The sequence below is a fragment of the Elaeis guineensis genome, chromosome 6 (genome assembly GCF_000442705.2).
Source record: "Elaeis guineensis isolate ETL-2024a chromosome 6, EG11, whole genome shotgun sequence".
Taxonomy (NCBI): domain Eukaryota; kingdom Viridiplantae; phylum Streptophyta; class Magnoliopsida; order Arecales; family Arecaceae; genus Elaeis; species Elaeis guineensis.
In genome coordinates this window covers 132,550,447-132,611,394 of record NC_025998.2, presented here as the reverse complement: position 1 = coordinate 132,611,394, position 60,948 = coordinate 132,550,447, and the positions used below count along the sequence as shown (strand labels likewise).

Sequence of the window (60,948 nt, the reverse complement as noted above, 5' to 3'; positions counted from 1 at the left end):
TTAATTTCTTCTTCAAAATAGAAACACTTCCTCGATGCCTCGGCAGCTTCGGCGACCAACTCTTCCCTTCTTTATTCCAAACAACACCACGGCCCCAAGCCAGCCCCAAAAGCAAGAAGAAAGAAACGCCTCACCCTCTGGAGGGCATGCATTTCCTCAAATCCGGCATGCGCCCACCCCCCCCCTCCTTTTTTTTTTTTTCTTTTTTCGTTTTTGTTTTACAAGCCTGCCTCTCTTTTTCAAAAAGCTCACTTCCCACGCTACCCAACTGATTATACGTATGTATATAAAACAAGAAAAAGCGGAGAAAAATTCTAATGATTACCCCTCCTAAGCTATCTATCACTCCCTCTCCCTTCTTGCTTCAACCAAATCCAGAGTCCACCCCCCTTAAAAAAGTCCACCAAACCTCGCCCTCCCATTCCCCGCGCGGCGACGGAGTCTAGGCTGAAGCCACCCCACAGGAAGCCAAGAGCCAATAAAACGCAGTCGTAGCTTAAGAGATAGAAAAGAAGAGGGCATGGGGAATTGGTGCTCGTGCTTGGGGGGGAGCGTAGAGGACGAGGAAGAGCGGCGGCGGCGGAGGAAGCGGAAGCGGGAGAAGCGGCGGCGACCGAACCCCTTCTCCGAGGACCCTGTGGGCTCGCCCTCGCCGATCCAGGTCCTCAAGGACGTGGTTCCCCTCGGACACCACCGGAGCCGGATCGGCGACAAGTACGTCCTCGGCCGCGAGCTCGGCCGCGGCGAGTTCGGGGTCACCTACTTGTGTACGGACAAGGAGACGAGGGAGCACCTGGCGTGCAAGTCGATCTCGAAGCGGAAGCTCCGGACGGCGGTGGACGTGGAGGACGTCCGGCGGGAGGTGGCGATCATGTCGACGCTTCCGGACCACTCAAACGTCGTCCGGCTCCGCGCCGCCTACGAGGACGCCGAGGCGGTGCACCTCGTGATGGAGCTCTGCGAGGGCGGGGAGCTCTTCGATCGGATCGTGGCGAGGGGGCACTACAGCGAGCGCGCGGCGGCTGCGGTCGCCCGGACGGTGGCGGAGGTCGTGAAGATGTGCCATGAGAATGGGGTCATGCACCGGGACCTCAAGCCGGAGAATTTCCTCTACGCTAATAAGAAGGAGAACTCGCCGCTTAAGGCCATCGATTTCGGCCTCTCCATCTTCTTCCGGCCAGGTGCGGTGCTGATGCTACTTTTGGTCGGCCGACTTCTTCTTTTCCCGTGATTCTGAAACTTTGTTGAATGTGAGCAGGGGAGAGGTTTTCTGAGATCGTGGGGAGCCCCTACTACATGGCGCCGGAGGTGTTGAAGAGGAACTATGGGCCGGAGGTGGATATTTGGAGCGCCGGGGTGATCTTGTATATCTTGCTGTGTGGAGTTCCGCCATTCTGGGCTGGTAGAGTAATATCATAGCTTTTGTGATGTTATTATTAGTCGTAGAGTATCTTTTGATTGATCTTTTAAGGGTTATATTTGGATTGTAGAGACTGAGCAGGGGGTTGCCCAGGCGATTCTCCGAGGGGTGATAGATTTCCAAAGGGAGCCATGGCCTCAAGTTTCAGATAGTGCAAGGAGTCTTGTTAGGCAGATGCTAGAGCCGGATCCAAGGCGGCGGTTAACCGCTCAGCAAGTGCTTGGTAAGTAAATCTGTCATGAATGGTTATAGAATTGCACTGTCTTGCTTTTTTGCGGTCCCAGATGGGCTCTAAAGGACTTTCTTTTGAACTCTTCAATCATAGCTGTAATCCTGACGCATAATCTATGTGCATTGCTTTTGACAAAATGCTAATTAGTGCATCATGTCATTTCAATCTTTGCTGACCATACAAAAGGGTTGATCAACACTTGACTTAATTTAGCCTAACCTTTGTGATTGGGTGGTTTTATTAAATTTAAAATGTGTCACAAAATCTTCAAATGACAGGATGATGCCCACCATGACAACACACTGATTGTTAGGCCGGGTGCTTAAGAGATCTATTTGCATGATGGCGTAGTGACGTTAGAGAGCCAAACTATTATTTATTTGTCCTTGTAATGAGAATTTACAGGGAACTGATAGTTCAGCAATCAAGCGTAGCAACTTGAACGAGCTCCTCCATCATAAGTAGCTGGTGGATTGGGAAAGAATAAGGAACATGAGTACCTTCAATCTCAAGAAAATAGTGAATGGGTATTGAAATCATGACTCATTTGAAACCAAGATGTTGGGGGAGGAAACCATCAAGGTGCATGTTTGATGTCATATGTTTGTAATCCTTGATTCTCGCACTTGTTCGTTCAACCAAATGCCCAAATACACCTATTTTACAGTATAGACCTATCTCTTCAACGGTACAAGGGATATTCTCCCAAAATCTATTCCACAACCAAACACCCCCTCCAAATCAATTAGAGAAATTTTTGGAGGATGAGCATGCTGATGATTAAATCTGACAACAACTAATACCTGACAAGTAGTTGAAACCCACTACATACATCTGGCATGTGAGATACCTATTATGGTAAACATTTAAATCTTGTTGGAAATCCTTTGCCCTCACAGCATGTCCAAAATTAGAATGCTTTCCTTCCTATTAGATGTAAAATAACATAACCATAACTGTGCAGCTTTATTCCAACTATATAGGGTTGGTTTATGCATTACTTGTGAATTTGCAGTTAGATCAGCCATGTACAAAAAATAAAATATTACATCTTGGTAGGTCGGGTATCAAGGTAACTTATGTTTGTTGTATTGTAATTTGGATAATTGCATGATTCCTTTCAAACCTATTGTACAATGAAAGTGGAGCATTCAGATGGATGGAAACATTTTTTTTTTTTTTTTGCCTTTTGAAGGTACGAACATCAGATCCTTTCGAATTGTGCATGGATATAAGTTTTATGCTACCGATGAGATGGCTTCTTTATTGTGTTTCAGATGCCTTTCCATACCAGCCATAATATGTCTAGTGAGGTAGTTAATTTGGGGGAATATTATAAATGATTAATAGGAAAATACTTTTCATGAATGTAATGGAAAAGATCCAGTGATGGCAAGTGTTGTTGTCCACCATGTGCTTTTTTCACATATTACTCTGCTTCTTTCTTGCTGCTGTATTTTTGTTTGGTAGCATTAATTATTTTCTTCTTACATTCTACCTCTTTTAGAACATCCATGGCTGCAAAAGCAAAGAAAGCTCCAAATGTTCCATTGGGAGATATTGTAAGAGCAAGGCTTAAACAGTTTTCGGTAATGAACAGATTCAAGAAGAAAGTCATGCGGGTTAGAATTTAAAATTCATTATGTCCTTTTACCTTAATTCCGTAGATATATTTTATAAATCCTGATCGTTTCCATACTTTCAGGTGATTGCCGAGCACTTGTCAATTGAAGAAGTAGAGGTCATACGAGAGATGTTTAAGCTAATGGACACAGATAACAATGGAAAGGTAACATTTGAAGAATTAAAAGCTGGCCTTCAAAAGGTTGGTTCTCAACTGGCTGAACCAGAGATGAAGATGTTGATGGATGCGGTAAGGTTTTGGTTTGTTTAGCTGTTAGGCTGCTTGTTTGAGAAAGTATAGGATGCAACTCTGTTTCTTTTTACTTGATAGGTTGATCCATAAGGTCTTTGTATCATGCTTGTGTCCAATCAAATTGGAGTATAACTTAAGACTGCTTATTTCTTAATTGTGTTTCTTGTTTAAACTTCAAGATGATGTTTGTTAATGACAAAAGTTATCCATTGTAAATGTCATTCAAGAGTCTAGCTCTTGCTAGGCGCTATATAGGTTTCATGGTTTTTATCTATTAACTTGCAGCATTAGCATGAGGTTTGTGACAAGCCGTAAATTCTTCTACAGCACTTACATTTTTTCATCTCCTAGAAAATTCCATTAACTTTGAAGCTGATAGTGAATTCTGCATCTGACCAACTAGGAATCATAATTCATTTCATTCTTAGGAAAACGTTCACATATACATCAAGTCTGAAAGTGCTGGTACATGTTGTAATGTTGTACCATATAACAAAATGTATAGCCAACTGAACCGAACAGCATGATACATGCTCATAAACCTCAAAGGCAAGGTTCACTGTCTCAATACCAAACCCCATATTGGTATCCTATTACAGTATTGGGATGCACTACGGTATGAAAAGGCGAGGCATTACTATGTGTCAGTATGGTACAAGACTGCACCAATTCGGTGCTGGGGTGTTATAGTATGCCCAGTATGGTACGATATCGATCGGTACAGTATATCTTGCAACGTCTTTGTTGGTAGTATGGTTTAAGCGCTACATGTGTATCCAGTTTGGTTTAAAACACAATTTATTGATATATACTGTTATGTTGCATAGCTTATGTGTTGATGTTTGCGATGTCTAACATCAGTATATAATATTATAGAACAAGTACAGTTTTATGCCTTGATGAATGTAAAAGCACTTCTTTTTTTCCATAATCAAAGAGCACTTCTTTTTAATCTATAATGGCACCCAATCATGCATCAATCATTTTCTTCATCCTAAATACTTTATAAGGAACTCAATTTAACTATATTCATGCTGGACAAAAATATCCTTGATTTTGTTTGTAGGAACATATAGGGTTTGCCCTTCTTTATTTAAATAATTTGATTTGACAATCCCATCAATTCGAGGTGTTCAATAGATTGATGTGTTTTCCATATAAAATTAATATAAAACCAACTGCCTCTTAGTGATTTAAATTGGTGGAAACCTCCAAGTCATGTATGAGCCATCTGTTGAAGATATAAGCTCTGACATAAGCTGTTCATTCTTCTAGAGCTCAGATCTGGATCCAGGTTTCCCACTTGATCAATTGGCTGATCTCCAAATTGGGCCTATCTATGATCAAAGAAAAGTGAGTTAAGGTCTTTGTTGTGGCTTCTTGCGTTCTGATCACAATGTTCTTAGAAGAATTTCGACCACTCCTTTCTTCCATTATGTGCACATTTTGCCCCATGAGTCTCAATTTATATTGCATTGGAGGCTCATACTTGAGGTCTAAGTTTCATCTTCATGCTTTTTTTCTAGCTGGTTGTGACTTGTTCCTTGCACTTCAATTTTTTTTCCCTCCTTGGATAAAACAAGCACTGCGAAGCTTGGTTTCTAAGTTGGGTAAGAAGTATCTTAAGTGAGATTGGCGATTGGTGGACTATTGACATGGGATTAGAACATCTTCAAGAACTTGATGATGGTGTATTTTCTATGGTTATGTGGATAGTAATGAATGGCTGATCTCTTAGTTGCAATTGAACTTCATCTCCATCATCATTTTATCATCATCTGAACCTTTTTTGGATCAAAATTAGATCAGCTAGAGTTTGCAACTTTAAGTCAAAAGATTTCATGGAAGGATTGAGCATCTTTTTGTGACTGATTATCTGCATAAGGTCCACCATCTGAGGTTTAGAGTCCAATCCCTGGCCAACTTTTGGCATAAAAGGGCCATCTGTGAAATCTAGGAAGTCATTTTTCGGGCGGGAAACCTGCCTTATTAGTCAAAATTTAAGTTGATGTGACTGTAGAAAAGCCTTTCAGTATTGCCCTATGATAAGTAAGCACTTGGAGTGAAGATGACAAGGTCTAATGGAGACCTCTGTCCACACTTCATTATAGCCAAAGGGTCAAAATAGAAGAATCACATTATTGTTGCATTTGTGAACTTCAGTTATTTGTAGTGGAAACATGAATACCATGGCGAAAATTTGCCCATTTTGGGAAGTTGACAAATTAATATAATTTTTGGGTGTATTATTTTACTTATATCATTACATCATATCACTTTTAAATTTCTAAGTTGCTTTTCTGAATATAATTATGCAAGCTTGGTTCCAAAACTTTCATTCAGGCTGATGTTGATGGAAATGGTGTGTTGGACTATGGAGAGTTTGTGGCTGTTATTATTCACTTGCAAAGGTTATCGAACGATGGGCATCTTCGAAGAGCATTCGTTTTCTTTGATAAAGATGGCAGTGGATATATTGAACTTGATGAGTTGAGGGAAGCCTTAACAGATGACTCTGGTCAAACAGATACTGAAGTAGTTTATGACATTTTACGGGAGGTCGATACAGATAAGGTTTATGTTATTTCTGTTTTGCTATTTCTCAAGCTTTACCCTAATAAAACATTTCAGATCTTTATATAACTGCATTTCTAATATGATATTTCAGGATGGTCGTATAAGTTACGAGGAGTTTGTTGCTATGATGAAAGCTGGCACTGACTGGAGAAAAGCATCTCGTCAATATTCGAGGGAGAGGTTTAAAAGCCTGAGCATCAATCTCATGAAGGATGGCTCTCTGGCTATGGCCAATTAATCCTGCGGTTGATCTGCCCAACCATGTCATAATTTGCCGGAGGAGGAAATATTACTTTTTGGTTGGCGTACAATTAAAATGGTCCTGGAGAATGATAGCTGAACTAGGTTTTGTTAGGTGTTTTTCATGGCCAAGGCAGTGCAATTTCGGGTTTCTTTTGGGCCTAGGACTTGGGATTACCTTTGAAGAGCTGCAGTTCAGATTCTCTCTGTATCACTTGCTGTTGTAGAGTTGTTTCTTTCTTCTATCTGACCATGCGAGTTGTTTTTCCTCTTTTTTTTTTTTTTTTTTTGTTGATGTTGCGCACGTATGTTGTCCCTTTTAGATGACAAGTACTGATAGGACATTTGGGGGTTTGTGAGCTGAGCTTTGAAAACCGTCAATTGCTTGTAATTATGGTGGGTAGAGAAGCACAGAAAGAAAATCGAGTGATGCTGCTCTAGAAGTTGAGTTGTTAGGACATTTGCCTCTGTTTCAGTCATCGCCACATAGACCTTGACATTTCTTGTTCTCATGATCATGCGCACTTTCGCTCAGAGTTCGTACTTCCTTTTTAATTAAACATTTGGTGGTGTCTGGTTTTCAAACCTGGTACAGCAAACAATTTAAGATGTAACTGTATTGCTGCTGTAGCTTGGAGCTTGGATGGGAGTATCATTTGCCCCCATGCTTCATTTAATCTTTTCACACTTCACGTCTATCCTTTTTTTTTTTTTTAAAAAAAAGGGGGCAAAAAAGGAGCAAAGCCACCCAGAAAATTGGGACAGGCAGAACAATGCCACAAGGAAAAAAAAAAAAAAAAAAGGAGAAAAGAAACTATAAATAGCAAAATGATAACAGACAGCAAGAGCTCAACAGGCTATGAGTTTAATGAAGTCAGTGAGCCTGGAAGAACCAAGTCGTTGCTTCTGACTACGAAGGATGAAACTGTCATTGGAGAGCCTTAGACTTTTGTGAGAGACGTGATTTTAAAACCTAGACCGGCTGTTGAAAATTATGAAATTTCTTTCTTCTAATCAGAACCCAAAGACAATGATACTCAGTGGATCAAAAACTTTGTCTTGATCAAAAACTTGCCTGATATCTCTAAGGATGTGCATGGTTCTCCACGCGCTCCGAATTACTTTTAAAGCCGTAATATGATGTGGTACATCGAGCTTGTCCGGAAACGCGGCTGAGATAACCTTGTTACAGCTACCTCTACCTCTGAATAAAATATGATCAGCTGATTCCCAGTCCGCATCAATCTAACAACCACCAGCAGGTCGTGACGGTAAAACTCAAACTAAAACCCTTAACATGAATACCATATCTGGATAAGGATTCAATAAGTCTATTATAAACAGAGAAGAGTCAAATTTGTGCCACCGACGATGTCTGATCGTAGATTAGGATTAGGTGCAACCTAAGATATCGAGTACATGAAATGTTGGGTGTGGTTTAGGCTTTCTTTTCTTTTCTTTTCTTTTTAATGGAATGGGTGTGGTTTAGGTCGTTTGTTCATTGGAAACGGTGTTTTTGTTGCTTTCTGATGCCGTTCACGTCCAACTTCAGATTTGTGCACTGTATCGTGCACGTGCCTTGGGCCCCCCGTATAGCACGTTAATGTCAAAGTGGGTCCGGACGACATTGGGTAAAACGAATCTAAACCGTACTCTGAGCAGAAAGCTTGGGTTGTTATCAATATTCTTTTTTTTGAGTAAAAACAAATTTGTACTGACGTTATGACCAACTACACGCGACAGCGGCTTATCAACATACCTGTCCTACGCTTTTATTCGATTGAGCAGGAGCTCGCGCCAAATTCAAACCATGGCCAAGGAATTGGGCTGCTAATGGGCAGGATACGGGTCTGCAAACTTTTCAGAGCATAACCTACAGTAAGTCATAAATGAGGTTAGTTAGCCAGCTCTTTAGATGCCACACTAAACCCTCCAGACATCTGCATTATAATCTATAATCATTGCCATCAAGTGTTCGTTTGATATTGCTTTTATTTTCTGTCTTTATCTTAAAAAAAAAAAGAAAAAGAAAAAGATGAGGAGGAAGAGGAGAGAGAAAGAGCTTAACTGAATAGTATATATACAATAGAATTTTTTTTTTTAAAATAATTATGTGTGAAATCTTTGGAGATTTGCATAGCAAACATTTGTGCTTTCGGCGGAGTGAAAATAAAAGTAAGAAACAGTAAAAGTTACGGGTTTGGTGTTATCTATTTTTTTTTTTTTTTTTATTCATTCATTTTAATTTTGAAGTGACAAAAGTTTCAATGTGGATGAAGCCTTGGATTCTCGTAATTGTTTGTTTGCATACACTTAATTATCATAAACATTCTATAGTACTAGCTAGCATCAACTACCTATAGTGTCTTTTCTAGAACACAATAATGTAATTTCTTTCAATTTACTAGAACTTTGCCATTATCATATAATTGATTCCAATGTTATAAATTAATACCTAAGCTCTTGCTACTTTATGACCACTTCTGCAATCCTGGTAAAGCAGAAGAAATATTATCCCCCCCACCCTCATCCATCAGTGTTATGTTGTTTCATGTTTGTAGCTACATATAAGCAAATCTAAAACAATTGGAATAATTGGGACAAGACTTTATCATTATTATTCTTTTCTTGGCCTTAAATAGTTGTGGTTACTGATTATTTGGTCATGGTTAAGTTTGCAATTACATTCAACTTACATACAAAGAAATGTCCATTAATCATGAGCTTGTTAGAACTTGTGGACAACGCAAACTAATGTTTGGTATCCACTAGTTCCAAACATGCATTGTCCCTTAGGTCTCAAGAAATCATTTATTTATTAATTTTGTAAATAATAGGAATCTCACATACATTTTCTGATGAATGCACTGTGTTATCTAACCTAAACATCCCTCCGAGGAGAGGAAAGGAATGTTTATAAGAAGAGGTAGTTTATTAATTCCTTTTCTGAATTAGATCATGGAGGTTGTATATCCATGATCCAAGCCATTTATGTCATATATAAAAAATCGTATAATTTGATAACTCCTAAATTATACATCACTGATAAAAAAAGATTATATAATTTTTGAAAAATAAATAATTTATAAATAATATATCATATCCAACCAATGCGATCATTGGTATAGAGGCACCATCAGTGACTAGGGCTGATCATGGGTCCGTAATTCTATTCATTTTAACTAGGCTGCAAATCGGATCCATGTAGTACAATTTGATATTTTCCGAGCCCAAATCCGGCCCATGATCGGATCTCTCACGCATCGGTGATCCTCCATGCACACCCGCGGGCTGGAGACAAGGTAGAGGAGAGGCGTTCTCGGACATCTGCACCCGATCGTCATTCATGGAAAATGGCCTGCCTGGTCGAAATACCGGACGGTCGGTCAGCGCTGCTCGTCGTCCCAGACCTGCCTCCATCTCCCATCGCCCGTCGGACGAGCCCCCCGTCACCCATCTATCATTGCCGTTGCCTTCCAAGCAAAATCGAGTCCGACCGATCGGATTGTCAGAATAGCGATCTGAGCTAGCGGCCACCAGCCCAGCGCGCTGGGCGATCGCGGTCGGAGAGATGGTGCCGACCGCGGGCAAGGAGGACGAGGAGAATTGGGTGGCGGAGGGCATCGCCGGCCTCCAGCACAACGCCTTCTAAATGCACCGCGCTCTGGTCGGCTCAAAACCCTGACCCCCTAACCCTAATTTCAACAATTCTCTGTTCCCTTTTTTTCTTTTTATTTTAGTGCTGATCTTCTTCTTCTTCTTCTTCTTAGGACGCCAATTACCTAAAGGATGCTCTCAAGCACTCCGCCCAGATGCTCTCGGAGCTGCGGACTTCGCGGCTGTCCCCGCACAAATACTATCAGATCTGTATGTGATCCACTCGTTTCCCTTTTCGTGATGATAATGATCCCCAGCTGTTTATACATACATATATATGTATATGTGTGTGTGTGTGCACTTCATCTTTCTGAAATGTGATGGGATTGGGAAGACATGCGGGCGTTTGACGAGTTGCGGAAGCTGGAGATGTTCTTCAGGGAGGAGACCAAGCGCGGCAGCTGCTCCGTGATCGATCTGTGCGAGCTTGTTCCGCACGCAGGGAACATCTTGCCCAGGCTGTAAGACCAATGACTTTGCCCTATCTCCTTTTTCTAAGTTCTGAACTGATGATCCACTTAGATGCCAGTTTGATGGAATTGCTTCTCTGCTGTACTCTTTTTCATTTGTGGGCATTTGACATGGTGCCCATTGATTTTTGAATTCTTTTTTTAAATTTTATATCCGAATTTGTTTGACGTTCCCATTGTCTAGACGTGTTGCATAGTTGGTTGTTGTGGATGTAATAAACCTTTCGTAGAATTGTCTTATTCATGTATATGAAGTTAAGATTATTGATTTATCAGGTACCTCCCCTGCACGATGGGATCTGTAAGCATCAAATCAAAGGAGGCGCCTGCCAAGGATGTTCTTAAAGACCTTGTAGAAATGTGCCGCGGCATTCAGCTTCCTGTTCGTGGGCTCTTCTTAAGAAGTTACCTTTCTCAGATCAGCAGGGACAAATTACCTGATATTGGTTCTGAGTATGGAAGGTAAGAACAACTTCTGATGAATAAAATGAATTTGCTTTTCGAGGAAAAAAAAATACATAGTTATGTTCTTGTCTAATTTCGGAGTCTTCCAGTAGTACATGTTTATTCAAGGAACATTTCATGTGATATGAATAAAAGGTCCTTTTTTTTTAATCATATCATCCTAATTGTGCTACTTGGAGTTGTGAAGCCTAGAAATTTCTGTTCTGCCCAAGTTGATTGCAAAGTGAACTTTTTATGTTCAGTAAGTGAAATATATTATAAGCTTACCTGCTATCTGGGTTGTTGATAACATTGAAATAATATTAAAGCAATTCTTTCATTCCTGTAAGTAAAAGCTAAAGTGATCATACTGGTGATATTCTACTGTACTTTTTTTCTTCATCTTTTTCATTTGCATTGCCATCACCTAGGGATGCTGACACTGTTATGGATGCTGTTGAGTTTGTACTCCAGAATTTCATGGAGATGAATAAACTCTGGGGCCGGATGCAGCACCAGGTTTGTTGCGGCGGTAGTTACATACCACATGCTGTTCTGTTCGTGCATATATGTTAAGTATCCAAGTACATGCATGCCATGGACTCAGCATGCTTCTGTATCATAATCATAGTTGTGGTCATGCAGGTATTTTAGTGATTGTGAATATTGATACTGTTAAGTGATCCTGAGTTGAGGCTAGGAATCGGGCTTTCTGGCCTGCAGGGACCTGTTTAGGAAAAAGAGAAGCGGGAAAAAGAAAGGAGCAAACTTCGTGATCTTGTAATATCAAAATCTTGGAACTGATTAACTCCCTTCAAGCAAGATTGTATAAATTCTTCAACTATTCCTTGATGATTTTTCCACTGTGCTTAATTCTAGGTTGGGAAGAACCTTCATGTTCTCAGCCAGATAGAGGGTGCTGATCTTGATATGTACAAAGAAACTATTCTTCCCCGAGTATTGGAACAGGTCAGGGCACTCTAACTGTGTGAAGAATTTTGAGAACAATATCATTGTTTAGCACATTCTACATTGACTTTTGTAATGAAGGCACTGTTTTGACAGGTTGTCAATTGTAAAGATAAGCTAGCCCAATATTACTTAACGGATTGCATAATCCAAGTCTTTCCAGATGAGCACCACTTGCAGACTCCTGAAACATCATTAAGTGCATTTCCCCAGCTTCAGGTAGTAAACAAATTTCCTTCCAAACTTCCTCAACTTCAATCGGTCACACACTCCCACACACACACACACATATATATGTATATATATATATATATATATATATATATATATATATATATATATATATATATATATATATATATATATATTGATATGTATGTTCTTTTCTGTTGAATGATATGACTGAACATTCTTGTCTAATGCTTATCTTATGCTTTTAGTTGGGAAACATCTTGATTCAGTCTAAAGTTTCTCCGAAAATCTGATTGCATTTTAGTGTTAATATTTGAAAATATGTGGGAACAAGATAAGGACCTCTTTTGTGATCTTTACTTTTTTGAGAATTATGGTCCAGAGGAATTTGTGGGATCTGCCATTTAAACAATCCATTAGGCTATGATGGTTCTGGATTGGATTCTAGATGTGTCATTGTAAAATTTTGTGTTTCCCTTTTTGAGACTTATCTAGTGAGCCTAGGATACTCAAACATGACCCTTCATGAGCTACCTATTTTATGGCATGAATTTTGGAGAATGATGGAGGACTGACATTGGAGCATGGTAGTTCACCACAATGATCAGCCATATACCATATGTTTTCTTTGTGATTCTGTAATATTGGAAAATGAGGATTATTTCCCTCTCTCTTTTTCTTTTTTGATTTGGACACATGCTAGGTATTTTTTTTTTTCTTTTTAAGGGCTGGAAGTTAGCTTGACTACTAAGTACTAATTCACATTGAGTTGATATTGAACACAAACTTTTTTCTTTTTTGATTTGGACACATGCTAGGTAAAATTACTTTTTTAAGGGCTGGAAGTTAGCTTGACTACTAATTCACATTGCGTTGATATTGAACACAAACTTTGATGATTACTGCTGAAATCTTGGTTTTTACTGGCTAGCTTTTCTCTGGTAGTTTATGAGCTTGCCTATAAGGTTCTCAGAGACACTGAAACACAATGGAAATTAGGTCTTTACTGTGTGGAACCATCACTTGCTTCAACGATCCTTTGTGGTTTGCATGCTACCAATATGAAGGTCAAGGGGGACCTTTTTGCATTTCTTGAGTGGGCAATGCCCAAACCATTTTGATAAGTTCATGGATGTTTTGAGAGGAAGGATGCTTTATGTACATATGCATTTATGCATATATAGAAATATCATGCTCAGAGAGTATATGATAAAATTCTGCAAAAGTGATTTGGTGGGTTAGAGTTGATTTATTAATATTAGTTTGGCAACTGAAAAAAAAAATTGTTTTGGGAAGGTAATGACTACATTATAAACTAGGTCTCTTGGATTTCTTAGGTCCAAAATTACAAATGCATCAATTGATGATAAGCTTTTCTAGATCAGCAGCTGATCACTATTCCCATTTGATTTCCTTTTGTTGGGTGGTAGGATCTAATGTAAATTGATGCAGCACGAACAAAATGTAAATGCTAAATAGGAACTATTGGAACAAAAATCGATGAATTAAAGTCCAAAAGATAAAAGTCGGTGTAAAATTAAATAGGATACTGAGGGAGATAGATGAAGACATCTCTAAAAGAGTTTCATGGAATGGATACTATTGGATATTCTTAGGAGCAACATGCAATTGCTGGAGTGCTCATGATGTCAATTTTAATTTTTACTAAATATCACGATATTTTTTTTTTCAACTATTGATTAGGCAATAAAAGGCATTTACACATAAGTTGAGCAAACCCAAGCAGTGTTATTAAAGGCACGCCTGCTCATGATGTCAATTTTAATTTTTACTAAGTATCACGATATTTTTTTTTCAACTGTTGATTAGGCAATAAAAGGCATTTACACATAAGTTGAGCAAACCTAAGCAGTGTTATTAAAGGCGTGCCTTAGGTGCAAAAGGCGCTAGGTGCAAGGGCCGTCGCCTCTGTACCCCCTAGGCAAGGCGACAGCCCTCAAGTGCATGCCTCTGCATTGTTCAGAGGTGCAATAAGGCATCCGAGAAGCACAGGATTCTAGCAAGTATTAATTTTTAGTTTCTAACAAATAGAAAAGGTCAGTTATAGTACATAAAAAAGGTCAATTATCGTACATAGAGATTGGAAAGACATCATTGAAAGTCAAATCGACTTTAAAAACCTATATGAGGCTCTTATAATCGCCTAAAAGAATCAAAAGATAGAAGCTGAAGCGTCTCCATCAGACTTTATCTCATCTCATCGCCTAAGAAGTACCTCCATCTCATCTCATCACCTAACACCATCCCAAGTGCAACTTGTAAATGAATCAAAGGAGGAGACAGATGATGAGTATGAGAAAGATATTGGAGAGGAACAAGAAGAAAATGATGAAGTTGGTTTGCTTGATGATGATGATGAGGATTAGCCAATTAGGAATTTAGATAGCACTTATTTGATTGTTTTTGAGTTAGAGCTAGTTTTTACATGTTAGACTTCTTGTTTATAGTTAGATTTTTTTCTATTTTTACTTTTTAATAATAGGATGCTAGTGTTTACTTGCTAGAATTCTTGCCTATAGCTAGTTCTCTATTTTTTTGTTTTTGGTGCGTGACTTCTCTCAGGTGCGCGTCTGCGCCTTGCACCATACATCTAGGCTTTAGAGACCCCTAGCACCTAGGGCCTTTAACAACACTGAACCCAAAATAAGAATGCACGGATTAATGGAGGATAAAAAGAATGGAAAAGATTGAAATTGCACAGATGGAGGTTGGGAAGGGATGAATGGTTGGAAAGAGTAGGAAGGCCCAATAAATCTATTATAAAAGTTATGAAAAAAAGGTTTTGTAAACAATGGGTTGCTTCTCTCAATGATTTGATGGTCTAAGCCATTTCGATAAACAAAGGCAGTGTTCTTGCAGTTGCACAGAACAGGGGTCAAAGCTTGGTTATTATGAATTTATGAGTATAATCATTCCTTTTGCTTTCTTAAAGTTGTTTCTTCTTTTCTTTCTGTTCCACCAAGCCACACAAAGGTCCTTCTTGCTTTTGATAACTACCTAGGGATAACTGAAATATATTATATGACAAGGTCAACTTACTGCCATATCACTTTGCTTGAGTGAAGTGCTCAACCATGGTCATCCATATCCTAATAGGTTGCCTTCTTGGATCTCTTGACTTCTACCTGCATTCACATACTTTGACATCTACTAGCTACAAACTGCCAATCTTTCCTGTCCAAATGCAGTTCCCTATATATGATACCTCCTTATCCTTGAAACAATGGCATAGTTTGAGACCTCTATCCTATACTCAAGCATCCCTAGTCATGTGTTCATTCATCTTCCACATTTACCTTAAGACTCTATGGCAAAGGAGAGTTAAATAGGGTGAATGATTAAACATGCGAGGGAGGGGGCATTATTGAGAAGTGGCACCTAATCACCTCTACCTGGTGTTGCTTTTGCCTAAGCATTCTATTATCTACAAATGGGCCAATTTATTGGCCTTCTGATTTCCTTTTAAGTGGAGCATTCACTCATTGAGTGAAGCATATGGACGTCTTTTTTGCCCTTCTGATTTTATTATTTGGGTAGAATACTACAGTTTTCATAGTGATTTACTCTTCATTTTTCTTGTAAATTGTCTGCATAGAAACTCGTCAACATGATATGTATTGAAGCTTCTTAGGTTTTATTTTTCATTGTTTATGCATCCAACAGTTGACATCAAAACAGTATTATCTCAACTCATTAAGAGACTGTCAAATTATGCTGCCTCAAATACAGAAGTGAGTTTTCAACATGCTTGCACCCTGATACAAGATTTGCAATATCCTTTCTCATATATGAAGGCTGCAAGTATTACCAGAATTCTTGCAAGTGGAAGCTTGTGCCAAATTGAGCAATGCAGTTGGAGAGGTTTTTTTTTTTTTTTTTTTTTTTTAATATATATATGCATTTTATGCTGGTCAGTATAAGACATCTTGCTTCCTGTGGCAGTGTATATACATTGTATAACTTGTGATGAATTTGTGCTCTGTATGCATCTTAATTCAAGCGCTATTGTACATGCAAGGCATCCCAGCATGTAAAGTTTCTATTATGTTGTTCTTCTGCCAGTTTGAGTTTGCCCAGCTCTGCTGCTGCACTCCCTTACTTCCTTGTCATCTGCTCTGCCTTCAGTTAGTCCCTTGAGACAGGTTTCTTGATTTGCTTGATGCCTTCTATTGGTGTTTGGTTATTTACCCTGAATCTTTTTCGAGGAGTATTATGACCTTGTGACCTATTTGGTGTTTATAAATATGTTTCTATGTTATTTCTAATCTTATGTGCAGTAATTTTAAGATGCTGATCAAGTATTATTGTTGCTATTTTAGTATTTTATTCATCTTTACCAAGTTTGATATCTTAAAATTTATGAAGGTTAAAAAAGTTAACTTATATAATCACCATATGGCTCTCAGTAAATGGAAGGTTGGGGAGGCATGTTTTCATAAAAATATGCATTTTTAGATGGTTTCTGTCTTCCTAATGTCATGTCAATGCTTCTGATAAGGATTTTCTATGCACTGATCTTGTTTCCATCTCATAAGTAAGTATTCTTCTATGCATATTCTGTACCGACCAGTACATCTCGTACCGTACTGTATTGGTGGAAAATCGGTTTGGTTCAGACCGGTTTTTCAAAAAATGGTCTAAACCAGATTGAACTGCACGATATGAGCCGGTACGGTGCGGTATGGCTTGTTTTTTTTTTTTTTTTTTTGTGGCCGTTGGATGGGATTTTTTTGAATTTTTTATTGTCGGGGTATGATACCGACCGGCAACCGGTACGGGGTCTGGTACCGGTATTTAAAACCCTGCTTCCATGTCTATCTGCCATTTTTTTTCTCATATAAGTATGCATTCCTACATGATAATTATCCTTCTTAGATTCCCCAACAATATTCATAGCTAATTATTTCACAGGTATTTTATTTTGCCTTGCCAAATTATCAGGTTTTATCCATACTTTTTTAAAATTCTGATATTTTAAAATTGGTTTTTTTTTTTGTGCTATTTGGCAGGTGCTTGAAGCACAGGTTGACATGCCTATAGTTGGAGCAATAACTCTATATGTGTCCCTTCTGACATTTACTCTTCGTGTACATCCTGATCGGCTTGATTATGTGGGTCAAGTACTAGTATGTCCTCTCCATTTTATGCTATATGTTTGAGTTATGTTGTACAGGTCTGGCAATGTAACAAGGATCTCATATTGTAAGGGGATGATTTTAAGTTGATGAAATGTTTGAGTCATTACTTACCTGAAATATATAATCGTAAGCTTAGTTTACAAAAGTTCCCTTTTGTATTTGTGAAATTATATTAAAATAAAGATCTATGGAACATTTCACAGGTCATGCCTATATCAGACAAAAAGTTGATTATGTGATATTCTGAGTGGCTTAGTTGGATTTTCTTCTTTGATACATACATTTCATACATTTGTTTTATGTATGTAGAGATGCAAACTGATACATGCCATGCTAATTTCCAACAGGGCGCATGTGTTAAGAAACTTTCAGGCAAAGGAAAGCTCGAGGATAGCAAAGCAACAAAGCAAATTGTCTCACTTCTAAGTGCTCCACTGGAGAAGTATAATGATATTGTTACTGCACTAAAGCTTTCTAATTATCCCCATGTCATGGATCACTTGGATAATGGGACAAACAAAGTCATGGCTGTGGTGATTATTCAAAGCATCATAAAAAACAATACCTGCATATCTACTACCGATAAAGTAGGCCTTTATTCTCATGCTCGGGCTGCTCGTATTGGTGAACTTTTAGTTGATCATAATATTGGCTTTTTTTAAAGGTGGAGGCTCTATTTGAATAAAAAATGGGCTTATAAAGGATATGGATGGAACCCTAGTTGATGAGGTAAGCATTCAATACCACATTGATTAGATGGTCTACTTCACTTTATTATATATATATATATATATATATATATATATATATATATATATATATATATATATCTTGCACTGTCAATTAGCTTATGGATATGCTCTTTTTCAAACTCCTCTCCGCTTGATACCTTCCTCTTTCATCCCTCCTCTACAAGGATCTAGTTGCTTGTCTCATATTACCTTGTTAAATAGCATGTTGTATAATATCTTATCTCTTTTTTGTTCTTACAGCTTGATGAAGAGGATTTCAAAGAGCAGATCTCTGTTGCTCGACTTATTCACATGCTGTACAATGATGATCCTGAGGAGATGTTGAACGTAGCTGATGTTAATAGGCTTATGCGCATATCTGCATTCTCACTTGCATGTCTGCTTATTGAAAGTGCTTCAAGTGATAATGAAAACTTCCAATGAAGTTCCACCTGTAAATTTATATTTGTTTACATTTTATGAGCCTTGTTTGTTTCTCTCTCTTTTTGTAGATTGAGATAGGAGAAACAAAGTTCAGGACTAAATAAAAGATGCTTTGTTTGTAATCAATGAAATCTCTTCCTGGGCCATGTCTGTTGAAATGAAAACTCAGAGAATCTCTAGCTAAAGATGACTGGGTCTACAGATTGCGTAACTTTCCTTAAATCTAGATGAGATCCTGGTAGCGCAGTTGGTGCAACAAGACCTAGACTTAAAAACCAAATTATTTATAAAATCATGATATAGACAGGTCAAAGCAAACTGCAAAATCTGGTAGGGGTTATTTAGATTGTTACAGAAAGTAAATGGTTTTTGCTGTTTCTATATGTTTTATTATATAATAGTCTAGCCTTAATCGTCTAATTGACTTGGAGCTTTGATATCCATTTCTTTTTGTTGAAAAATTATGGCAGGCATGAAGATAATTGACCATCAAAAGATGTAGATCCTAGTGGCTACCATATTCTGGTGAACACATAAAATTAATTCCCTTAAGATTAGCAATAAAGCAGCCCCAGGATGCTTTATTTTTGATGTGATTTTTTTTTTTTTTTAGTCTTGATACATGTCATAAATGGTTGAGCTAGAATCTTGTCAGTATTATTGTGAACTAAATCCTATTAGTCCAAAATCAACGACACCTCTTATGAATTGGTTTCCACACCATCCATTATGATCTACTATGATAATATCTGAAAAGATAATTATATTTGGGTACCAAACAAATGAAAAATTATATTTAAGCCAAATCGATGGAAATTGATCATATTTAAACATCTTATCGAACACAAAAACAAAATTTGATTGATTTGGATGCTTCTGAGTTATAAGTCAAATTAAAGCATTTTATTGTTCTTTTAATGATATGCATTTTATGACTCTTTGATGCATTGCTAAAAGCAGTTGAAAAAAAGCTTATTCTTTCCCTTTTTTTTTTTGTTTACCTTTTCTATTTTGCTTTTTGATTTTTATGCATGATAATGTGAAATGAGTTGCATATTACTATGTTAAAATTTCAAATGGAATGAAATAAGTTTGTTTTCTTGTTAACTGCCACTAATATATGTGTTTCTATGTAACTAATACAGTTAGTACTGTTGGGTGGATGTCTGGTCAGGATACCACCTCCCAAGATCTTTTCAGTACCACGCGATGCAGCAGGAAGAAAGAAGAAACAAAACAAAAGAAAAACAATCAAAATACGTGGATCAGCCACAAAAAGGCTCGCCTCCACGGGACATGCAAACTTCACTATGAAAAAAAAAATTTACAAGAGGAGACCTCACCCTCAACTTTTGTACATCCAATTCTCTCTTTAGAAGTTCCCCTCACAAAAGCTCTCTCTCTCTTGGAAGACCCCCCTGAACCCTTGAAGTACCTGGCGACCGCTGTCCAGGAGCCTCCAGCTCCTTCTCTCTCAGCTCTTCCACCTCTCTCTTCTCTTGGGTTCCGTACGGACTTCGTACGGCGCAAATCCGAACCACATCCTTTACTGTTTTACGCACAGGCTTTTAAAGGGTTAAAACTAGGTTTAAACTTGATTAGAGAGGGATTAGGAGTCCTAAATAAAGCCAAAAAATCTCCTGGACCGTCGGATCAAGACCGCAATCTCTCTGGGCCGTCCGATCGCGCTCCGGTCTACGGAATAGTGCCGTGGACTGCGAAAAATGCGTGGGAAACACCCACGCAGTCCACAGGCCCAGCCGTGGACCGCCTGGTCCACGGTGGACCGGGGCAACAGGGCCAGCCCGCTCCCGCGCGCGAGCTCGCGCCCGGCTGGGCCGCACACCCAGCTGGGCCGTGCGCCCGCCTGAGCCACGCATCCCGCGTGGGCCTGGGTCGCGCGTCCCGCGCACCGCCGCCTGCGGCCGCGCTGCTGCCGCCCGCCGCCGGTCACCGACGATCCTCCACCGCCTCGAATCTCGTGCCGACTTCAAAAGCTCATATCTCCTCCATCCGAGCTTTCGTTTCAGGTGATCTTGGTCTCGTTGGACTCCATTTTTTGCCGCGAACCTCACTGTGGGTTTAATGTGGGTTGAATCTCGAAGCATCAAATCCTAACAATCTCCATCTCGACTTGATATTTGGCCTCCTCCAAACTCTGAGAGCTTCTGGATCTCTTCGCCCCCATGCCCTGGGGCAATCGCCTGCTGATCATGGATGGACAAACATGGGAGTCGAGCCAGGCTGCTCGATCCCATCTCCGTCGTATGCTGTGCTCCTCCTGACTGAGACCTACTCGGGGCATTATCCTGCGGCAATAAGAATCTCACCTTGCGACGTCGCCTCTCGTCCTCCCGAGTCTCCTGTCTCGTACCCGATCCGCCTCCTAGAGCTCCACCTCGCTCTGGGCTCCACCTGACTCCCGAAGCTCCACCTCGCACTGGGCTCCCTGCCAGGTAATAATGTCCTCTGCTCCCCTTCTTCCCCTCCAGCACAATCCTATCGCCGCGTAGCACCCTCAGGATTCCTCCACCAGCTACCGTCCTGTAGCCTCTCGAATCCAGTCTGCTAAGTGAGATAAGATTCCGCCTGAATCGGATATGTATCGAACCTCTCCCAATCTCCTCACTGTACCGTCATGTGTCCTCCAGCTGACCGTCCCAATGCCTCTGATCGCACAGCTCGATCCATCCGGCAGATATACAGTGCCCTCACTGTTCTCCAGGGAGTCAAACTGCTCTTCTCTGCAACACACATGATAGGGGCATGCAGAATCTATTATCCACTGCTGGGAAGAAGTAGATACCTCGTCAGATATCTCTAGGACATCTCCATCTAAATCACTGCCGGCCGTCGCTACAGCAACCACTATTCGATTTTTCAGTTGAGGGCAATCTCTGGCTAGATGCCCTAATTCCTCACACCGGTAACACCTGGTTTTGCTCAAGTCCCTCTTGGACTTAGACCGCCCTCGTTGCGATCTCCTGTCGCTCCGTCTACCGCCTCCTGCTCCTCCAGAAGCCACCAAAGCTGAGCTACCGCCACCTGAGCTCGAAGCTGGGTTCTCCCTCCTGAGAACCTCGTTCTGGAGTATCGCCGCGGTGACCTCGTCCATCTTGATAGTGCTCTTCCCCACTAGAAGAGCAGTCACCAAGGACTCGTACGAAGGAGGAAGCGACGCTAGCAAAACCAGCACCCTGATCTTCTCCTCAATGTTCTCGCCAACGCTGAGGAGGTCGGTGAGGATCTTCTGAAAGTGGCTCAAATGCTCCTGCACGCTCTGTCCCTCAGTCATCCGCAGTTGGTAAAACTGCCTCCAGAGGAAAAGAGTGTTGGTGAGAGACTTCATCATATACAACTCCTCGAGCTTCGACCACAGCACCGTCGGAAAAGTCTCGCTCAGCACATGGATCACCACCTCATCCGCAAGGTACATGCGGATGGTACTCACTGTCTGCATCTGTAGCCGTTTCCAATCCCGCACCTCCATGGTGGTCGGCTTCTCATCGCACAAAAGAGCATCGATCAACCCCTGTTGGATGAGCACGTCCTTCACCCTTGCCTGCCACAAGGAGAAATTGCTCTTACCATCGAACTTGTTGATCTCCATCTTGATTGTTCCTGTCTTCTCCATCTTCAGTCTTGCTCACCACCACTGCAATCTGCTCCTTGTACCGCCTTGCTCTGATATCACTTGTTGGGTGGATGTCTGGTCAGGACACCACCTCCCAAGATCTTTTCAGTACCATGCGATGCAGCAGGAAGAAAGAAGAAACAAAACAAAAGAAAAACAATCAAAATACGTAGATCAGCCACAAAAGGGCTCGCCTCCACGGGGCATGCAAACTTCACTATGAAAAAGAAATTTTACAAGAGGAGACCTCACTCTCAACCCTTGTACACCCAATTCTTTCTCTCTAGAAGTTTCCCTCACAAAAGCTCTCTCTCTCTTGGAAGACCCTCCTGAACTCCTGAAGTGCCTGGCGACCGCTGTCCAAGAGCCTCCTGCTCCTTCTCTCTCAATGCTTCCGCCTCTCTCTTCTCTTGGGTTCCGTACGGGCTTCGTACGGCGTAAATTCGAACCACACCTTTTACTGTTCTACGCACAGGCTTTTAGAGGGTTAAAACTAGGTTTAAACTTGATTAGAGAGGGATTAGGAGTCCTAAATAAAGCCAAAAAATCCCTTGGACCGTCGGATCAAGACCGCAATCTCTCTGGACCGTCCGATCGTGCTTCGGTCCATGGAATAGTGCCGTGGACCGTGAGAAATGCGTGGGAAATGCCCACGCGGTCCACAGGCCCATCCATAGACCGCCCGGTCCACGGTGGACCGGGGCAACAGGGCCAGCATGCCGCTGGCCTGGGCCGGCCCGCTCCCGCGTGCGGGCCCGAGCGTGCCTAGGCCGCACGCGCGCCTGGGCTGCGTGCCCGCCTGGACCGCGCATCCTGCGCGGGCCTGGGTCGCGCGTCGCGCTCGCCGCCGCCTGCGGCCGTGCCGCTGCCGCCGGCCACCGGTCGCCGGCGGTCCTCCACCACCTCGAATCTCGTGCCGACTTTAAAAGCTCGTATCTCCTCCATCTGAGCTCCGTTTCAGGTGATCTTGATCTCGTTGGACTCCGTTTTTCGCCGCGAACCTCGCTGTGGGCTGAATCTCGAGGCGTCAAATCCTAACAAGTATAATGTTGATTATGACTATCATGTATTGATTTTTTAGATTATATGTACTGTGAAGAAGCATATTCTTCTTGGAGGTTCCAAGCGCCTGCCTTTTACCGTACCTGCCCTTGTCGTTTGCTGCTCTAAAGGTTTGTCAATTTCAAATTTTTAAACTTGCATGTAACCCTGTACTGAAATAAACAAGTCTGCATATGCATGCATCATGTATATGATTATGAATAAGTAGTACCATGCTATTTATGCATGCATGTATATAATGAACATGCATGCTTCAAAGTTGTTGATCGGAATTTTGGACATGTAATATAACTGGTTGTACGTCATCTAATATTTGGATGGTATGTAATCTAAGATGATATTTGATTTATCATGTGTTCATGTCAAACTCCATAAGGCAGCGTGAGCTAATGATTCAGTAACACATACTCTTGTTGAAAGTCCTACTATTACCATCATTATCTTTTTATTATTATTAATGAGCATGTTAGGCATATAAAAGATAATCTAGTCACAGTTTATAATTAATTATTATGCAAAACTGACCGGAATTTTGTAACTGAAGAGATCATTCCAACAAAAAGGAAAGAAAGAAAAGTGAAAGTTGAATTAGCTTATAGATTTGTACAAGAACAAGCCTGTTGATCGGTTAATTAAAGCTCCAGGTCACAAGGTCAATTGGCAGGTCTTCAGAAGTACTCCATGGATGCGATATTTTATTGTATGATTTTCAAATTTCGGGGGCTTTGCTGATGGCCTTAGGAACAATGAGGCTCAGGCAAATAGTCACAACTTCAGATCAGACAGCTTTGCTTCTTTAGAAATTTGCAGCCGCTTCAGATTATTTAGAACTCCAGATTTGGCAGATCATTATGACCATTTTGTTTCATATGGTGCAACCAATGTCAGCTATAAAGTTTTCTCCATAGTAAGATCAATTTGTGATTTTGCATAACCAGGTTTGAGAGTTAAATGGATTTAATCTGTATTCTGAACATTTGATCTATTTGTTAATAACAAATTCTGTCGAGAGTAAATCAGGTCACTGTTATGTGTGTTAGTGAATTCAGTGGTTACCTCAGTAGTGCAACTTAAAAATTGAGATGTATTCACAAGTTCAGTGCGGCTTTTACCTGTATTTTTCATTACTGCTTTTATCTTCTTGTGTGCAGTTGGTAAGACGTTTACCAGGTCAGGATGGTGATGAGATTGGAGAAGAGGTCCCTACAACACCAAAGAAAATATTTCAAATTTTACATCAGGTTCTTATGAATAAATTCTATTCCATTTTTGACCTTTAGATTGAATGTCCATTAATGATTGCACTAGCTTGCTTGAAGAGAATGTAATTTGTTTGTTGAGCTCAGTGTGGGTGTCTGACTTCTCTAGATGAGTAATTCAGATCAAACATTATACTTGAATTTCAAACTGATGTACATGTTTTTGTAAAATAGCTATGATATTATATGAGGTTGGTATCTTTGAGATATTATAGAACAAATTTAAACTCTCAAGATATTGCTTGTTTCCATTCCATGGCTGTATTTTGGTGACATATATTATCACAACAACCTTAATCTGTGGTTCCCTGATATGCTTTTCTTATTAAGGAAGTTGCTACTCTGAAAGTTAATGGTTGTGTTGTCAGCCATGATTTTTATTTGCTTATTCATCTGCTTGTCTTTTTATTGACTTATGGTTGCTGTAATCTGTTTAGACTATTGAGGCCTTGACATCAGTTCCTTCTCCAGAACTTGCATTAAAGTTGTGCTTCTAATGTGCAGAGATTTGTCCATTGTATTTTTGGCTTGCTGTTTTGATTACTCTTCAATCAATGGCTTATGTAACTGTTTTTCTGTTTCAGGCTGCCAATGATTGTGATTTTGAACCTGTGGCATATGAGTTTTTCACTCAGGCGTTTATATTGTATGAAGAGGAAGTTACTGTGAGTAACTGGAGCTAAAATATTCTCTTCTGACAAAATTGATTTGTCAGATTTAGTGAATTAACGCCACATATGGATGGAAGAATCAGAAAAATGGATCGGGTATCTAGTCATCTTCTAATGTTATATAAATTTTTTTTTCTTCATCCTTTTATCTTCACAATATGTGATGTTAACAGTGGACTCCCTTCAAGCAGGATTCAAAGGCCCAAGTGACTGCATTCACTTCATCATAGGAACTCTTCAGCGGATGAATATATTTCGGGTGGAGAACACTGCCACAGGGGTAGGTATTTGCCTACATACTTCATGTGCATTTAATTTCCAATGATTTTTAGAATACCACACCAAGGAACCTTCACCTACCTGGTTCATATTTCAGAAAAATAATTTTTAGAATACCACATGGCACCCTAATGAATGTTTTTCTTTTCTTGCAGTATTCCGCAAAACTTTTAAAGAAGCCTGATCAGTGCAGAGCAGTTTATGCAATGCTCACATCTCTTCTGGGTTGATGATCACGATGGAATCAAGGATGGAGAGAGGTGCAAAATTCTGCACTTGATATGAATACTTGCATCTTTGTCGCATGCATTTTTTCATGCTTCAACTTTGCAAGTTTACTTGTACTGGGCTGTTGTTCATGGATCCATGCCAAAGACCAGTTCCAGTTGCCATAACCTTGTTGCTGACTGCATTTGCATCATCATAATCGTACTGTCCATTTCCTTATATCCCTGTTCCTGCATCAATTACTTTTCCTTGTCCTTATGGGGCAATTGTTGGTTTCTACACTAGTACAGTGTTTCTTGATCAACTGGATACAGTGACTTTTGGTGAACCTAACGTCAACGCATGAACATGGGTACAGTGTGTGTGTGTGGGACATGGTCTAATTGGACATGTAAACCCACTGCTTATCAGATAAAACAATTCTAATGTCTTATCAGCTATCTGGATAGTGGTTTGTCATACAAACATTATGTTTACCGGTCACATTTTTTAGAACAAAAAAATTGAAAGGTGATTAAAAAAATATATCATTTTAATGATATGAGCTACATTTGTCTCTTCATCTCTAACCATGTGTTGTTCTAGGGTCATCCTTTGCTTAAAGCGTGCCTTGGGTATTGCAAACGCTTCTCAACAGATGGCTAATGTAACCAGGGGTAGCAGTGGATCTGTCATGTTGTTTATTGAAACACTGAACAAGTAAACTCACAGAATCAAATATTACACATCCTTGAAAATTGCATGGGCTATAATTTACGGTGTTCTGTTTTGTTCTCAGGTATCTATACTTCTTTGATAAAGGAAACCTGCAGATTACAAGTTCTATAATTCAAGGTCTTATTGAATTGATCAATACTGAGACGCAAAGTGCCAATACAACATCAGATCCTTCTGCCGATGCTTTCTTAGCAAGCACATGGAGATACATTCAGTTTCAGAAGCATAAAGATGGCACAATGGGTGAAAAATATGCCCATTGAAGTTATTTAGTGAGGATCTGATGATGGGCTTGGAGGCTTCTCATTGCGAATTCTGTGAAAGAGTCAGGATTGAAATTCACTTTGCCCTGCATCTCCTGATGTTGAATAAAAACTTTGTACATGAGTGGTCGATTAAAATGTTTCAGTCTTGCATTTTTTTTTTCCTTCATTGGTTGATGGTGGTGCCCATCACGATTCCAACTTTTGTTTGCCTGATCATGACTAAAGCTGGCTAAATTGTTTTCCTGCAGCAATATACCCTACACGTCAACCACTTTCTTTCTGAAGTAGCTTTTCTGTCCAAGTTGTATCTAAAAATGTCTCTTCGGCCACCTTTTAAAAGTCGTGCAAGCAACGTCTAATTATTACTTGGATCGGGTCTAATTAGGGCTGGAATTGGATCCGAACCGGATCAAGTTCGAGCCCAGCTTTGGGTTGGATCCAAAATAGTTCAAACCGTGCTTGGGTCTAATTGTAGAGCCCATTTATCTTATTCGAGTATACCTTTTATCCGGTCTGGATCGGAGCTCAAAATTCAATCTGAATTAGACCCAGCAATTTTTTAATCCCACGGTACATAACACGCCATGCTATGTCTTGTGTTTCATCAATTCTCGATTGCGTGCTATCCACCGTGCATATGCTCCATGATTTGCTTTGGTTCACTTGCACCACGTCAAATCCTATGATGAATAACATGCCACACCCCCTTTGTATTTCACCAATTCTTAATTACACGCTATCCATTGTGCATATGCTCTTGGATTTGTCCTAAAGCTTCTCTCTTGACTGTCCCCAAATCCTAGTCGTCTCTAGACCTCCCTGAAGGTTCTTACCTCTCAATCATCTTGGTGTAGAAGGACAACCATCAACACTGTACTAGCATTTGTCGTTGTCTGGTTTGTGAAATAGAGTTGCCGCCTCGATCTCTCCAACAAGCTCTTTGACGATGTTGGCGAGGCTTGCGATCGGTCGCTAAACCATAGCCACTGCTGCCTGATTCTCGTCGCCTAGCTCTTCGCCACTCATGCTCGATTGGCTTTAGAGGTCAGACCACCTCGAGCAGTGATGGTAGAGGCGGCGAACGGGGCGTTGATGCCAGACATGCTTTGCTTTTGTGCCATCTATCTCCATCAGATCAGTTTCCTTTGCTGCTCGGCGGCGTTCAACGTGAGCGGCATCGAATGTGAGCGGTGCCGCTAGGAACGCCATACTGACGACAGCGGTACAAGAGCTAAAGAGCAACGCAATTGAGTTAGGGCTTAGGATTTTTTTAAATTTTTGAAGGACTCGTTTGGTTGACGGGAAATGGAGGGGACAAGAGACACTTTTCGGGAAGTGAAGAAAGAGTCTCTTGTTTGGTTGAAGTTTTAAGAGGAGAGAGAGTGAAAAAAATACTTCCTATGAGAAGTCACTTCTCACATTTTATGAAAAGTAAAAATCAGGGGAGAGATGAATTTTGGCACTTTCCATGACATGGGAAGTGGTAGTACTTTTTTTCTTTTCTAAAATATCCTTTTAAGATCAATAACTAAAATTTAGTAAAATATCAATAGATAGTTAGGATGAAATACTAAATAGTAATATAATATTACATTAATATTATCCTAATATTTATATAAATATAATATTAATATTTATTATAATTTAATATTATTTTAATATTTATATTAATATAATATTTTTATTAATATTAATATAATATTTAATATAATATAATATTTATATCTATATTAATAATTTTTTATATTAAAATATTCATATTATATTAATATAATATTAATATATTAGTATTATATTAACACAATAAATTATTATGATCTAATGTTATATTATAATATATTAATATTATATTTATATTAATATTTATGTAAAATTTATGAGTAAAAATATATGATTTTATATCTACTAAGGGTATAATATGTATTTTACACGATTTTTTCAAAAATATAGGTGCTCATCCAAATATAAACTACTTTATAATAAGTTATCTTTCCATGGTCAATTAAACATACCAAAATCCTATTCGCAGAAAGTAATTTTCTGAGAAGAAAAGTTCTTTCTGCGAACCAAACAAGTTCTAAGAGAAAAAAGAGGTGATGTAGGTGGTGGGCTAGTTCAATCGGATTCAGATCGGACTGGGCCTAGATTTTGGCCTAAGCCTTTCAAAAAGTTTCGAGCCTAAACCCGATCCCAAGCATAAAAAAAATTTCAAACCAGACTCGAACATAGATATGATCGATCCGGCCCACTTTCAACCCTAGTTCCAATGGATCACATCAAATCCCATGGTGGACAACACGCCACGTTACCCTTTGTATTTCACCAGTTCCAAATTGCGCCACGCATGTGCTCCAAGATTTGCCACGGTCCTCTTGGGCCTGGATCATGCAATAATTTCTCACAAAAAAAAAGAAAAAAAAAACAAAAAGGAGCCACGAGCAGTCAACTGCAAATAACTCCGCACTCTGCCGGGAGCCAAGGCGAAAACAAGTCACCCGGTTTTATCCCAGAGTTCCTCGTGTTTTCTTGCCGTCCAGAGCAAGAGGAACCCCTCGCAATGGAGGGGGCGGTTCCTCATCCAGCTGGGTCCCACCCACTATTATGGATCTTCGACTACGTGCCGAGGCACTGGAGTCAATTTCCACAAACGACGTCCCAATCCATCTTTTGCCTAAGGTCAGGGGCGGTTACTCACCCAGCTACGTCCCACCCACACTGTTGTGAGTAGTCAGTACGTGTCGAGGCACTGGCAGTTAATTTTCCACAGGCGGCGTTGCAATCCATCCTTTGCCCAAGGTCCCTGCGTAGGATGAGGTGCCAACCCTTGTTGGCTTTTGTCTACCCTCTCTTTTCCTTTGGGTGCCTTTGCAAAAAGAAAGAGATGCTGCGTGTAGTTTTCAAAATTCCAAAGCACGTAGGATTTCTTTACGCTTGTCCATACGTCACAGGAGGCTGCGAGACCAGGCCAAGGTGGTGGAGCCACGAAAAGTAGCGGCAGCCCACGCCTCAAACGATCGAAGCTCTGTTGAAGTGTCCTCTCTGTTCGTCTTCTGGGCCCGATCATACACTAAACAATCCCAGTTCAGGGGACTCGTGATGACAGTCCAGTACTCTAATTTCTTGATCTTGTTTTTTTCGTTAAGTAATTTAATTCTTGATCTTGTTCCAGGAGATGGTTTAGAAGTCGGACAGAAACACACCAGCTGAGATACCGACCGGCATGCGTTAGTAGGTGAACAAGTCTACAGCATTAGAGGATTTATTGGTGGCATGTGGGAGATAGGAGAGAAAGATGACCCGATAGAAATTGAAGTTGAAATCAAAATGCGTAGCTCTGTGGATTTGTCGCTCCTAGAGATCTTGACGTGCAACATGTTTTTAATTTATAAGTGGTAAAATTTGACTTCTATCTGATCAAATATCTTCATGATGGGATATCCATCACCTTCTGAGAGATGCGTAATTTCGAGCCCACTAGGAGCATAGTAGCATTTCTTAACCCATAATTATGTCGTGTTTTAGGTGAAGCGTCTTTTTCCATCACATATAATATAAAGGTCTCTGAAAAGAACGTCTTTATTGCAGAGGAGAGAAGGAACGAGATAAATTCTCGGGCGGTGGTAATGGGAGGCACGGAGAGATGACATGGTCCGGACCTGCACGGCTCGCAAGCCAAATATCCAATTTAGCCAACCCCATCTTGGATTTCCTGCTCCTTCAATTGTAGCCGCTACCCTGCTTGTCCATCGCTGAATGACACGTACCTAACTTTAAGCCAGCCTCGTGCTTCCCGCCGTCCCGCGTGGAGTTGGGTCCGAGATACCGAACGCCAGATCCTTGAGTCCTTTTCCAGAATAATACAAAAAAAAAAATTTATTTATCAAAATATACTAAAATCAAACTTATTTACCAAACTAATGCAAAAGAAAAAAACGCCATTTTGAATGACGTTTTTTCCCCTTCCACGTCACCCCCCATTTCCACGGTGGCATCCTCCCAAAAAAAAAAAAAAAAAAAGAGAAGAAATTTTTAAAAACGCCATTCGAAATGGCGTTTTTATCATATTTTCCCAAATAAAAGGAAAAAAATCATGAAAAAATGGGAAAATTGGTTTTTTAAAATTTGAAATTAATTAATAAGTTAAAATTGTAATTTTGATTGAAATTTAAAATATAAAGATTTGAATTTGTAATTCATTAAAAAAATTAATTTAGATTTTTTATTTAAAATATTTTTTAAAAGATGTCAAAAAAAATCTTAAGAAATAAAAAAAAAATATCATAGAAAATAAAAAAAAGAGAAAGAAATATGAAAGAAATAAAAATTTGAAATTTAATTGAAAAACATCGTTCGAAATGCTTGTCCTAAATTTTTTTTAAAAAAAAATTTAAATAATAAAAAAATTATAATTTAAAATTTAAAAGAAATAAAATTTTAGAGATTAATTGAAATAAAAATATGCATTCAAATTACTTTGTCAAATTAAAATTAATTTATTTTAAAAATATTCAAAAAAATTGAAAAATAGGCTAAAAAATTTTTATAAAGACATAAAGAATTGAAAAAAAATAGAAATTATAATTGTAATTGAAGAATAAAGTTTATAATTTTTAATTTTAAGAAATAAGAATTAAAATTTTAATTGAAATTAAAAATTACTTTTTAAATAACTAAATTAATTGAAATATAAATTTTTCAGAAATATTTTAAATAAAAGAAAAAAAATACGTAATAGAATATCAAAAATATAGAAATGGAAGAAAACTAAAATTAAAATTTAAAATTATAAAAATTATAACGTAAATAAAAGAATTGAATTTTATAACGTAAATAATAATATATCATAAAAGAATAAAATTATAATGTAAATAATAATATATCAAATATTGGTCTTTGAATTGAATTTTAGAAAAAAAAAATATTTTTTGAAGTAAAGGAAAGGAATACGTAATAGAATGCTAAAAAGATAAAAATAGAAGAAAACTGAAATTATAATTTCAAATGATAAAATTTAAAATTATAAAAATTATAAATTAGATTAGAAAAAATATATCATAAAAGAATAAAATAAAAATAAATTAATTATAATTTCTTTTTTAGGGTAATTTATAAATGTGACTTAAAAAATTTAAATTTGAATTAAATTTAATAAAAAAAGAAATACATTAAAAAGTTTAAAAGAATGAGGAAAAGTTAAAAAGTGAAAATTTTTAAAAAGTCACAACAAATAAGGATTATAAATTAAAAATAAAAAAAAATTTAAAGTTTAATTGAAATAAAAATATTTTTAAATATATTTATAAAATTAAAATTTATTTAATTAAAAAAATTTAAAAATAAAATTTAAAAATATCTTAAAAAAATTTCATAGAAAGATAAAGAATTGAAAAAAAATAGAAATTGTAATTGTAATTGAAGAATAAAGTTTATAATTTTTAATTTTAAGAAAGAAGAATTAAAATTGTAATTGAAAATTAAAATAATATTTTAAATAACTAAATTAATTTAAACATTAATATTTAAAAAATATTTTAAATAAAGAAAAAAAATGGGAGGAAAATTTAAAATTTAATTTGAATTAAATTTTGATCAAAAAATAAATACAGTGTAAAGTTAAAAAATGAGAAAAAATGTGGAAAAAAATTTTGTAAATTAAACTTTAGAAAAAATAATATTTTTTTAATTAAAGGTAAAGAATACGTAATAGAATGCTAAAAAAAAGAAATGGAAGAAAACTGAAATTATAATTTTAAATGATAACTATTTTAAAATAAATAAAAAAAGTATCATAAAAAAATAATAAAATAATAATAAAATAGGAATTGTAATTATTAATTTTAAAGAAATTTAATTTTAATTTGAATTAAAAATTATCATTTAAATTATCATTTTCTTTATTTAATTTAATTTATTTTTTAAAAGATTACAAATACATAATTAAAGAATTAAAAAAAAAAAAAAGGGAAAACGCCATAGAGAATGGCGTTTTCCCCTCCCCAAACCCTTCTTCTTCCCTCCTCCCTTCTCCCTCTTCTCCTTCTCCCTTCTCTCTTCTCCTTCTCGATCTTCTCCGGCGTCTCTCCGGCGGCACGGCGGCGAGGTCTCGGCGGCGGTGAGCTCTTCCCCCTCTCTCTCCCTCTTCCTCTTTCTCTCTCCCTCTTCCCCTCTCTCTCTTTTTCTCATGCCGGCGGCGGGCCGCGCGTCCCGGCGGCGGGACCCGCATCCCGGCGGTGGCCCCCGGCCCCCTCCTCTCTCTCTCTCTCTCTCTCTTCCTCTCTCTCTCCCTTCTCCGTGGCCGCCGGCCACAGACCGCCGGCGGCGGGCCGCGCGCCCCGGCGGCGGGTCCCGCGTCCCGGCGGTGGTCCCCAGCCCCCTCCTCTCTCTTCCTCTCTCTCTCTCTTCCCCTCTCTCTCTCCCTTCTTCTTGGCCGCCGGCCACAGACTGCCGGCGGCGGGCCGCGCGTCCCGACGGCGGGTCCCGCGTCCCGGTGGCGGGTCCCGCATCCCGACGGTGGCCCCCGGCCCCCTCCTTTCTCTCTCTCTCTCTTCCTCTCTCTCTCCCTTCTCCTTGGCCGCCGGCCACAGACGCCAGCGGCGGGCCGCGCGTCCCGGCGGCGGGTCCCGCATCCCGGCGGTGGCCCCCGGCCCCCTCCTCTCTCTCTTCCTCTCTCTCTCTCTTCCTCTCTCTCTCTCCCTTCTCCTTGGCCGCCGGCCACAGACGGCCGGCGGCGGTCCGCGCGTCCCGGCGGTGGCCCCCGGCCCCCTTCTCTCTCTCTCTCTCTTCCTCTCTCTCTCCCTTCTCCTTGGCCGCCGCCCACAGTCGGCCGGCGGCGGGCCGCGCGTCCCGGCGGCGGGCCGCGCGTCCCGGCGGCGGGCCGCGCGTCTCGGCGGTGGCCCCCGGCCCCCTCCTCTCTCTCTCTTCCTCTCTCCCTCTCTTCTCCTTGGCCGCCGGCCGTCTGGGCCGCGCGTCCCGGCAGTGGCCCCCGGCCCCCTCCTCTCTCTCTTCCTCTCTCTCTCTCTCTCTCTCTTCCTCTCTCTCTCCCTTCTCCGTGGCCGCCGGCCACAGACCGCCGGCGGCGGGTCCCGCATCCCGGCGGTGGTCCCCGGCCCCCTCCTCTCTCTTTCTCTCTCTCTCTCTTCCTCTCTCTCTCCCTTCTCCTTGGCCGCCGCCCACAGTCGGCCGGCGCGGGCCGAGGCCCCCTCCTCTCTCTCTTCCTCTCTCTCTCCCTTCTCCTTGGCCGCCGGCCACAGACGGTCGGCGGTGGGCCATTCTTCCCGGCGGCGAGCCCCGCATCCCGATGGTGGGCCCGGCCCCAGCCCCGGCTGGTGGTGGGCCCGCGCCCCGGTGGCCAGGGCGGGCCCCGCGGCCCGACGGCGGTCCTCAGCCCCTCGCCTCTCCCGACGGTGGGCCCCGCGTCTCGGTGGTGGGCCCAGACGGTTGGTGGGGCCGCATGCCCTGACGGTGGGCCCCGCGTGGCGATGGCTTTGATTCGATGGGTTGCGATGACGGTGGGGCCCACGGGTTCCGACGCTCGTTTTTTTTTATCTCATTAATTTATTTTTATTTTTATCTTTATCTAATTAGATCCAGTTGTATTTTAAATTTTTAAATATATTGCATTTCATGAAAACGTAGACCCGTCAATTGATCAATGTATAATATTCTACGTTATCCGTATAAAATATATATGAAATATATATTTTTATATGGATATCGTAAAATACATACATTGGTCAATTGATTGTCCAGTTTGGACAGTTTGGGAATTGCATTTAATTCTATAGATAATTACATTATTCGAATGATATGCGGAGGGTTCGAGAGAAATTTCGGACAGTATTTTTCTTTAGTTCTCCCCACACATTTTGAGTCGTGTGGGGAGAACTAAGGGGAAATGCTGTCGAAATTTCTTTCGGTCCTTTTTGCGTATCGTTTGATTAATGTAATTAATCTATAGAATTAATGCAATTCCCGAATGGGATAGGATCTATCTGTACCTATTTGTTGATGATATGATGCATGTATCATGTAAATCTTTTGTAATGATAAAATAATTAATAATATTAAATATTTTAATCTTGATTTTATTGTAGGTTTTTTTGAGAAAATGGCCGGTATTCAAGTTCGTGTTTTATTGTATTATGATGGCATGATACAGAATGATCAAACTGGTGTGCAGTATAGTCACCCTGCAAATCGGATGATTAGAATATCTTCATCATTATCACGTCAAGAATTATTGGATCATTTATACAGCAGTATTCCTGTAGACAAAGAAAACTATGAAATAAAGTTGAAATGGAGATCTCCTAATCTGTCGGGACAGTTAATGCAGAGTAAATATATCTTGGTTCCAATTGATGACGATGATGATGTCGAAGAAATGCTGACCTTTCCTTTGAAATATTCAGAATGTCGATTTTTAGAATTATATATTGAAAAAGAAGATGTACCAAGCTTTGGATATCATAGTCGGTTTTTAACTCAAGCGGATAATAATGTTGGGCCTTCCTCACCTTTCGTAACTCCTATGATACAAACCGATAGTGCTGAGGCTGGTTTTGCAGAACAACATTCCACTACTGCCGGTCCTAGCTGTCCAATTATTCCAAGTGCTGTGGTGACTTCTCCTGTGTCTTCTGCTATGGTGACTTCTCCTTTGGTACAAGTAATGGCAAGTGCGGGAGACGACACTCATATAGGAAATGATGATTGGGTAGTCGGTGGAATAAATTCTGATAGTCTGGGTTTTGAGTCAGATGAAAATGAAGATGAAGACAGTTGGATGGATGAGGACAGTAGCAGTAATGATGATGATGAAGATGAGAATGATGATGAAGATGTTCAAGCTAATATTAATGTGGAAGAATCTCAATCTCGTTTGCACGAACCTCCATAATATTTTAATGATATAAATTTAGATGATGGTGGTTGTGTTAGTGCTGGTCGAAGATTGAATTCTGATAATCAATTTTGGGACTCTTCGATGACTGAATTTTCTAAAGGTTTAATGTTTGAGAGTAAAGATGATCTAAAGAGAGCTGTTGATCTTTATCACATTATGAAGCATCGGACATACAATGTAGTTCAGTCGCATTCGAAATTATGGTCCGTACGATACGCATCATCAGATAATGTTCAGCATTGTAAATGGAGGCTTCGTGCTGCATTGTTGAAAAAATATGGATATTTTCAAATCACAAAATATGAGGGTCCTCATACTTGTTTGTTTACGGGATTGAGTCGAGACCACAAACATGTCAGTGGAAAGATGATTAGCACATTAGTCCGACATATTGTTGAGAAAGATCCCGGTGTTAAAATTGAAGCTATAGTGGCAGCCGTTAATGATCAATTTCAATATACAGTATCATACAGGAAAGCATGGTGTGGAAAGCATAATGCATTGGTTGATATTTATGGAGAATGGGAGCCATCTTATGCTAAATTACCTTATTATATGGCTGCACTTCAATATGCAAATCCTGGTACAGTTGTTTCATGGAATTTTTTTCAAGCTGTGAATTCCAATGTTCGTGTTTTAAATTATATTTTTTGGGCTTTCGAACCATCTATTCAGGGTTTTATGCACTGCCGTCCTGTAATTAGCATTGATGGCACGCACTTGTATGGAAAATTTAAAGGTAAGATGTTAATTGCAACAGGCATTGATGCAGAGAATGGGATATTTTCATTAGCATATGCAATTGTCGATGAGGAAACGACTGCAAGTTGGAGTTGGTTTCTTTTCCAGCTCAGAACATATATCGTTAAAGATAGAAATGGAATATGCTTAATTTCTGACAGGCATCCAGGTATATTAAATGCCATCGCAGATGAGTCTGTTGGATGGAGTCCACCACGTGCTTATCATCGATACTGTTTAAGACATATCTGCAGTAATTTCAACACTCATTTCAAAAATGTGCAGTTGAAAAGATTGGTATGGCAAGCAGGAAGTGCTCATCAAGTTCGTAAATTCAATTTTATCATGGGTAGAATTAGAACAGTGAATGAAGAAGCTTGGAGCTGGTTGTCTGAGATAGAAAAGGAGAAGTGGACATTGGCACATGATGATGGCCTACGCTATGGTGTTTTAACTACAAATTTATCGGAGGTTTTTAACAGTGTTTTACGAGGAGCTAGAAATGTGCCAATTACAGCTTGTGTTCAACTGACATTTTATCGTCTTGTCAAATATTTCAATACGAGGCATGCCCAAGCCTTGAGATATGTAGAGGAGAATCAAAATAATCTTTTTACTCCTCATGTTGCAATTAAAATTGCTGAAGATCAAGTTAAGGCTAACCAGCACCGAGTAACAGCATTCAACCTTCAAAGAGGTATATATGAAGTGCTTACGAGAAGAGCAAGCGGAGGATTACGAGGTGGAGGAAATTCTCATACTGTTACATTAGCTGAAAGAAAATGTTCTTGTGAAAAGTGGAGCACGTACAAATATCCATGTTCGCATGTTTTAGCTGTGTGTCAAGAAATTGCTGTACATTTTAGTGCTTTTATGGATGATGCATATACAATTACAGCATACATGAATGCTTGGAGCGGTAATTTCAATCCACTACCACATGAAGATTATTGGATGCATACACGTATGTTCAAATGTATGCCTGATCATCATTGTTTGAGACCGAAGAAGAAAGGTAGACCAAAGTCAACGAGACTACGAAATGAGATGGATGATAGGCAAATAAGAAATAAGAACCACTGTGGTATTTGTAGGGAACAGGGTCATGATCGTCGTCGCTGTCCTAGGATATTTCAACATACTTCAACTTCAAGCAGTGGAAGAAATTGAAAGCTTCGATAATTGCGTTGCTGTCATTGTTTTATGAATTACTGTGGGATTGTATTTGAATTTTCGTGTTTAATATGTTGGGATGAACTGAATTTTGTGTTTAAGTTGTATTGTGTGATAATATTGTATTTAAAAAAAAATTAAAATATATTGTCTATTTTTTTAATACATCTGTGATAATATTGCTTGAGACAGCGTATTATGGCTTACGATCCATGATATCCCGGTCCCCGAGACAGCAGCATTCTTACATTGCAGGAGCACCATCGATCACAGACTATTTTAGATGGCGGCGTAAGCATTACAATCTTATTTACTTTTTAAATTTTTATTTTAAAAATCATGTACGTTATCTAATTAGTATATTTTTTTGCAGGAGTCCAGACATCTTCGTCTACGACGATCCGATGCAGATTTCTGGAGGACAGAGGACATCCCAGATATAGTGTTAGATTATTTACGATATCTGGGATTTTATGGAGTATATCGGATCGGTCGTATACAGATGGACGTTGGTCTTATTACTGCTATGCTTGAGAGATGGCGTCCAGAGACACACACATTTCATCTTCCATTTGGTGAGGCGACCATCAGTTTACAGGATGTCAGCATCCTTACTGGACTACCAGTTGATGGAGATCCAGTTACCGGAGTTGATCCCGCACTTACTATTCCGGAGTGGCAGGCTTTGTGCTTGCGATTGTTAGGGTTTGAGCCCGACGCACATCTTTTCGATCATTCACGACTCAGGATTGAGTGTTTGGATGATCGTTATCGTCATTTTCATATTGCGGATGATGCACCGGAGGAGATGGTGCAGCAGTATGTTAGGGGTCAGGTGCTGCGATTGTTAGGTGGTGTCCTGTTACCTGATACTTCATCGAATTCGATATTTGGGATGCACGTCGAGATCACATTGTTCATGGTGATCCTATTTTGAGAGGCCGTTCATATACTGATGACTACATGGCTTGGTTTTTTAGCATTACGGTGCGAGTCATTGGACAGTCTCAGTATGCAGTTTCTGGATACGAGGGCGAGAGTTCTACTGTACGTCTTTTGGTAAGATTACGAAAATTACTTCATGTTATTTGTGTTATATTTTTGTTTTATATTGTACACTATACTGATTGTTTTATACTAACTGTTCTATTTTTATTTTATAGACTGATTCTGTGTCGGAACTCGTATTGGACGCTCCTCGTGCTTTATCTACGACTGATGAGGACGAGCGGATTCAGATACTGCGGGAGATAGAGAGAACAGGTTCCGAAACATTGGGGGCGATTGGTGTTGATCCACATACCTGTGCGCCTTGGTATGGAGCAGTTCGGGCGCCAGATATGAGTTATACGCCGTCACCATATGCTTCACATATGCCATCACCGCATATTCCGCATATGTCATCATTCGATGCTGCACAGATGCCACCGTCTTTTCATCCACAGATGGCAGCATCTTCTTCGTCCTACATCCCCCAGATGCCATCACCGGGTACCAGTTGGCCACATGAGTATGATACTTTTTTTTCAGGTCCATCCGTGTATCCAGATGAGAGAGTTATTCCTGAGCAGCATGATCCGACAGCATCAGTTATTTCTGAGCAGCATGATCAGCAGATCTCCTCCACTGATATAGGAGAGGAGCCATCACAGCAGGAGCAGCCGGCGAGGACCTTCCTGAGAAGGTCCAAGCGACCACGGGCGCCGCGACGTCCTTGTGGGACTTAGTCTTTGTTGTATTTGTATTTAGTATTTTTACATTTTTGTTGTACTATTTTTTTTTGTACGTTTGATATTTTTATTCTATTGAATAATATTAAATATTGATTTTATTTTATATTATTTAATTTTAAATGATTGAATATTATGATCGGTGCATATGAATACACATATTCGAACGTGTCTCAGAACATTAGGAGAGAAAATATTATGCTGAAAGGACTATAAAAATTATAACGTAAATAATAATATATCAAATGTTGCTTTTTGAATTGAATTTTAGAAAAAATAAATATTTTTTTAAGTAAAGGAAAGGAATACGTAATAGAATGCTAAAAAGATAAAAATGGAAGAAAACTGAAATTATAATTTTAAATGATAAAATTTTTAAAATCAATTTAAAAAAAATATCATAAAAAAATAATAAAATAAAAATTATAATTATAAATTTTAAAAAAAATTAATTTTACTTTAAATTAAAAATTATCATTTAAATTATTATTTAATTAAATTTATTTATTAAAGATTACAAATAGATAAGTAAAGAAATTTAAAAAAAAAATAAATAAAAAAAGAAAATGCCATTCTCTCCCCTCCCCAAACCCCTTTTTTTCCTCCTTCTCCCTTCTCCTTCTCCCTTCTCCCTTCTCAATCTTCTCCTTCTTCCTTTACAAATTTAAGTAAAGAAAAAGAATACATAATATATCATAAAAATAGAAGAAAACTAAAAATTTATTTTTAAATTATAAAAATTATAAATTAAATTAAATAAATTGTTGTCCAACTATGCAACCCAAGAGGGGGGGTGAATTGTGTTTTAAAAATTTTAAGCTTAACTAATTACTTATGAAAAGTATTTGTCAAAAGCTTGATGAATGAGGAGAAGGACTTTAGTTCAAGATTAATTACCTAAAGCAAGAATGCAAGGATATAATGAAGAATTAAAGAGAAACAATAAAGCACACCACAAACACAAGGATTTATAGTGGTTCGGTGCCAACCTTGCACCTACGCTTCCATGGGGTCGACAGAAAAATATAAATCTATTTTTCTTAGAAAATACGCTTCCAAAAATATTGAAATTGCCTCTAATAGATTACACATCTTTTGTTCTTGCTTTTGAGACTTCAGAATCATATCTGATAAAATTATGATTTTTTTTCTTCATTTTTTAACTTTTTAATGTATTTATTTTTTGATCAAAATTTAATTCAAATTAAAATTTTTTAAGTCACATTTATAAAATACCCGAAAAAATAAATTGTAATTAATTTAATTATTACATTTTATTCTTTTATGAAATATTTTTTTTTATAACTTTTATAATTTTTATTTTTATTTTTATTTTTTTTCCACTTTTATTTTTTTGACATTCTATTACGTATTTTTTTTCTTTATTTAAAATATTTTTTAAATATTAATGTTTAAATTAATTTAGTTATTTAAAATATTATTTTTAATTTCAATTATAATTATAATTCTTATTTCTTAAAATTAAAAATTACAAACTTTGTTCTTCAATTACAATTAGAATTTCTATTTTTTTTCAATTCTTTATCTTTTTATGAAATTTTTTTAGGCGATTTTTATATTTTATTTAGAAAATTTTTTAATTAAATTAATTTTAATTTGAGAAATTAATTTTAAAAAATATTTCTATTTCACTTAATCTTTAAAATTTTATTTTTTTAAAATTTTAAATTTATAATTCTTATTTTTCTGACTTTTTACAAATTTTAACTTCTTAACTTTTTAACTTTTCATCATTTCTTAACTTATTAATGTATTTTTTTTATCAAAATTTAATTCAAATTTAATTTTTTTAAGTCACATTTATAAAATACCCTAAAAATAAAATTATATTTAATTTAATTTAATTTTATTCTTTAGCATTCTATTACGTATTCTTTTCTTTTAATTAAAAAAATATTATTTTTTCTAAAGTTCAGTTTATAATTTTTTTTTCCATATTTTTTCTCATTTTTTAACTTTACACTGTATTTTTTTATCAAAATTTAATTCAAATTAAAATTTTAATTTTCCTCCCATTTTTTTTTCTTCATTTAAATTATTTTTTTAAATAATAATGTTTAATTTAATTTAATTATTTAAAATATTATTTTTAATTTCAATTACAATTTTAATTCTTATTTCTTAAAATTAAAAATTATAAACTTTATTCTTCAATTACAATTATAATTTCTATTTTTTTTTCAATTCTTTATCTTTTTATGAAATTTTTTTAGGCTATTTTTAAATTTTATTTGAAAAATATTTCAATTAATTTAATTTTAATTTTACAAAATATATTTAAATTTTTTTTTATTTCAATTAAACTTTATAATTTTTTTTAAACATTTTAATTTATAATTCTTATTTTTGGTGACTTCTTAAAAATTTTCACTTTCTAACTTTTCCTCATTTCTTTAACTTTTTAATGTATTTCTTTTTTTATCAAAATTTAATTCAAATTTAATTTTTTTAAGTCACATTGATAAAATACCCTAACAAAAAAATTATAATTAATTTAATTTAATTTTATTATTTTATGATATATTTTTTCAGATCTTTATATTTTAAATTTCAATCAAAATTAAAATTTTAATTTATTTACTAATTTCAAATTTTAAAAAACAAAATTTTCCAATTTTCCATTCAAAATGGCGTTTTATATTTAAATTAATTTAGTTATTTAAAATATAATTTTTTATTTCATTTATAATTATAATTTTTATTTCTTAAATTTAAAAATTATAAACTTTGTTCTTTAATTACAATTATAATTTCTATTTTTTTTAATTCTTTATGTTTTTATAAAATTTTTTAACCCTTTTTTTAAAAAATTTTTTAATTCTTTTAAAATAAATTATTTTTAATTTTCGAAAGTAATTTGAAATAATATTTTTATTTCAATTAATCTTTAAAATTTTATTTCTTTTTAATTTTCAATTAAAATTCTTTTTCTTTGATTACTTCAAATTTTTTAAAAAAAAAAATTTAAGACAAATATTTCGAATGATGTTTTTCAATTAAATTTCAAATTTTTATTTCTTTCATAATTCTTTCTCCTTTTTTTATTTCCTATGATAATTTCTTTTTTTTTCTTAAGATTTTTTTTGACATCTTTTAAAAAAATTTTGAAATAAAAAATCTAAATTAATTTTTTTAATGAATTACAAATTAAAATCTTTATATTTTAAATTTCAATCCAAATTTAAATTTTAATTTATTAACTAATTTCAAATTTTAAAAAATAAAATTTTCCATTTTTTCATGATTTTTTTCTTTTTTTTTTGGATGGGAAAATTGAGAATGGCGTTTTTAAAAACGCCATTCAAAATGACGTTTTTAAAGACGCCATTCGGAATGGCGTTTCTTCATGTTTTTTTTTTTTTTTTTTTTGGGACGATGCCACCGTGAAAATGGGGGCTGACGTGGAAGAAAAAAAAACGTCATTCAAAATGACGTTTTTCTCTTTTGCATTAGTTTGATAAATAAATTTTATTTTAATATATTTTAATAAATTCTTTTTTTTTTTGCATTATTTGGGAATAGAGCTCCCAGATCCTTTGTCCACAGTCGACCCACGACTTTGGCCCCCGGGAGACATTTCCCAAACAACCAATCTCCGTACGCCGTGGACCCCACCTCTTGTTTTTCCCAATTATAGCTCAACCTACCGCCTGATCAATGATACCATCGTTAGGGATATCGTCACCCAGTCGTGACGGATGTTGGGGACACCCGAGCCCGAACCCCATCTACCCGCACTTAACTTCGTCAACAACTCCCCCTCTCTGTGGGACCCGCCCGAAGGTACAACTGCCACGCGAACCACGTCAGGCCCACGTGGCATCTCATCAAATCAGCAGTTTCTTTACGTAACGCAGCACGCCATTGCACGCTAAAGGAAACAGAAGTTGCCACGTACCGTATTCCGTGGAATAGCATGGGAAGGGCTGCATAAGGAATGGCAACATAAAGTGGAGTTAGAAAGGAGGAAATTGAGACACGCTCATATGCCAATTAACCTAGTCTGATTGTATCTATTTGTTGGAGCTGCGATTAGTAATCAGAAAAGTAAATAGAATTTATAGAAAAAGGGGCGTGCGTTTATCAAAATAGGAACCTGACTGTCCCTTTCTCGGAGAAGACGTGAGAGAGACTAGCTCAAGAGTCCGGGTCTAATTTGGGAGCCAGATTCCACGGTCGGCAGAACAGAAATAAGTGGCAGAGGAGAATGGACTTTTGCGACAGTTGTCCGGAACCGTACCGTCTTTTTTTTCTACTACTGTTTGTTTGTTTCTCTTATTATTTCCGGCGTCCTGTCCAAAGGTTCGGGCTGTATTTTCCGCGCGAACGAGTGACGGAGAATGTCAACCGTTGAATCGCTTCGACTTTGCGCGTCTTACACAAATCTCTTCCTTGCAATATAAATGATATAGCTAATATCATACTTTTAAAAATTATACAAAATAAGATCCGATAGTTGATATCACAAAACAAAATCAACCGTTCCTTCGTGTGAAAGATACAATTGGAACCTTGTCAATACTAGCAAACAACAAAAACTAATGAAAGTTTATTAACTTTGTTTGTTATCGTTTTCCTTGGGCCATTAACTTAAAAGTGATAATGATTTAATCTATCAAAATATTATAGTATCTGAGGACTCTGCCAGGAGATGTTAAATTCAGAACAAACCTCCCGTTGAAAAGCAATAGATGCATCTTGAGTCCTTTTAAACTTTATACTTGGAAACTCAATTATCTCTCCAACTTCTAAACGGAGATCAAAACTATTCTTTCTCCAATATCAACCTGTTGCTGCTAGAATTCGAATTGAGAAGCTTAGGTCGGTCCAGCACCTAGGTGAAGAGGTGGAGTCGGCAGGCTAAGCTCTAAAATTGGAAGTGGAACAGAAGAACTTGTAAAATGAGTGAAGTTAAGCTCGAACAGAAGGTCTCGTCTGATGTCACCCGACCGATCCAAAAACAGAAAAGGAAGCCCACATGCCGGAAGAGAGAATGGATTCAAAATATACCTAGAGGTCCCCTAGGCATTCCCTTATTCTTTTGTGGATTGCTCCTCCCTGTCATATAGCGCTGCAGCAGAGGAGTCCCTCTGAATACACTCTGCATGGACAAAGATAAGGTCGTTCTACTATGGTTTTCTGGTTCCCAAGGGCTGCACTTCCATTCATCATAGGGCTTTATTTTGCTATTTATATAATCCAGCCACTTCTTCCTCACTACAAAAAATTTGATTTTTTGCGATGAAATTTTTTCGTCGCTAAAAATCTTATTTTCGTCGCTAATAGTATTTGCAACGAAATATATCGTCGCTAAAAATTTGTAGAGAAAGCCTCGTAGCAAAAGACCTTAGCGACGAAAATATTTTATTTCGTCGCAAAAAATAGTAAACCCAGACGACGAAGTTATGTACTGTATTAGCGACGAAAATATTTTGTCGCAAGAGCTTAAATTTTCGTCGCTAAAATTGCAACGAAAAAAAATTTCGTCGCTAAATATTTTGATTAAAAAATTTTTTTTCTTATTTTTTGCGACGAAAATTAGTTTCGTCGCAAAACTTAGCGACGGATTTCGTCGCAAAATATTTTGTCGCAAAAAGTTCGTCGCAAAAATTGCGACAAAAAAAAATTTTCGTCGCCATTATAGCGACGAAAAAAAATTTCGTCGCTATAATAGCAACGAAATAAAATTTTCGTCGCTAAAATGACGACGAAAATAAAAATTTTCGTCGCTATAATGGCGACGAAATAATAATTTCGTCGCTATAATGGCGACGAAATAATAATTTCGTCGCTAAAATTGCAACGAAATAAAAATTGCGTCGCAAAAAGTTTAAATTTTTAGCGACGAAATTTTTTTTCGTCGCTAAAATAGCAACGAAATAATTTCGTCGCAAAAGTTGCGACGAAAAAAAAAATTTCGTCGCTATAATGGCGACGAAATAATAATTTCGTCGCTATAAGGACGACGAAATAAAAATATTCTCTGGCATAATTGCGACGAAATAAAAATTTCGTCGCAAAAGTTATAATTTTTAGCGACGAAACTAAGACTTTCGTCGCAAAAATAGCAACGAAATAAAAAATTTCGTCGCAATGAATAATAAATGTTTTATTTTTTGGGTTCACAAATTTTTTTGCGACGAAATTAATATTTCGTCGCTAAAATAAATTTTGGATAAAAAATAAAATTTTTATTAATTTTTCAAAAAAACCTGCTCAAATACAAATTATCTGATCAACCATATTTTAAATAAACAATATGTTAACACAATAAAAATATTCTAAGTCAAAAGACCAATTTCAAATAACAAAAAGTTTCATAACCATCTTTGTCATATACAAAAATATAAGTCCATACACCATTTTAAATTTAAAATAAGTACAAACTAAGTATGATCTGACTCATTGGCCTCGTTCCCTCCTCCAGGCGTCGATCCCTGACCCGATACGTGTCGCGATGGTGGTGCAGAGGCGGCATCATGTGGCTGTAGAGGTGCTAACTCAGAAGCATCAATACCGAGCCGTCCCGCCACCGCAGCTACGATCCTCTCGAGCGTCTGACTACGATTCATCCAGTAACTAATCTGATCTTGCATCATGCTCATGGATGTCCTAACTGCCTCTGGCACCGATGTATCATCAGACCGGCCGGATGACGAACTGCGTGATTTTTTGGACCGCATGCTATGACCAGATCCTAGCTGCCGCCCGAGGACGGTATCCAAAATCGTATCATCTGTCATCAAACAAACCTGCTGCGATCCAGTATCACCATCAGATCCCACCTCCCTCGTCGCCTGCTCTCTCAATTCTAACATTTTTTCCTTCACAATAAACAAAATAAAATCATAAATTTTTTTCAAACTCTTTAAAAGTATTCAAAATGTAGAGTAATGATATTTACATGACGCTGCCTCGCCTCCTCGGTCACGAACTCGCCACTCTTGTTTTGATAGAATTTAGCATAGGCGTCGACTCCGGATAGTCCCTGTTCAAACAAAAAAAAAGAAAAAAAAGATATCAAAATAATGTAAATATTTAATAAAAAGTTACAAAGTATGATTGCAAATGTAGTTACATACCATCCTCTTCGTTCCCTGTGCAAAAGAGGCACTTCCTTGCGTGTGAATAGAATCAATCTTGCTCCTATTCACCTTATTCGCCTCTGATCGTCGCTACAAAATACATACAATTATAACCAATAAAGGACATAACATAATTAAAAAACTTGGAACACTAGACATACCTGAAATGCCTCAGTTCCAAAATGCTCACATAACCACCGCCAATCGTCACTAGACCCAGCCCAATTTCTGTATGGCTGGGTCACAGGATCAATCCCCTTCGCCTGCAGCTCATTGCAGTATTTATGAAGCCTACATCGCCGATCTCTGTATCTATTTGCAGCCATTTTGAGAATACATGCCGTCACTTCTTCGTCAGTGCAATCCTCGAAGTCAATATTATCCTACACAGTAATCATACCAAAAGGCAAATACATGAAATTATTCATATAATAAAAAATTTATTTATATAACCAAAAATAATATGGATCATGTAATGATATGCAAGACATCCAAATTTAATTCTTACCCTGATGTGAGAGACTAGAGCATCACGGTATCGAGGAGCTACATGCTTGAAACTTTCAGCAGCCCACGGAAAATGATTCCACATATACAAACTGATCTCATTTGCGACGATACTGGCCTCTGTGCCAACCGGATGATCTCGAAATATATGTACCTTCGGTTTTTCATTGTGTGTATGCACATATTTTTCCAAAACAAGACCCCTACTAGGACCACGCACTGCACGTCGATGCTGTGTTCCTACATGTAAAAATTGATGAAATGAACATATATCATGTATCACTAAATGCATATAACAAAAAAATATATATGGTTTATAAATTGATAGAGATGTACCTGTAAGGGGATGATGCTGCGGTACCATGGCCTCCGACTGGGCAAGCTCTGGCTGAGCACTAGGCGGCTCTGTGGACTCGGGCAACTGAGTCTCATCTAAATCCTCTGAGTCATCATGCAAAATGCTAAAGTGAGGATGTGTATCATCAAGCGGAGCCTGCTGCCTATCCCGTGAATGTCTACGTCCAGGACCAGTCATGATGCTGCAATGATTAAAATAATTTAAATCAGTAAGTAATCAACAAAACTCAAGTATTACATGATATAATAAAAAAAAATAAATTGAATTACTTATTCATATTAATTATTGTCCTCAGATTCTGAACTCGTGTCCATATAGTCATCTTCGACGGGAGTCATAGAAGACTTCGACCCTGAAGTACTATCATCATTGTCGTTAACGAAGTCATTATTGGATCGTGCTCGTGTCCGTGCCCTTATGGACGATCCAACAACAGAAACATCCTCAGGTTCATAGTCGTCTCTTTGTAATTGTCCTATGTCAATCGTATCATCTGGCACTAATATGTTATCTGGTGCTTGCATTTGATATGCTTCGTTTTCAATAATTGCACAGACTTCATTCTCAAGATGTTCATCGTTCGGGCATATGAAAAGTGCAGGATCAAACAAATGCCTATGCTGAGCCCTTATTGCAACTCGCCAAGGCTCTTTCATTTTGTTATCATCAATATACCATACTAGTCTTGCTTGCTTTGCAAAAATATAAGGATCACTTTCATACCATACATGACCAGTGTGGACACTGACGAGTTGAGGATCTATAACAATTGGCCTGTGTCGTCCTAAGTCATACCATCGACACTTGAATAACACAATCCGTCGAGGACCACTATATCTCAACTCTATAACCTCATGCAGAACACCAAAAAAATCTATTATTTCACCCTTGTGCTCGCCCTCCACGCTTATTCCACAATTCTGTGTGGTTCGATCACGATCGCGATCTTCCGTTAAGAATCGCACACCATTGACTATGCATGCTGAATATACTGATACACGTCTGTCAGGTTTTCGTGCAAGTGCAGCTAAGTCATTACTGATACAGTTAGGATTGTCTATACGTAGCTGAGCTATCTACAATTAAAAGAACAATAAGCAGGTTAAATTTGACAAGATAAATACTATATAAACAAACTTTTAATCATGTATGAACATGAACATAACTTACCCGTTCGTCAAACCATGATGCGAATTGATTCCTATGTCGTGCCGCTGCTAATGTAGGATTACTTCTTCTGAGCTCACTTTCGTGTTCTCTGAAGTGATACAGTAATACCATGTATATTTTAATTTAGAGTCCACGTGCATTCATTGATATATCAACAAATAAAAATTAAATGTATATACTCACATCATGTAGGCTTCTACCTCCTCGCAATTGTTTAGCACATACCAATGCATGTCATCCGTTTCTTGTGGTGTCAACATTCGAAAATCTTTTTTACCATATGGTCGGGCAACATTGGAGAACACGGACAATCCATCGGTCAGAATCTCATCAACATCAATATTCCGTTGTGGCCTTGTAAATTTGGTCTCCACTCGTCGAAGGTACATAGAGCAGAATGTCAGACATTCATTCATAACATGTGCCTCTGCTATTGAACCTTCAGGCCGTGCTTTGTTAGTGACGGCACTCTTGTATTCACGCATCTCCCTATTCAATAAATTATCAATTGATATCACATATAATAAGAATACAATAATGAATAATAAATATTACAATATCATGCAATTACCTTTCAATTGGGTACATCCATCTTGTATGTACTGGCCCACCCAATCTAGCCTCATGTGGAAGATGAACAGAAAGATGCACCATGATATCAAAGAAGGCGGGAGGGAATATCATCTCGAGCTTACAGAGAGTAATGATAATCTTCTTCTCCAATATGTCGATCTGACTTCGTCTCAATGTCTTCGCACATAAGTCTCGAAAATAAGTTCCCAGATCAAGTAACGCATCACACACATTATCCGGCAACAATCCGCGCAAACCAACTGGGAGCACATGCTGTAGAAGTACATGACAATCATGACTTTTCATCCCGACGATCTTCCCATCTTTCGACTTGATGCACCGTTTCAAGTTTGAGGCGTATCCATCAGGAAACCTCACTGATCTCAAATATGAAAGAAATTGATTTCTCTCTCTTCGATTCAGTGTATAACATGCCAATGGCTTCACCAGCCTATCCCCTCGTCGAATCAAATGTAATTCCTTTCTAATCCGCATATCCTCTAAGTCAAGACGAGCCTTCACGGTATCCTTTGTTCTTCCTTCGATATTGAGAATGGTATAAAATACATTATCAAATATATTCTTTTCAATATGCATGACGTCAAGATTATGCCGAAGAAGAAGCGTTTTCCAATATGGAAGATCAAACAACTTGCTCTTTTTTCTCCAATTTCCGATACTTGTTCGCACCCCTACTTGGCTGGCCAGACCCTTACCAAATATGACATCCTGTGAGTTTGGTAACTGATTTAAAATATTGTCCGTAGACCAGAATCTTGGCTGCGCACGTCGTTCATGCTTGCCATTGAACTTAAGACTTCTCCTCCATCTATGATCATCTGGCAAGAAACGTCGATGGCCGGTAAAACAAATCTTTCCGCGAATACGGTCCGATGTAATATCATCGTTACAAGTTGGGCATGCTTTATACCCTTTTGTACACCATCCAGAAATATCTCCATATGCAGAAAAATCGTTAACTGTCCAAAGCAATGCTGCATGCATACGAAAGATGCCTCCTACAACATGATCATATGTTTCGCATCCTTCTTCCCACAAATATTGTAACTCTTCGATCAATGGCTCTAAAAATATGTCTATGTCTCTTCCAGGGGCACGGGGACCCGGGATCAACAAGGCCAATAGATTAAAAGGTGATTTCATGCACTTCCATGGTGGTAAATTATAAGGAAATACCATAACAGGCCACATACTATAAGCAGTACTAAGATTACCATATGGATTAAATCCGTCTGTTGCCAACCCTAGCCTGACATTTCGTGAATCAGCTGTAAACCATGGATGTTCACGATCAAAATGTTTCCATGCATCTCCATCTGATGGATGTCTCATGACATCATCGTCCATATTATTTACCTCCTTATGCCACCGCATGTCACAAGCAGTATGCCTCGACATGAACAATCGACGCAATCGTGGTGTAATCGGAAAGTACCGCAGAATCTTGCATGGTATTTTCTTTTTCTTCTTATCCTTACCACGACTTTCTTTCCATCTGCTTGAATGACAAATTGGACATGCTTGTAGATCTTGTTTATCCTTCCGAAATAGAACACAATCATTCGGACATGCATGTATCTTTTCACAGCGTAGGCCCAAGTCATCGACTCCCAAACCGAGTCCTTTCAATAATTTTTTGGCTTCATAATGACTTGACGGAAGTAACTCTCCCTCTGGCAGTAAGTCCTTCAAAAATTTGAGCAACCAATTAAACGAGTTGTTTGACCACTTACCAAGTGTCTTCATGTGTAATAACTTTATTACGGCGGACAACAGAGAGTACTTCTTACAACCAGGATAAACATCACTTTGTGCATCTCTTAATAGACGCTCAAATCTATCATTTATAGATATATTAATGTCCTCTTCAGCTTCTTGTCTCGGAATGGAATGCTGATGTTCTGCTCTCGCTTCTACATTTACTTCAAATAATTCCGGATGAAGATCTTCTAAAATTTCTCTATCTTCTTCACCAAGTGTTTGTCTTTCACGACTGCATGATCCACCGACTGACGACGGATTTATGGGACTCCTGGACAACATGTTCGAGCTAGTCGGCAAATCTTCACCATGACAAGTCCATCTCTTGTAAGTCACATCTATACCGTGTTCGTATAAATGATTCTGAATGTCCGATAAGATACACCAAAATAAATTCCTACATCGACGACATGGACAACGAGCTTTCCCATCTTCTCTAGTATGATTGGACGCCACATTCATAAAAGTCGTCACACCCGTAATATACTCGGGACAGAACTTATCACGCAAAGACATCCAACCACGATCCATACCTACATATTTATGATGCAAACTATACAATCAATTTTATGTAATAATAGTTGACTAACGCCTTATATCTCCTACCTATAGGGTGATGGTCCTATTCCATTCAGGAACGTAAGAATTTAATATTGCAATACATGTCTTGTATACCAAAAAAATTTCGGCAGCATTTCGACGCAGTTCTCCAGATACACAAGCATTAAAATTGTGCTATGTATCCAGAGAACATGATCGAAAATACCGACAAAACTCTGCGATATACAAGCACATGTGTTGCAATATTAAATTCATTCACGTGCCCAAACTGTCCACGAGGACAATTCGAGAATAGTGTGTAAAGCACCAATATTTTTTTCATAAAAAAAAATATTGGTTTTTGCACGCTATCCTCGAACGGAAATTCTAAGGCTTATAAATTTAGAGAGCTTTGAAAGAAAGACAAGCTTGAGTATCAGGTAGCACTGTAAATGTAGTAAACCGTATAGAAAAGAAGTATAGGTGTATATCGTGCACATATGACAAGGAAGATAACAAGCTTGCAGACAGAGGATGCAACACAGTTTAAAAACAGCTAATTTCTACAGTTACACTACCAACATGAACAAAAAAAATATATATATAAATAAAATAAAACAAGGTAGATAAAGATTCTCCGAAGCACATGATCCTCCGGGAACATGCTGCAATGCAAGAAGCAGTTCTTAAGATATCTCGGTAGATAGTTGTAGCTGAGATTCAAAACATGCTTCACATTGTCCAAATTTGGGTTGTTATTCAACTCCCAGCTCAGCCGATCATAAACTTTCCCCCATTCTGACTTGGTTTTCTCTCTCAGGGACAGCAGGCTGCCTAAAGAGACGATAGCTAGTGGCAACCCTTGACATTTTGATACAATTTTCTCCCCCAACTCCTCCAGCTCTTTAGGACATTCTCTCACTTTCTCTTTCCCAGAAAAAACCAAAGTCTTCAACTGGTTAGCTGTTCACAACAGAATACTAAATTACTAACAAAAGTAAACATGAGAAAGAAGAACTGGGTTCAATCAATGGCATGTGTGATGTGTGGAGAAGCGGATGAGACAGCAGACCATATCTTCTTTACATGTGCTTACACGAAAATAATATGGTCTCAAATACAAAGGCAGTTATCTATTCATACACTACCAGACACCATGCTTCACATGTGGAATTCATGGAGATCAAGAAAGAACACCACAAGACCGAATGAATTGGACTGCTTATTTACAACATTGATATGGTTGATATGGAAGGAAAGAAACGTCAGAATTTTTAGATGGGAAGCAAATTCGCCTTGGCAAATTCTGAAGAAAGCAATCAACCTATTGGAAAGCTGGACTGAAGCTCATAATGGAGAACTGAAACTAAACATTCAGAAACTTACTCAGACGCTCAGCAATTAACAAAACAACATGAAGCTTCAATGACGAACCTTTACAGTAACAGCCTCACAAACCCACCATATATTCCAATCTCTCTCTTCTCCAAATTACTGTACTTACCACTTTAGATTTAACAATGGGTTATGGTCTCCGTGAGGCAGTCGATTGTGGGGACGAACAGGCATCGTCAGCTGTGAACCTCACCAAAATCTGAAAACCTCTGTACTGAGCTGCTTTTATCAATAAACTTTGGGTGGTTACTCTCAACCTCCCAACATTTCCATCAAAAAAAAAAAAAAAAAGTCCAAGTTATCTTTTTTTATTCCCCTTTCTACTTTCCCTGATAACGGTCTTAAGGAAATTTCCAACGTCTCATTAGATCCCATGCCTGAGTGCTTTGCAACCCCTTCAGCTCAAGCTTCCGACTATCATGTGCTAGTGATAAACTATCTACCGAATTAATCCCAATCCCACAAGATAAGAAGATAAACTATGAAGGATCAAACTATTTAAAAAAAAAATTAAAACCCTAGATCCAGAATCATGGAAGGGCACAAAACCTTGGAGATGATCTGGAACGATCGGAACCTGGCGGTCCGGTTCGCAGCACCGGAGGCGACGAGGAGGAACAGGAGGAACTCCTCCAGGAAGGCACCAGAGGCGGCCGCGTCCTTGGCGTCGGGAAGGGTGGCGAAGGCGGAGACGAATCGGACGGTGCGCTCGGCGGCGAGGGAGCGGCGGGCGCAGTCGAAGACAGGGGTCAGGGCTCGGGCGAAGGAAGGGAAGAAGAGGCCGGGAGGGGCGGAGGGCGGAGAGCTCTCTCAGCTTCCGGGTGTGCACGGCGTGGGAGAGCCGGCACTCATCCAGAACCCTCGTAATCTCGCGATCTCGCGATCGCGCGGTGGTGCCGGCCCGGCGACGACGCGGCGGTGGCGGCCCGGCGGCGACGGTGCGGCGGCTGCGGCGGCCCTACAAAAAAAAAAAAACACAGACTGAGAAAGGGAGGGAGAGGCCAGAGAAGAGGGATTGGAGGGAGGCGGGAGAGAGGGTGGCGAGGCGGGAGGGAGATGGCCGGCAAGCTGGGAGGTGGGCTCGAGCGACGACGGTGGCGGGGAGGGAGGGCTCGACGGCGGTGGGGAGGGAGAGAGAGAGAGGATGGTGGCGGGGAGGGAGAGGACTTACCGGGAAGACGACCGGCGACCGGAGAACGACGACTGTCGCCGGAGATCGGGGAGGGAGCAGATTTGGATGAGCGCGGCGGAGATCGGGCCGGGAGGGAGAAAACGCAAAAAATCAAATTAGGGCACCTTCGGTTTTATTTTTAAGCAAAGCATATTTAGCGACGAATTAAATTCGTTGCAAAAAATAAATTTTCTGTCGCCAAAAAATTTGATTTTTTGCAACAAAAATATTTTCGTCGCAAATGATTAATTTTTGGCAACGAAAATTTAATTTCGTCGCAAATGATCGGGGAATCAAGTTTCTCGCAACGAAACAAATATTTCGTCGCTAAAAATTAAGTTTTTGGCGACGTAATTATTTTCGTCGCAAAAAAAAATTTTAGCAACGAAAAATTTTTCGTCGCAAATGATTAATTTTTGGCAACGAAAATTTAATTTCGTCGCAAATGATCGGGAAATCAAGTTTCTCGCAACGAAACAAATATTTCGTCGCTAAAAATTAAATTTTTGGCGACGTAATTATTTTCGTCGCAAAAAAAAATTTTAGCAACGAAAAATTTTTCCGTCGCCAAAAAAAAATATTTTTTGCGATGAAAAAACTTTCGTCGCTAAAAATCAATTCTAGCAACGAAATTTAAATTTTCGTCGCAAAATATTTAAAATTTTTTTAATAAAATAAAATTTAGCGACGCAATAGTTTCATCGCTAAATATAAATAAAATTGGTCGCAAAAATCTTTTTTTTAGCAACGAAAAATCAATTTCGTCGTAAAAAATAAATTTTTAACTACGAAAAAAAAATTTCGTCGCCAAAAAAACTATTTTTTGCAACGAAAAAAAATTTCGTCGCTAAAAACGAACTTCTAGCAACAAAAAAAAAAATTTCGTTGCAAAAGATATAATTTTTTGCAACGCAATTTTTTTCGTCGCAAAAACCTAATTTTTGGGGACGAAATTTAAATTTCGTTGCAAAAGCCTACTTTTTTTGCGACGAAAAATATTTCGTCGCTAAAATTTCGTCGCAAAAAATCAAATTTCTTGTAGTGCCTGTTACTCGATTCTGGACCCTGTACGATGCTATCCCCAGTTGGCTTCTTTTTACTTTCAAGGTCCCCAACCACTACTTCGTCCGATATTTTTTATGGGCTATATATACAGTGTTTTGTTTCCCCGGTGATAAAGAGCATGCATAAAATAATGCAAGTAGAGCACATGGTCAGTTCCATAAGCGATCCAACCATCCATCACAAAACCCACGTCCATATAGAGAAAGCATTAAACTATGAAGATGAAGCAGAAGAAAATAGATAATTAAGGAACCAAATTCAACGAAACTCTATATATAATGACTTTGAGAGGAGAGATGATGATGTTAGGAGAGCAAATCATGCTCTTCTTCTTTAGGCTTATACACCACCTCCCTGCAAGAGAAGCGTTGCTGCTAAACTTTAAGATAAGGCTGAGGCTGGTATGGCCAAGGTCATAGTCCCTCAAAGCACGAAAAGGACCTGGACTTGAAAGATATCTTTTTTCTGAATTTTTCTGTGAGGACCGTCCGACATTCAAACCAACCGAAATTCAGAGAACAGTATAGAAGAGAGAAAAGTATGAGGGAGCAGTTCGAATGACTTATCCAAGGGTTCTCTGCTCATCCTTATTCATAAAGGAAGTTTGATAGTTGTTGTCGAGATGGACAGGACATGCAGTAACCACGTAGCAATGGCTATAATAGTGTTTAACTGCACGGTAACAATTATCTACGTAATCTTGCAGTTACAATCTCTCTAAACATGCAATAACAGCCGAGTGGATGTAACTGCTGCCGATATTCGCCATTGGTGTGACCATTCTTTTAGTTCGTCCGTGTCCGAGATGAATGAAGTCAGATATTGCTGATGTGGCTCCACATTGGTAAAGTCTAGCCACGTGGAAACCCGATCTCAAACCTGAAGAAATGGAGAAGAAGGGGATATGGGGTCATGAACCATGCATCGCTCCGAGACGAAGAGGAACAGGACGGGAAATGGCTTAAATAGGCAGCGATGGAGATCATCGTGGAGTAAATATGGCAGATCGGAGAAGATGGGAGATGGGTCGAGAGAAATTGCAGCAGGTAAGGTTGGTTGAGAAGAGGATTAGTGCGCCTAAGAGGGCGTCGTGTCTCAGGGACAAGGACACGGGAGAGACGGAGGGTGGTGACCGCCTCTTCTTGCCAAATAAAAAAAAGGCTTTCTGGCGGGAATCGACGTACGGGTGTCGCTAAGGCCAGGGTCTCGTAGGCCTCCGTCAAAGGCCCGATTTTCGGTCATATGTCAGTGTCGTAGACGTAGGTCTACGTGTTTGAGAAAAACTGGACTTCTGGCGGTCTGGGGGCTCGTGCATAAAGCGACGGGGTGGTTCCCCACCTTTCCGTCAGTTTTTTAAATGAAATCTCGTCCTTTCGCTACTCCTTTTTTTTTTTATGACCCTCTTTTTTTTTTTTCCCCCTCTTTAAGCTGTCTGGGTTGCGTGGATTTCCACTCACTGTCATTTCGCCGCTCTCACTGATTTACAAGCTTCAGCCGCAGCCTTGGCAGCGGTAGGGTAGGAAACACGCACGGAGAGAGGGATTGGCGAGGGGTTCAGACTATGGGGGATAAGGCGGCGACGCTGGAGGCCGTCCTCAAGGAGGCTGTCGATTTGGTGAACCCACCGATCCCTTCTCTCTTAGTTCCTTTTTTTTTTCCTTTATTTTTTCTTAGTTTTGCTGTTTTGTGTTGTTGATTGGAGCGCTTTTTTGTTTTGTTTTGTTTTGTTTTTTTTTTTTTTTTTTTCTGTTGTTTGATGGGGGATGGTGGGCAGGAGAACATACCCTTGGAGGAGGTATTTGAGAATCTGAGATGCACGCGGGAGGGGCTGACAACAGAGCAGGCGGAGGAGCGGCTCGCCATCTTCGGCCACAACAAGCTCGAGGAAAAGAAGGTTCTCTTTCTTCCTCCTTTCTTTTGCTCACTACCTTTACTGATATAGATTTGTGAGACAACCCTCTTCAATGTGTTTTTCTTTTTCTTTTTCTAGTTGTTGATTTTTTGTTTTTTTGAATATGTTTGTGGTTGCAGGAGAGCAAGATTTTGAAATTCCTGGGGTTCATGTGGAATCCGCTGTCGTGGGTGATGGAGGCCGCGGCCATCATGGCCATCGCCCTCGCGAATGGAGGGGTGAGACCTGGAAACACCATGATCTGATTTTTTTTTTTGTTCTTTTTTGCTTGTGATGAACCCATTTGGGTTCTTGATTCTGTTCAACAGGGGAAGCCCCCAGACTGGCAGGATTTCGTAGGGATTATTACCCTGCTTCTGATCAACTCGACGATCAGCTTCATCGAGGAGAACAACGCTGGCAACGCCGCGGCGGCCCTCATGGCCCGCCTCGCGCCAAAAGCCAAGGTTCCCGTGTTCTCCATTCCACATGAATTCTATTCTTTCTTTCTTTTTAACACATGCATCCTGTCCTTGTTATCCATCTCTTTTTTACTTCCAAAAGCATGAAATGCAAGAATTTTGACAATTCTTAAGTTATTTAAAGCTAGGAAATTATCTTTGTCACGAGAACTTCAACACTCATGTGTCTATTTTTTTTTAATTAAAAAAAAAAAAAAAAAAAAAAAACAACAACAACAACAACAGGTGCTCAGGGATGGCAGGTGGACAGAGGAGGAAGCGGCTATCCTTGTTCCAGGGGACATTATTAGCATCAAGCTTGGAGATATCATCCCTGCGGATGCCCGTCTCCTTGATGGAGATCCGCTGAAAATTGATCAGGTTCCCGCCATCCTGTCTTGTGCCTAATTTTGCTCGAATCACGACCGACTCAAGTGGACTAATTTTTGAGCTTTCTAATTTTGTACTTGATTCATATTTTGTAGTCTGCTCTTACCGGAGAATCGCTGCCGGTTACCAAAGGTCCCGGTGATGGTGTATACTCTGGTTCCACGTGCAAGCAGGGTGAGATCGAGGCTGTCGTTATTGCTACAGGTGTTCACACTTTCTTTGGCAAGGCTGCACATCTGGTGGACTCGACGAACCAAGTTGGACACTTCCAAAAGGCAAGCTAGGAAAATCTAATCTATCTGTATGAATTTTGCATTTTCCTTTCATTTCAGAAAGATATGGTCTTTAATATTGCTTGTACTTTGCTATTCAGGTCTTGACTGCTATAGGGAATTTCTGCATTTGTTCGATTGCCATGGGAATGTGTACCGAGATTATTGTTATGTATCCGATCCAAGACAGGCCTTATCGCCCTGGAATTGATAATCTCTTGGTTCTGCTCATTGGAGGGATCCCCATAGCCATGCCCACGGTTCTATCTGTCACTATGGCAATTGGCTCTCATCGCTTGGCTCAGCAGGTTTGGATGAATAAATTTTACTTTACAGACAGTTCAGATTATGGTGCTGTGGTGGTTTTAGATGCATGCGAACTGTTTGTTGTGCATGACATGTTTGATTGGAATCAAGGTATACTATTATTGGTAAAACCAGTTCAGATGTAGCATTTTATATATAAAACATGACATGATTGGAAAAGTGGCTGTGGAGGCTGAAGATTTCCCTTAGGATTAAGTTCTTGAGAAGATGATCTAAATTGCCTCTGAGATTTCAGTTTTTGAATTGAACTCTCTTTTCATTGAATCACTTGATTCTAAGGAAGTTGGGAATCAATGTAGGGAGCCATTACAAAGAGAATGACTGCAATTGAAGAAATGGCTGGCATGGATGTGCTTTGCAGTGACAAAACAGGAACTCTTACTCTGAACAAGCTAACAGTGGACAAGAACCTTGTTGAGGTCAGACTCGAGACTTTGGGTATTAAATCATTTTAAATAGCGACTTAACAGGATTTGTTCGTGTCTCTTTGAAACTGTTACTCACTAGACACATGCACACACTTGATTTTATTTCTCAGGTTTTTGCAAAAGGTGTAACCCCAGACACTGTAATTCTAATGGCTGCTAGAGCCTCAAGAACTGAGAACCAAGATGCTATAGACACTGCTATAGTTAACATGCTTGCCGACCCAAAGGAGGTAAGTTGAAACCTGGAATTACACATCCTTTGGCAATTCCTTTGGAAGCATTATTTCTTATCCGCTTTTTCTTTCTTATGCGATTGCCTTTCAAAGGCACGTGCTGGTATTCAAGAGGTGCATTTTCTGCCGTTTAATCCTACTGACAAAAGGACTGCTCTGACATATATCGATAGTGATGGGAAAATGCATCGTGTCAGCAAAGGTGCCCCAGAACAGGTACTGGTCTCTTGAGTTTGATGACTATCTTGTTATAGGCATTCCTTTTATAACTTCATTTCTTGTAACCATGCTGCAGATCCTAAATCTTGCACTTAACAAGTCAGAGATAGAGCGTAGGGTCCATGCTGTGATTGATAAATTTGCTGAGCGGGGGCTTCGCTCGCTTGCTGTTGCATATCAGGTGAGAGAAGTGCTGTCCTGGTTCTATACCTCTTTCTTTCGATTCATATTACACTGACATGGCAAAGTCTCTAAAGCTGAGAAGTCAGTCATCTCATTTTGGTGGGTGTCCTAGACCAAGATGAACTAAAATATCAGTTTGTCTTGGCCATGATAAAAGGTCATAAAATTTGGAAAAAACTGAGATCAGCAACTAATTTTAGGCATTGCTTTGAAATTCATTCATTAAAAACTTTATTCAAGGAGGTAATGTCATTGAAAAACACTGTCAGATATGTTTATGTTGTATTGGTTGATATCTTAGATGTTGTTGGCTTATATTGGCCAAGATAATTGGGGCCAAGATTTTCCATTTATCTTATCAGGGGTTGCCTGACACCAAAACAAACTGAGATCTCCGCCGAGATGAAAACCTTTGTTGTATGGCCATTCACATATTTGACGTATGCGTTTATGTGTTCTGATTATGATTTACTTGAGTTAATGTGCAGGAAGTTCCAGAAGGAAGGAAAGAGAGTCCAGGAGGTTCATGGCAGTTCATTGGCCTCATGCCACTTTTTGACCCCCCAAGACATGACAGTGCAGAAACAATTCGGAGGGCACTCAACCTGGGTGTTAATGTCAAAATGATCACCGGTCTGGTTTCTCTCATACAGAATTGCTTTGTCTAATATAGGCTAATTTGTTGATGTCCAATTTCTATTTCATGGCAATCTTGGTTCTGTAAAGTCATTGTCAGGGTATTCTGACAAAATCAAATACATAATTGCAAGCTCTCTTTGAAAGGATTCTTGATCTTGACCAGGACATTGCTAATATGTGCAATCAGGATATCATCTAATGTGTTTAATTGCTTCTGGTAACAAGTCCTTCCAAAATATTTCATTAGTGGAGCACCACATGTCCTCTGGAAGCCAATGGCTCAAACAGATCAAGATGCTTAGAACACTCCAACTTGAGCTACTTTTCTTGAGCACCTGAAAAAAGTTAAGTCTTATAAGTTATAAAGTGCAGACATAAAATGGTTTTGTTGGTTGCACAAATCTAAAAGTGGCAAAGCCGCAGATTACTGTTTATTTTGGATTTCGTAGGTGGCCCTTTTCTAGCTCAAGTGGGCCACCCTTCAGTTTATGTTTGCATCTTGGTCCACCCGGTGTTCTGCGGTGCACTTCGTTCATAGTTTATTGAACAGAAGAAAGATGACTATTGGAGAGATAATTGAGAATAAATAATCTAGTGTGCTCAGGGGATTATAAAGTTGTGTGTCACTTAAAGTCTATAGGTGTCTCTCAATTATCTTAATAATCTCTAAAAAACCTGATGAATTATAAAAGGTAAAGTACTGAAATTAGATAAAATGTTCTGGCAAACTGAATTGTTGATGGACTGTTCTCTCCAAAATATTTTCTTGTTAAATATGTATGAGTCTGATTTTTGTCAAAAATATTTGTTTGTAATTCAGAGTTACTTGTATGCTGAGACACAATATCATTATCATGAAACAAATCATCCTGGAAAATAATGCTAGTATTACCTCAGGAAGATTTCAGTCAGCAAGAAGTCTTCATCTATGCCAACAGGATTTGGTCAGACTGGTTGGAACCCCTCTCCTTGTGTGCATCGGGAGAGGTTCCATTTTTGAACCTGGATAATTGCATTCCTGATGTATTTCTGAAACACCAGTATGGAAGTACCTAGGAAGCAAATACATGTTCAGGATTCTTGGAAGATTTTGAAGTGAGTGTGTTACCCTTGGTAGAAAATTCCAGCTATTAAGATTCAGAATTAATTTTTAGAAATTGAC

The 60,948-nt window shown here is 38.7% G+C and overlaps 3 protein-coding genes, 1 long non-coding RNA gene and 1 pseudogene across 4 annotated transcripts in view; 3 read left to right on the top strand and 2 right to left on the bottom strand.

Moving 5' to 3' along the window:
* The first annotated feature begins 377 nt into the window (after nucleotides 1-377).
* On the top strand, nucleotides 378-6,592 carry LOC105046421 (calcium-dependent protein kinase 10). The gene is given in 8 exon segments (XM_010925000.4): nucleotides 378-1,181; nucleotides 1,259-1,402; nucleotides 1,491-1,643; nucleotides 3,160-3,173; nucleotides 3,176-3,274; nucleotides 3,358-3,525; nucleotides 5,872-6,102; nucleotides 6,197-6,592. Coding segments are annotated over 8 exon segments (1,617 nt in total). The 5' UTR covers nucleotides 378-520; the 3' UTR covers nucleotides 6,344-6,592.
* Nucleotides 6,593-9,593: 3,001 nt separating this feature from the next.
* On the top strand, nucleotides 9,594-26,811 carry LOC105046478 (vacuolar protein sorting-associated protein 35B-like; annotated as a pseudogene).
* An 18,584-nt stretch (nucleotides 26,812-45,395) lies between these two features.
* LOC140858633 (uncharacterized) lies at nucleotides 45,396-46,111 on the bottom strand. The gene is made up of 2 exons (XR_012142235.1): nucleotides 46,002-46,111; nucleotides 45,396-45,921 (listed from the first exon to the last, which is right to left on the bottom strand). It is a non-coding gene; the product is annotated as an uncharacterized lncRNA (long non-coding RNA).
* Nucleotides 46,112-46,146: 35 nt separating this feature from the next.
* LOC140858854 (uncharacterized) lies at nucleotides 46,147-47,848 on the bottom strand. The gene is made up of 4 exons (XM_073260138.1): nucleotides 47,026-47,848; nucleotides 46,691-46,929; nucleotides 46,344-46,565; nucleotides 46,147-46,272 (listed from the first exon to the last, which is right to left on the bottom strand). Exons 1-4 carry the CDS (start codon nucleotides 47,222-47,224, stop codon nucleotides 46,147-46,149), a joined length of 786 nt encoding a protein of 261 aa, XP_073116239.1. The 5' UTR covers nucleotides 47,225-47,848.
* An 8,325-nt stretch (nucleotides 47,849-56,173) lies between these two features.
* LOC105046422 (plasma membrane ATPase 3) overlaps nucleotides 56,174-60,948 on the top strand; it is a 9,769-nt gene continuing 4,994 nt past the window's right edge. Inside the window, exons 1-12 of the mRNA XM_010925001.3 lie at nucleotides 56,174-56,358; nucleotides 56,518-56,637; nucleotides 56,775-56,873; nucleotides 56,964-57,101; nucleotides 57,342-57,476; nucleotides 57,581-57,760; nucleotides 57,859-58,065; nucleotides 58,384-58,503; nucleotides 58,623-58,742; nucleotides 58,839-58,961; nucleotides 59,041-59,145; nucleotides 59,636-59,780. Coding sequence (XP_010923303.1) covers nucleotides 56,305-56,358; nucleotides 56,518-56,637; nucleotides 56,775-56,873; nucleotides 56,964-57,101; nucleotides 57,342-57,476; nucleotides 57,581-57,760; nucleotides 57,859-58,065; nucleotides 58,384-58,503; nucleotides 58,623-58,742; nucleotides 58,839-58,961; nucleotides 59,041-59,145; nucleotides 59,636-59,780 — 1,546 coding nt within the window. The 5' untranslated portion in view covers nucleotides 56,174-56,304. The remainder of the gene's footprint in view (nucleotides 56,359-56,517; nucleotides 56,638-56,774; nucleotides 56,874-56,963; nucleotides 57,102-57,341; nucleotides 57,477-57,580; nucleotides 57,761-57,858; nucleotides 58,066-58,383; nucleotides 58,504-58,622; nucleotides 58,743-58,838; nucleotides 58,962-59,040; nucleotides 59,146-59,635; nucleotides 59,781-60,948) is intronic.

Coding starts and splice junctions, on each gene's coding strand:
- LOC140858854 (XM_073260138.1), bottom strand. CDS start 47,224: ATGACTGGTCCTGGACGTAGACATTCACGGGATAGGCAGCAGGCTCCG. Junction 46,930..47,025: donor GCAGCATCATCCCCTTACAG/GTACATCTCTAT, acceptor TTTTACATGTAG/GAACACAGCATCGACGTGCA. Junction 46,273..46,343: donor TTGGAACTGAGGCATTTCAG/GTATGTCTAGTG, acceptor TGTATTTTGTAG/CGACGATCAGAGGCGAATAA.